This window comes from Coptis chinensis, chromosome 6 (assembly GCF_015680905.1).
Source record: "Coptis chinensis isolate HL-2020 chromosome 6, ASM1568090v1, whole genome shotgun sequence".
NCBI classification, from domain to species: domain Eukaryota; kingdom Viridiplantae; phylum Streptophyta; class Magnoliopsida; order Ranunculales; family Ranunculaceae; genus Coptis; species Coptis chinensis.
This window is the reverse complement of record NC_141461.1, coordinates 65,481,293-65,553,381: the sequence shown is the minus strand read 5'-3', so window position 1 is coordinate 65,553,381 and position 72,089 is coordinate 65,481,293. Positions and strand designations below refer to the sequence as shown.

Sequence of the window (72,089 nt, the reverse complement as noted above, 5' to 3'; positions counted from 1 at the left end):
GTAGTTGGTCGACCGGAATCTAGTAACTGATTACTCTAAATCCTCGTGGCTATATTTTTGTTCTTTTTTAGAGGAGCGTGACTACTTTGGGCCCTAGTTGATTGATTTTAATTTATTTTTTTGGTCTAGGGCTTCAAGAATCAAGCAACGCCCAATTTACCTACATTAGGTAATGACTTCCCAATGGTTGTTATATGGATCGGGTTCAGCCTATGCTCGAATATAAATTGCAGTGCGGAAAGTAAATTTCAAACAATCACGTAAGCATGCTTGAACACACAAGGTATCCTCTTACTTGGGCTTTGAGGAGGTTTAGAATTTACCTCTCAAGCCGTGCTTACACGTTGCTTGAGGAGAAGGCGACGTCGGTTGGCGCGTGATATGAGAATCAAGCCCAACCTTTTGAGCTTTACCCTATTTTAAATTACAATAAAGGCCTACTTAAAAAGCCCACAAGTTGGGGTTTTGATAATTTATACAACTTTGCCTTCAAGAGCCCAAACTTAAACTAAACTAATATTAAACTAATTTAATAGATTAACTAGTTTTAGATTGATAAACTAGATTAACTAGAGTCAAATGGACTTAGAGTGTTGATTACCAAGTTGATTCAAAGTGTGTGAGCTATGATCCACAACTTGCCTTAACTTACACACTTGAACTTCCCAAGGCAATTAAAACTCTAATCCCTTGGTAAGTATATAACTTAAACCAAGTTTAACTCATGTTCATTATAAATAATCAATCAAAAACCAATTTTCCTAAAAAAAATTTCGTTTTTCTTTTTATCTTTAATTATTACAAACAAGTTCCACTGATTTCTCCTACTCTATTACAAAATCTGGGCTCGGAGTAGAACTATTCATCAAAAACCAATTGAGCTGCCAAAAAGCTGGACCCACGTCTCTGGGGGTGACTAGGCGGTCGCCCCTTAGCCCACTAGTGGTCGCCCGCCGGCGCCGGTGAACTTTGGTCGTCTTTTGGCTGTGTCTTCAGCTCTTTTCCAGCTTTGTTGTCCCACAACCTGATTTGTAAGAAAGTAGATCAATACTGAGAAACAATAAAATAAAATAACAAAAAATTGAAAAAAAAATAGAAATGGAGAGATGAGAATGATGCTCCCTTCTTAGATTCTCAACCAATCACTCTCACTCTTTCAATCCCCGACAGCGGTGCCATAACTTCAAATGAGTTGTGTGAAAAATGAGGTTCATCATAAATTGTTTAGAGTTTGAGTATGGGAAATGTGAAGAAGAAATGTAGACTATTATATAGATTAGAATGGGTTTAAGTTAATGAAAACATTGAAAGCTTTAGTTGTTGGTATTGGAATTACTTGAAAACATTGCAAGAAAGATTTGTTGAAGATTGAAATAAGAAGTTAAAAACAAGCAAAACAAGATTGAAGATTGAAATAAGAACAAGCAAAACAAGATTGAAGATTTAAATAAGAACAAGTAAATAACAAGTTTTGATTGAAAGGAAATAAAACAAATAATAAAGTAAAAACTTGAATTGAAAAACTAGACAAAAAATTAAACAAATCAAATGGTTTGGATCCTAAGACAATGGATGGTTTCTCTCTCCCCTATCTTTGGATTATATACCCCTACTTTTATCTTTTACAAATTTGCCCTTCTCCATTACAAATGAGACACCTCACACTTTACTTTTGCTTTTGCTTTTTGGTTTCTTCACGACCAAGGTAGGTTTTGGGACAATGACATATTTAGAGATAAGGGCATCCATCTCTAGTTTTCACATTTGAGGGCTTTAACCTTTGACTTTGACCGTTGACTTTGACTTTTTCAGCACGTTTCCATAGCAGCTTCTGGTCTTCATAATAAGCGTTATTAAGGCTCATTTTGGTGTTAAGACACAGCTTTTATGATAAGTTGTCTGAAATACTCCATAACCTGAAAAAAAAACAATAAAAGCTTTGAGTTGTCTTTTCGTTAAGCATAAGAAAGGCTGTAATGCGGCAATATACGGGTAATAAAATGCACATTTGGGAGCTGATCAGATTACTTCACTGAAGATGCCACTCAACAATTCACTCAGCCCATAAATGAAATTCACTTCCTCCATGGAGGCCAGAGGATTCTGCATGCGTATCTCCACCAGCTCAGGGAAACTCAAGGGAACATTATAGCGGAACAGCAAACCATCAGAGAGGAGCAGCGGTCCTTCCAGCAGGAGCAGCGACATTTTTAGCACAGTGTCACTAGAACACTGTAAAGCATCAAAGACGCGCTCCTGCGTAGTGATAGACATGCTAGGTCCCAACGTGAGCAAGGAGAAAGATCTTCTAGATGTCGAGACGAGTCATGCACGGATTATGGCTAGGATTCTCCCTAATGTTCGTATAGTTGGATTTATTTATTTTTCTATTTCTTTCTTACGTGTATGATGTAGTATAAGTTTAATTATATGCTTAATATTATTTGCTCGTTTTATTTTGCTTTTCTTTTCTTGTGGAATTTGGTATATGAGTAGAAGGTAAAACAGATACATCATGCCAAAATTTCTCATTTTTCTTTCATGCATTAAAAAATTCAAAAACCCAAAAAGATTTTATAGTAGAATAAATATCCCTAGTATAATAAACCATGTATTTCTCGTTTTATATCAAACAACCCACGCCCCAAACTTATTTGGGGGTGGCATATTTTCATCATGAAGAATAAAATACAAGGGTATTGCCATTTTTACTCATGTTTCTATGATAATCTCTTTTCTTATCTCTTCATACTTTGAGGACAAAGCATAGTTATATTTAGGGGTGGTATAGTAACATTTTGCAAAAACTAGACATTTTCTATATAGTAGCAATAAAGTATATTTCTTCCTTTCTAAAAAAAAATTTCAAAAAAGACCAAAAATATTTTTTCCGTTTAGTATTAAAAAGTCTTGTATCCTTTTTCTATGATGAATAAAAAGTTTAGAAGTCTCATTATAGCATAAAGTAAGGACTTGTTCTTCGTACTTAGACTAATATACGTACAATAGTTTCTGTATCTTTTTATGAATGACATGCATAAGCATTTGTTTGTATATAGCAGTGAGTTTCCGAAGCCAAGGTTAGAACAATTAAGTTCCATATCCTATGAGAATCTAGCCAAAAGCCTCATCTGAATGATTATTGAGTGATGACACAAAAGATGTCCAGATAAAAAGACCACACGTCCACTTGCTTGATCACCACGTCATATCTTAAAAGAGAATTTAGGCCCTTTTTGCATTGATATAACCAAGTAAACGTTAAAAACCTAAAAAGATAGTTTTCCATTAGTTCACCCTTTTCTAAAAGCCTTTTTATTCTTCACCAAAAATTCCTAACCCGTTACAACACACAATAAAAAGCTTACTCAGCTGACAAGTTGAGAACTGGATGGATATCAGAAAGAAAAGAAGAGAAGACCTCGTACAAAAACAGAACAATTATTTGTTTCAAAAAGAAAAGAAAATAAAGATCCATCAAAAATTAAAACTCTAAAAAAATTCAAAGGAGTCAAAAATGGAATCTCCCAAAAGTTCAAAATCAAAAGGAGACGATATCAGAAAAGAAACAAAGGCAAAGTTAGAACTCCCAAAATTCAAAATCATATGGAGTCACAAAGCCAAATGGATAAAAGAATGTAACACAATTCGGAAGCAAAATAACAATATGAGGTTCTTCTCTGGTTACAAGTATCGTGAAGATCCAGTTTCTCTACTTATTAGATTTTGTTTTTTCCTTCCTTTTTCTTTCTAAACCATCACCCTAGCACCATAACTCCTAATAAAAGACCTCTAACTCGATTAGGAATAAGATGGTGTGATAGTAAGTGGCAAGCGTGCTCAATCGACCCCAATTTCTTTGGATGTAATTTGAGTATACGAGAAAAATAAGTACCCACTACACTTGAGAGAACAAAACTTGAGTGAATCTATCAGAGAGTTGTGATTGCAACACACCCCTGTGAGAACCCACCTTAAGGACGCTATCCAAAAGCCTTGGAAACAACTCTGCTTTTGTATTTTATTGCTTATGTTTTGCACATTTATCTTTAGATGATTAAATTACTGTATATATGTTATTCTAAGTTCAAAGGAGCTTGTCCTTATTCACCGCTAATGAGATGTATGAACTTCTGAGAATAAATCAGGAAACAAGACCCTTTGTACTAAATAGAAGAAGTTTGTGAGTACCTTCATTGGAAAACTCTCATAAGGCTTAAAGCTCATCCACTAGGGAATTCCTAGTGGTTTAAGGCCTTGTTGCATATTGATAAGCACCCAAAACTATAATATTAAACCCCGAGAGACATAGCATTTTGATTAATTATGTGTTTAATAATCATGTAATAATTATAATTTTGTACTTTTGCAGGTTTCCGCAGTTAACATGAATATAATGATAAAACATGCATCGAAGTACGGGAATACTGGAATATTTGAAGTTTCCCACTCAACCCCAGTGAAGCCCAACAAAGCCTGACTAGAGCCGAAGTTTCCAAAAGAACAAAACCAGTGCAGAACGGGTCCACATATAAAGAAGCAAGCAAACTTCTGAAGCTCACATCTGATAAATCTAGATGCCGATGTTGGCTAGTGAACTGCCAGAGCGACCAGGGCGACGAACCCTACGCAAAGACAGAAAATTGTAAAAACGCCAAAATTAGCGCCGCCACTGGACACACTAAGTGGACCCATCAGCGGGCCCAAAAGGCATGACGAGTCAGCATAGGTAGGTGGCAAGAGATGGTCACAAATTTGTGCCACCTTGCAATGTGAGAAGACACGTACCTGTTCAAAAATTGAAATGGAATTGAGCAAAAGGACAAAAGCAAAACATAAAAGGACGAAACATTAAATGAAGTTTTGTTTCGTAAACAAAACTTTGGATAAAAGGAATTCACATGCAGAAAAAACTTTGAATATCAAAGTTTTGAACGTCTCAATTTGAGAAACGGCCAAAACTCAATTAAATCCTTCTCCAGCCATCCAGCCTATATATATATATGGAAGTGTCTTCAGATATTCTCTTTCATCAATTATGATTTAGCTTATGCCTTAGTTAGTTTTCATTCCAGCACTTACATTCCGTCCTTTTTATTCCAGCAGCTTAAATAATGTAAGTCATTTTCTTCTTAATAAAAGTCATTTCTTTTCAAGTTTAATTTCTGTCATGCATTTATTTATTTAATGTATACAGCAAGTTTAATTATTCTTTCAATAACCATGAGCTAATCCCCCCCCCCCTCAGGGGGAGGGTTATGCTGCTCGTGTGAAAATCCGGATTTACTCTTTAATATTCTAGAATCACTACTTAGGAATTAGGTATATATTAGACATCCGGTCCCAAAATGACTGAGACTATACAAATTTGGAGTGCTGATGCTCCAGAACAGTCTCACGAGAGACCCAAAATGTCTCGCGCGCGACTCTCTAGTGTCAGGCAGCTCTCCAATTTGTCCAGCTGATGTAGAATCGAACCAGGAGCTGAAATGATATTCCAAAGATGAAATATTAGTTCAACTTCTTATGCTAGTGCGATGCGGCTCAGAGATGTGGGCATTTTGCTAGGGATCAATACTCGACGTCGTCTTGGGTTTGTCTATGAACTCGAGATGACTTAGAGCTGTAGTGATGTGGTAATATAAACTGTTAAATAATGATTCTTGCATGAGTATGATTAACCCTCTCCCTGTTTCTCTATCTTTGTTTATTCACATCGAAATCATCGTTAGTAATTTACATTATTTACATTACAGTTAATTTAATTAAACCAACTAAAAAATCTAAAATCCTACTCACTAAAAGTTGTAATTCCAGTTGTGAACCTTGCCGAGCCCTAAGGTTTGGACGATCCCTTACTCAACCTATCCTACCAAACCCACGTGAGTAAGGTAACTTGACTAAACGAACGACTATACGGACTTTGGACTTTGGTCTTCGGACTTCTGACTGTGGACTTCGGACTTAAGTTAAAGAATAAAAACCAAAGAAAAGTACAATTCCATGTTTATCAAATGGCGCTGCTGCACGCCAAAGAACTCTAGATATTTAACGTAATAACTTAAATACATCAAACATAAAACCCCTCCCCTACCCCCTCATCTTTTTTATTTCCATTTCTTTTGCAATACTAACGTATTACGTACCTATTTGCCCCAACTTTTTCTACTAACAGATACCTGTGAACCAGATCTTGTTTATTTTTATTAGCACAATCTAAGTATTCTGTAGGAACTTGAAGTACTCAACTAACAAAAGAGTCTCAAACGAGACTAAATTAGTAGCGCACGAGACTAACCTGGAGTATCAACACTCCGGTTTTCAGGTACAGGCCACTTTCCCTTTCAGTACTCTTTTGGACTCTCTAGTCCAGTTTATCCAGTAAGTTCACGAGCTCGGGAGTTAGTTCGATCGTTGTACGAGGAATCGCGGGACGCCAGGTTTTAAATTCTTAGACTCCTCAAACTTTGTGAAGGATATTATTTGGTTGTTGCTATAACCTGTTTTACCTTGCATGTTTGTGTGTTGGCATGAGAACTCTTTGCATATAAATATGGTTCGGCATTACATCTTCACGTTAACACGATTAATATGATTCGAATATATTTGGATGTATGTGTAGTTTCAAATCACCTGCTTAGAATATTTTTGTATGTGTATGTTACATCAATTCACGTACGTGGTATTCATTTGTATGAGTTCGTTCTCGACATTCCCCTAGCTCACATTTAAGTTGCACGTATCGATAGCTATAGATTATTGCATGCATAGGACACATTTCTATTCACATAGATTTGCATATGTAGACTTCCTGTGTAAAACTAGCATGTGTTAATTGTATGTTTAGTTTCTATTTTGACATCTATCGTTTTTAATTGCATGTTTCGTAATCACGTTTTCATAATACATTAATTACGTAAACTAAAAACTAAAAAATTAAAAAAAAAAAAAAAAAAAAAAAAAAAAAAATCCTAATAATTAAAATTTCATCATAATCATCTTAATAACACCCCGCATAATACACCATCATAAATCATCATCCTATTCTATCAGTGCCTAGGAAACTTGAAAAAAATTGAGGTTGCCTAATTAAGGAACGTGCTTTCGCCGCGAACAACCTCCCTCAATTCTATCGGTGTGACACGGCTCTTTGGAATATTCACACGTTGTCCTAGCTTACCTGCTCAAGTTAGCAACAGCTCAGGAAGAGGTGATTCACCTCCCTCCTCCCTTAATTCTAAAATCTCTAGTCACAATTCGTTCCTTATGAGCCTTGAATTAAAATTTGTATTTGTATGAGACTACGGTCTGGTAAACATAAGGAATTAGAACTTACATATCATCATCGGAAATACAATAAACAACTACTTATGCTATCTCCTAGACATAGTTCCTCCTCCATAAACCAACCTCGTCAAACATCTCTGTTGCCATTATCTCCCTTAATTATGGCCCAGGAAAATCCCACAGTCGAGAAACCCCTTTCGGTTCTATCTTTGCCTTACGGAAAGGACACTTCCTCGCATTAAACTCGATGCGATTGTAGGTGATTTTCACATTCTGCCAAACATCTTCGGTTTGTTACCTGTTTACCATGGTTTAGACCATGAAAAACCGTACAATCATCTGCGTCGGATGCAACAAGTGGTCACCACTTTCCGCCATCCGACCATTACCAATGAACAAGTCTTGCTTAGGTTGTTTCCCTTCACCTTAGCTGATAAAGCTTCAGTTTGGCTCACCGGACAAGCACCGCAATCCATTGACACATGGGCCAAACTCGTACAAGCATTCATGATAAAATTCTATACTCAGAAGAAAACTACATAATTGCTTCAAAAGATTCAATTCTTTCGCCAACATCCCCAGGAATCCTTTTCGGAAACTTAGAACAGATTTACTGATCTGCTTCTCAAATGTCCCCATCATCAACTCGACACCGCTGTATTAGTCCATTCATTCTTTAATGGTCTCTCTGACCATCAAAAGGAAACATTAGATATCATGAACGGCAGTTGTTTCATGGACAAAGGCGCTACTGAAGCATATATTTTCCTTGAGAAACAGGTTTCATGAAGCACCCATTGGGGAAACACTGATTCTTCCAGATCTTCTAAAGACACTCCTACCAAGGTTACATCTATGTTCGAGGTCAAACCCGATCCAGAATTAAAAACTCTGATCGAGTCCCTAAACAAAAAGGTCGATGTTCTTTCGATTTAAGTAAATGATCAAAAACCCAAATAGGTCATGGCTGTCAACGCTTCCCCATGTCCTCTTTGTTTAAGTCAGAGCACACCAATTCTTACTGTCCCTTGGTATACGAGTGCCCTCCCCAATCTTCTGAAGAGGAGTGCCCTCCCCAATCTTCTGAAGAGGCTTGTGTTTTTAACATCCCTAATGCACCTTGGCGACAACATCCGAATTTGGCTTGGGCACCCCCTACCCAACAACAAGCTCTTCCGGGTGTCAACAACGCTTCTGCATGACCACCCGAGAACTACAATTCCTACCATCAAGGAAATCTTCCACAATTTCAGCAAGGGCAAAATAATTTTCCCAACAACGCAAATATAGGGTATCAAAATAACCGCAACCTTGTTCCCGCTAATCAATGATATGGCTACCAAAATCAACCTGTAAACAATAACCGTGAACTTGTTCCTACTACTCCACTGGTATAATCCACTGCCGATAAAACAGCTGAAACTTTTCTGACTTACATGAATCAACAGAATCAAATCTTAGCATCTATCGAACAATCTCTTCAGCTGTTAGCACAGGATAAAAGTCAAAAGGGCGTATTCCCTGGCCAAGAAATTCCAAACCCTAAGCCTACGAACACTGCCTTTGTACTCAACAATGCATCAAGATCTAGAAATCCAAGCCAAGGTGAGGTAAATGCCATCACCACTCTTCGTTCTGTCCGAACCATCGATAATAACATACGTATGTGATAAGAGCCCAAAACTACAGTTTTAACCCCTTAACAATCGTACTTTTAGACCAATTATGTGAATAATAAGTAAGAGTTAATACTGATTACGTGTTTTATGCATTTCAGGCTTCAAAGTCCATTATGTGCAGAAATGTGCCACTTTAGCGAGATAAAGGAGCAAAGGTGGGTTGCTAAGGAGTTCTGTGATTAAAGGCCAATTTTCAAGAAGACAAAGCCTCTGTAAAGCCCGGTCAAAAGATGAAAAGTCAAAGTCCACGCGGGCAGAAACAGTGCACAAAGTCAACAGAACTTCCGAAGACCATATCTTTGGACTCAGACCTCGGAATTGGGCCTATCTTACGTCAAAACGACCGTCTCGGAAAGAGCTTTCCAATGGTCCAAGCCTTGGCCCAATCAGAGGAGCAAAAGTGGACGAAAAGTCTGTCAAAGGCAACGGCAGCTGAAAAGGCCTTTCTGGACTGAAAGTATTGGGTTTTGGGCCTGATTCTCTAACCCGAAACATGGATCCAAGCCCATGCACGATTTTTGGATCTGAATATATAAAAACCAAAGCTTAGCTATAATGGTAGATAGTTAGACCTAGATTAGAATTAGATTAGTTAGCCTCCATTAATGAGTTTTAGAACTTAGTTTTATAATTTCATTTTCTTGTTTTAGATTAATTTCTTGAATCATTGAATATCATTCATTAGATAAATAAAATAGTTATTATTCTTGTCATTTCGGTTTTTGTTATTTCAATCTATTAGATCTAGTTTTAATTCTTGTTGATTATCATTTCTTAGTTGTTAATTAGATTTTAATTATTGTTAGTTAAATTAGTTAAGTTAGAATTTTAATATGATGTGTAGTTATAATTCAATGGGAAATGATGGGTTGATGACTCAAGGCTAAAACCTCCATTAGAGGGGTTGATGAAAACTTAGTGGTATAGTGTAGAAGCATTGTAGAATCTATTCCACTCTAGAAGGTCGTGATTCGCCATGAGAATGGGTGGACGACCTCACATGCTAGTTAGTATTTGGTAGAAATGCCATGAACACTAGGGATTAGAACTCGAAATTCTTACCGTAAGAACGTAAGAATTGAGATACAAGAATCTATGCTAGGTTATTAAGTTGGATTCGAGGTGGATTCAATCCCTCTCTAATCCTTTATCTAGATTCAAAAACAATCATATTTTCATAGCATTCGTAGTTTAAATTGAACATAATCAATTTCATATTGTATCGTAGTATAACACCCTTCGTAAAGCTCTCATTAGACTTAAGACCGATTAATTAGACTAGAAAACAATCCATGCTAGAGAACTAGGGGTGGAACGAATTTGTTACTCCACTCTATCTCATAGGATTGAGAGTAGAAATCTTTGATAAAATATAGACACGTAATAAGTTTTAGTTTACTTACGTTTTGAGTTTCATCGTTTATTTCATAGGTAAACTATCATTTTATGTTTTATCAAATGGCACCGCTGCCGGAGAATTAGACTTAAAAATGATTAATTAGACTAGAAAACATTCCATGCTAGAGAACTAGGAGTGGAACGAATTTGTTACTCCACTCTATTTCGATAGAATTGAGAGTAGAAACTTTGATAAATATAGGCTCATAACATAGTTTAGTTTACTTACGTTTTGAGTTCATCATTTATTTAGTAGGTAAACTATTCATTTTATGTTTTATCAAATGGCGCCGCTGCAATCTTAGTTTCACTTTAGCATTGTTTTCATAGTATAATTAGTCATTTTTAAGTCCCATTTCACCCACCCACCCTTGTTTGATTCATACTGTGGTTGTTCGTTTCAAAGATTGAAAAGTTCCGCCAAAAAAACCGCACGGAGCGACCAAGGCTTCAAAGCGAACGACTGCGCTTCAAACGCTGGAACCTTGAGCGACCAGCCCCATACCGAAGCGACCAGCGCTAAGTTACTGGAACATAGAGCGCGACCCGCCCCCATACCGAGCGCAACCCCCGCCAATCATTCACCTTCCATCACCAATATTCCCCACCCTCCACCTTTTCAAAGGAACCTCGAGTTTGCACTCGATCCTTTAGTTTCTCCCATGCTTCATGATTTTTTAAATCCACCTAGTAAACAAATACTTCCCAAGGATAAACCACTTGACACCTTCATTTTCGGACTTGAGACAGTCCCTAACTACACCATGAATGAGTTTTGTGCTAAACCCACATCCTCATTTTTTCCATGCTTTCCCTCTAAAACTTATCCCAATCCACCATATCTTCCGCAACCATTCACTTTTCCACACTTATTCACTAGGGCACCCTCTCGTTCAAAAATGAAACATAAGGTGCATGCTCGGTTATGTTATAGGTCTATCCGACTTTGCTTTCATTCCACTAGGCTGCGTCGTAGGAAATCTTGGTGCTTGATTGTGTTTGGATATGTTTTCTGTGATATTTATTTATGGAACGATCCACAACTATTTCGGTTGTTGATATATGATAAACTGCATATTCATACATATGTTTAGATAAATCTAGGGAATCTGACTTTAAAAGACCCAAGTTTTCGTACAATACCAACTTTCTGGAGTATAAGCCAAACAAAATTTTAAAACTTAAAAAGAGTTTTCCAATTTTGTTTGGGGGTGGCGTATTTTGGTATTCATTTCAAATCATGTTATCACCCTAAGCCTGTCATGTTTACTCCAATAGAGTTTGTATTAGTTAGTACGTACCAGTTTAATTGTGCTTCATATTATCATATCATCTTTACAATATTTACATTCTGTAGTGCCAATTTTGCCACGCGTTTCTATGGTAAATTATTTCCTTATCTCTTTACACTTTGAGGACAAAGCGTTCGATTGTTTGGGGTGGGATAGAAACATTGCAAAAATTAGACACTTTTAGGATGTAAATTACGACTTTTATTTATAAAATATTAAAAATTATAAAAATTAGTTAGTTACATAATTTAATTGTGCTATTGAATTGTTTCATGAACCCCTTCTCCCAAATTGTTTGGGGGTGGTATAGAAACACGATGTAAATGTTAAGCACATATTAGGTTGTATATTACGATTATTTGTCTTAAAAATAATAAAAATAAAAATAAAAATAAAAATAAAAAGTTTATGCTATACACTTAGGAATATTGGTATTGTTTTTTCTATGCTCTTAATAATCTAGAAGTCTCAATGTAGCTTTTGCATTAGAATAGTTTTTAGAAACTTAGGTTAATATGTAGGTAATAATCTTTGCATCTATCTATAAATATATTACATGAGTATCTATGATTGTTTGGCAATAAGTTTAAAATCTAGGCTAGAGTACTTATTCTACAAATCCTGTGTGAGAATATAGCCTAAAGCCTTATATGAGTGAAACATTTGAGAAATGACACAAGGGAGAAGTATATTCCGAATAGAGAAATCACACGTCCACTTGCTTGACCACTATACCATGTCCTAAGAGAGAATTTAGACCCTTTTTGGATCGATATAGCTAGAAATTGACCTAAGTATATTTTCCGCTAGTTAAGCTAATCGAGCCTCTTTCATTAGCCCTTTCATAAACCACAAATCCTTTTACCCCCTGTTACAAAATAAAACAAAATAAAAAAATTCAACCTACCCAATTTAGATAAGTCTGATAATAGAATAAGGAAGAAAGAAGAAGAGAAAAACCTGTGTAAACAAAAGTTAGTTAATTGCTTCAAAAAAATAAAAATAAAAATAAAGAAAAGAAGTTTCCATCCAAAGAAAAGAAAAATAGAAATAGAAATAAAATAAAAACTCCAAAAAAATATAATAAAAGGAGTCAAAAGCCAAAGAAAAAGGATAAAAAAATATGGTTAAGGATGGAAACAAAGTGTAGAAGCAAAAGTAAATAACAAGGTTTTCTCTAGTTACATAATATGAAGACTCTTTTATCTCAGACTTGTCCGTTTTGAATATCTATTTCCTTCCTTCTTAAACCATCTCCTAATCCCCGAAACACCTAATAAAGACCTCTAGCTCAATTAGGAATAGGTTAGTGTGATAGTAAGTGGCAGATGTGTTTGATCGACTCGCTTCTTCCTTGTGTGCCATTGAGATTGTAAGGTAAAGTGTGCCCATCTTTTAGAGTAAATGAAAACTTGAGTAGAAAAATTAGAGTGTTGTATCTTGACTATTATTGTGAGAACCTACTTAAGGACGCTATTCCGAGTTTCAGAAATGGACCTGCTATTGCATTTCATAGTAGTACTCATTGTATATATGTTTATTGTAGATTATTGATTATTAAGCATATATTAGCTTAGGTTTTTGACTTGGTTATTCTTGTTGATAGCTAGTGAGATGTATATATAATTTGGAGCATGAATAAGGAAACAATAGTTTTCTTTCTTAGTCGTTGTAGTATAGATGAAGTTTGTGAGTACCTTCACTGGAAAACTCTCACGAGGCTATAACTCGTCCACTAGGGAATTCCTATTGGTTTAAGGCCTTGTTGCATATGGTCAATGCAATCGCACTCAGCGAAACGAGAGTAGATAAAACTTCATTCTTGGTCACTTATTCTAATTTCTCATCTTTGCTTAAGGACAAGCAAAATGCTGTTTGGGGGTGGTTTGATAAGAGCCCAAAACTATAGTTTTAACCCCTTAACAATCGTACTTTTAGACTAATTATGTGAATAATAAGTAAGAGTTAATACTGATTACGTGTTTTTATGCATTTCAGGCTTCAAAGTCCATTATGTGCAGAAATGTGCCACTTTAGTGAGATAAAGGAGCAAAGGTCGGCTGCTAAGGAGTTCTGTGATTAAAGGCCAAGTTTCAAGAAGACAAAGCCTCTGTAAAGCCCGGTCAAAAGATGAAAAGTCAAAGTCCACGCGGGCAGAAACAGTGCACAAAGTCAACAGAACTTCCGAAGACCATATCTTTGGGCTCAGACCTCGGAATTGGGCCTACTTTATGTCAAAATGACCGGATCGAAAAGAGCTTTCCAATGGTCTAAGTCTTGGCCCAATCAGAGGAGCAAAAGTGGACGAAAAGTCTGTCGAAGTCAACGGCAGCTGAAGAGGCCTTTTTGGACTGAAAGTATTGGGTTTTGGGCCTGATTCTCTGGCCCGAAACATGGATCCAAGCCCATGCACGATTTTTGGATCTGAACATATAAAAACCAAAGTTTAGCTCTTTGTTAATGGTAGATAGTTATACCTAGATTAGAATTAGATTAGTTAGCCTCCATTAATGAGTTTTAGAACTTAGTTTTAGAATTTCATTTTCTTGTTTTAGATTAATTTCTTGAATCATTGAATATCATTCATTAGATAAATAAAATAGTGATTATTCTTGTCATTTCGGTTTTTGTTATTTCAATCTATTAGATCTAGTTTTAATTCTTGTTGATTATCATTTCTTAGTTGTTAATTAGATTTTAATTATTGTTAGTTAAATTAGTTAAGTTAGAATTTTAATATGATGTGTAGTTATAATTCAATGGGAAATGATGGGTTGATGACTCAAGGCTAAAACCTCCATTAGAGGGGTTGATGAAGCTTGATGAAAACTTAGTGGTATAGTGTAAAAGCATTGCAGAATCTATTCCACTCTAGAAGGTCGTGATTCGCCATGAGAATGGGTGGACGACCTCACATGCTAGTTAGTATTTGGTAGAAATGCCATGAACACTAAGGATTAGAACTCAAAATTCTTGCCGTAAGAACGTAAGAATTGAGATACAAGAATCTATGCTAGGTTATTAAGTTGGATTCGAGGTGGATTCAATCCCCCTCTAATCCTTTATCTAGATTCAAAAACAATCATATTTCCATAGCATTCGTAGTTTAAATTCAACATAATCAATTTCATATTGTATCATAGTATAACACCCTTCGTAAAGCTCTCATTAGACTTAAGACCGATTAATTAGACTAGAAAACATTCCATGCTAGAGAACTAGGAGTGGAACGAATTTGTTACTCCACTCTATCTCATAGGATTGAGAGTAGAAATCTTTGATAAAATATAGGCACTTAAGATAGATTTAGTTTACTTACGTTTTGAGTTTCATCGTTCATTTCGTAGGTAAACTATACATTTTATGTTTTATCAGTATGCCAAACGAAAAATCGACGGAAGCCACGGCTGACGTCTTTCCAACTCCTACCTCGCAGCCTATAACGGACGAAGTTGTTCCTTCCAAATCTACACCCACGTCCCTAGGGAAAGACGCCACTGATCCTTATGCACGATTCCGCCCAAAAGCTCCGTTCCCTGCCCGTTTAGCGAAGAACAAACGTGGCGAACATTTCGATGAGATCCATGAAACGTTCAAAAATTTGACCATAAATTTACCTTTTCTAGATGTGCTTAAGCATTTGCCTAAGCATCCCAAGTTTTTGAAGGACATGTGCACCACCAAATGACGTACGAATGTTCCTCAACAAGCGTTCCTCACTGAGCAGTTTCCCTTGATTAATACTACCAATGAGGTGGTTAAATACAAAGACCCAGGTTGATCCATTGTACCATGCACGTTGGGCGACAAGTATACTACCGCACCTTTAGACCTAGAAGCCAATGTTAACCTACTTCCCTACTATTTATTTAAGCAGTTAGGTCTTCATGAATTAAAACCTACCAATATGACTCTACAACTCGCGGATCGCTCCATCAAGTACCCAAAGGGCATAGTAGAAAACGTCATAGTCAAGGTCCAAGATTTTTACTACCCCGTTGATTTTGTCATTCTTGATACCGAAGTAGCCTATGATTCCATTCCTATCATCTTGGGACGTCCATTTCTTGCAACTGCTAATGCTCTCATAAATTGTTGGGATGGTTCAATGACGTTGTCTTTCGGGAACCTTTCTGTCGAACTCAACGTGTTCAAATTAATGAAACAATTTCCCGATCCTATAATGAAGGGTGAGATTAGCTTGGTTGATAGCCTGGCACACAATTATGTCACAAACTCTTTTCCCGAAGATGAGGTACACCAATTTCTTTCTTTTGATAATCCGGAGTTTGACGATGACTCGTACATCAAAGATGTCCACGCATTATTAGAGTCAGTACCACTATTTGATCATACTACTGCGGTGCCAACTGATTCAGAAGAACCGGACTCGATCTTTTCCATTGAAGAGCGGTCGCTCACTAATCCTTAATCCCCAATCCTCCAACTCCAGATTTAAAACCTCTACCCTCTGATTTGAAGTATGTGCATCTCGATCCCGATGGTAGTCACCCTATAATAATTTCTACTCACTTAACTACCGACGAAGAAGCACGTTTGATTCGTGTCATTCGTGAACACCGCTCGGCTATCGATTGGTCCTTAGATGATATCAAGGGAATATACCCTAGCGTATGCACGCATCATATACATCTCGATGACGGCTCAAAGACATCACGAGAACCGCAACGTCGCCTTAACCCCGCCATGAAAGAGGTGGTGAGAGAGGAAGTTTTACGTTTACTTGATGCGGGTATCATATACCCTATCTCTGATAGTGACTGGGTTAGTCCTATCCACGTTGTTCCTAAAAAGTCCAGTATTCAAGTTGTACAAAATGAAAATGGTGAATGCATTTCCACTCGCATTCCATTAAAATGGAGAATTTGCATTGACTATCGCAAACTTAATGCCAGAACACGTAAAAATCACTTCCCTCTCCCATTCATTGACCAAATGCTAGAACGTTTAGCCGGTCATGCTTACTACTATTTTCTTGATGGCTATTCCGGCTACTTCCAAATTGTCATCGATCCCGCCGATCAAGAAAAGACAACTTTCACATGTTCCTTTGGAACCTTTGCATACAGACGAATGCCTTTTGGTCTTTGGAATGCCCCAGGCACCTTCCAACGCTGCATGCTTCACATTTTCAGTGATATGGTGGAACGTTATATGGAAGTCTTCATGGACGACTTTTCCATTTATGGAAATTCCTTTGACGACTGCCTATCCAACATTTTAAGGTGTTGACGCGTTGCGAAGAGAAAAATCTGATACTTAATTGGGAGAAGTGTCATTTCATGGTTACCAAAGGATTTGTTCTAGGTCATATTGTTTTGAAAGACGGGATAGAGGTTGATAAAGCTAAAATTGTTAAAATTGCTTCACTACCTTTCCCACGTACAGTTTATGATATCCGTGCCTTTTTAGGCCACGCTGGGTTTTACAGGCGATTCATTCAGAATTTTTCTAAAGTTGCTCGACCCTTAACCAACCTCCTGCTTAAAGATGCTGTATTCGACTTCAATTTCAATTGCAAACAAGCTTTTGAAACTCTAAAAACCGCCCTAACTACCGCTCCTATCATTCAACCCCCTGATTGGTCTCAACCATTCGAATTGATGTGTGACGCTAGCGACTTTGCTATTGGCGCCGTACTAGGCCAACGATGTGATGACAAACCCATTGTCATTTACTACGCTAGTAAAACTCTTAATGACGTTCAACGTAATTATACAACAACTGAGAAAGAGTTCCTAGCTGTTGTCTATGCTTTGGATAAGTTTTGCCCTTACCTAGTTGGATCATCCACCATCGTATATCTGAGACCATGCATGCGCCGGTTTTTTACTCGCGAAAAAGAACGCGAAACAGCGATTGTTCCGCTTGATCCTTCTCTTGCAAGAATTCACCCTGGAAATCAAAGACAAGAAAGGAACCGAAAATATCGTGGCCGACCATTTATCAAGGCTGGTTGGTGACATTGATAGTGATTACCGGAAGCCATCCGTGATTCCTTCCCGCATCGAATATTTGTACTTTATTTTCTCATCTCCATGGTAGTGCTGGATATCATTAATTACCTGAGTTACCGGAGGAAGTTCCTTCCTCTTGGTCACGTCCCGATCGTAAAAAGTTCTTATCCACTATAAAATATTATTTCTGGGATGACCCCTACCTCTTTAAGTATTGTTCCGACCAACTTATTCGTCGCTACATTCCCGACTGGGAGCACACCGACGTATTATCGTTTTGCCATGAACAATCTTGTGGAGGTCATTTCAGTGGAAAGAAAACTGAGGCCAAGGTGTTACAATGTGGTTTTTACTGGCCTACCATTTTTTCGCGATGCACACAAACATTGCATAGCCTGCATTCGTTGTCAGCACTTAGGTCGAATTACAAAATGCAATATGATGCCCCTAAATCCTATCTTGATTGTGAAAATTTTTTATGTTTGGGGCATTGATTTTATGGGACCCTTCCCTATTTCTCAAGGTTTTCTCTACATTCTAGTCGTTGTGGACTATATGTCCAAATGGATTGAGGCACTCGCATGTTGCTCAAATGACCATAAGACTGTCGTGAAATTTGTAAAAGAAAATATTTTCTCTTGTTTTGGTGTCCCCAAGGCTATCGTAAGTGATGGGGGTACACATTTTTGTAATAAAATTTTTGGGTTTTTAATGAAGAAATATGGAGTTACTCACAAAGTTGCTACTCCATATCACCCACAAACGAGTGGCCAAGTGGAAGTCTCCAACAGAGAGATAAAGTCCATTCTGGAGAAAACTATCAATCCATCAAGAAAAGACTAGTCTCTCCGCTTATCAGATGCCTTGTGGGCATACCGAACAGCATTTAAGACACCTATAGGGATGTCTCCTTACCGCATTATTTTTGGAAAACCTTGTCATCTGCCAGTTGAACTTGAGCATCGTGCCTTTTGGGCCATCAAAAGCCTCAATTACAATATCAACGAGGCAGGTGAGAAGCGAAAACTGTAATTAAATAAGCTTGAGGAGATTCAGAGTGATGTTTATGATCTCTCGAAATCCTACAAAGCTAATATGAAAAGAGTGCATGACAAGCACATTTTGCTTAAGGATTTTAAAATTGGCCAAAAGGTTTTACTGTACAACTCCAGATTACACATTTTTCCTGATAAATTGAAAACATGATGGTCTGGTCCTTTCATTGTGTCAGCTGTGACACATTATGGGGCAATCTCTTTGCTTAATCCACAAGATAACAACGAATTTCAAGTCAATGGACAACGCCTAAAACATTACCATGAATTACGCTCCCCAGATGTTGAACAGACTCTTTTTCAGGATTCGGTCTACACATACTAGATGTTTCGTTTGGTGTACTAAATCTTGTTTCTATATAGGGTACGCCATTGTGGTAGCCGGGCTATCTTCTATTTTATGATCTCAAAAGTTCTTTGAAGTATGTGGTTGCAAGCACCAGAACCTTAGTCCACAAAAACTCTATTTCAGAACTGAGTATAAATGTCTTCTGCAACACGAGCAAATGTGCCTGTCGGTAAACGATAGGTACCTAAAATTTCACTTCCTTCTCTTCCCTTTTCTATTCTTTGCCTCGCGAACTTCAGCTAATCATTTGGTGTAAGTCTCACTCATCACGAATAGGGAATGGTCGTAGTACTTTTGCTCGTAAACGACGTGCGCGAAAGATGGGATGGTGTATGCATTGTCAAACACCCTTTTGTCCAGGTCTTGACTTCCTATCCGATATTAGCCAGTTTAAGGTATACTTTTGTCTGACACCAGCTGCGCAGGATAATCTTCGCCGCCGCGCCGTTTCTCCCACAGGTTGGGAATCGTCTTGAGAATCTGACGTTAAATGACTCACAAACGTCTTGAGAATTTGACAATAAAAGACTCGATTCGTGTTGAGGATCTGACGTTAAAAGACTCACCTTGTAGATATGTGTATATTGTTGCCCTTTATAAACAAATTCCCTGTACTTTTAAGTTGTACCCATAGAGATTTGTGTTCAACCTCGGATGTTGCATACTTGGAACACAAATGGGCAATGGATTCCACCAGACCAACCCCTAGAATTGGTTACTTTGAGTTCCCTTTGGGGCGGTTTGAGGATAGCCTTATGTAATAAGGGCAATATTATTAGACCGTAGCACGCACGGTCCAGGATGGTACCGTCCTACCCCTAACCCCATAATACATAAAGGTAAAGCCACAATCTGACTGGATTGGGTTCACTCCAGAGCCGACATGACAGTTGCATATGAATTTAGATGTTAACTCTTCTGGACATCCAGTGTGTTTCACGTAATCTCCCTTGTATATAAATAAAACATTTGTTTATAAATAAAATACCCTCCTTTCTTTTCAAAACTCTTGTGACCTTTAAGAATGACTCATATAATTGGATAGCATTTTTTGTGCCGATCATTTCGATATCTTGTTCATCCAATTCGGAGTCCAAACGAATTGTGGGTGAGCGTTTAGATTTTTTAGGCTTAAATCGGGCTTTAGGCCTGATTTGGGCTTGGGAAATTTTTTTGTCCCAACCAAATCTTGAAATCTTGGGCCATTTAAACCTGACAAACCCAACCACATGCGTCACCATCACCCACTTCGTCTTCCCAAATTTTCGGATCTTGTCCCCTCTCGATTAAGTCTCGCACGAGACAAACCCACGTTATATCCAGGTCTCGCGCGCGACTCCTACAACTCCGACTCCAATTCCCTTCTGTCAGAAAGTCCCATTTCTCCCCCTCATCATAAATCAATAGCCAACCTCTCCCTAAGAGCAGTAATGGCCGGAAACAGGCGAATTTGTGTGGAGAAATTTTTTGGAAATTTATTCGAAAATGGGATGTTTGCTCCATTCTTTGATAATGAAATTGACTCTAGAGGATGGGAGTACTTGTTATATGCTAATGGCGGGCTTTATTCCAAGGATTTGGTAATGAAATTCTACGACAATGGGAGATTTAATGGCGACCATTTTTGGGTTACCGTCGAGGGTGTGCGCCAAGAAGTCACACCTGTTTTGATCTCCGGGATCACGGGCATTTCTCTGATCGACCACGTGCTGACTCAGCAGCAGTCCGTGTACCCACAAACTTACGACCTAATGCTCGACACGCTAATCGAGGGAGAGTACAATATAGATGGGAAATGCGGCGTATCGGTGTTGGTCGCGGCCGGAACCCGGTAGGTCGTGACTCAATGGTTGGGGGGTGAACGTCATTGGCACCTCGAAGCCCTCGGACATCAACAAGACCTTCCTCCACCTTCTCTGGATCCTCCAGGAGCGAAAGGGTAACTTCTGCATAGTTACCTTTCTTTTTGATATTATTACACATGCCACTCTTAGGTCAGCCCCTCTTGCCGTTCTTGTAACGCAAGTTATGATTAATTTGAGTTTTCTGTCCGCAAGTTATGAGAATATGCTTGTCTTCAAGAAATGCATATTGACCCCTTGGGAACCCACAGCACCAATGGCTGCTGAGCACGCTAACGTAGGCCCATCTCCCACCCTACTTTGATGAGACTGCCCTATGAGTAAGATGAGTCACCCTATGGATGCCTTGCGTGCTATGAACAGTGGCATGAGAGACATGTACACTTGCCAGGTATCGATGAAACATGCCTTGGGCGAGTTAAGGACGGATATAACCACTCGCCATGGGGCGCTGACATACAGCATGGGCGAATTTCAATAGGAAATGCAAGCTTCCATGAATGCATTTCAGGACCAGATGACTACTCGCTAGAACAAGTTCTAACGAATGTTCATGGCAAACCAGCATCAGTTTCAGGCTCAGGTGTTGGATACTATGGGTGATATCCAAAGAGCAGTTAACCTCCACAGGAGCTCGTCCTGCATGACATCGCAAGACTCCTGGTTCTTCTTCTGCAGCCCCCGAGGATTCTCAGTAGACAGTTTATTTTCACCATTCTTGTATATTAATTATGTCGGATATTTTATTTACGTGTTTGCATTTTTATTTTCGAACTTAGGATGTTAGTCAATTCCTACATTCTCCCAAATTTCTGCCTTGTTAAATAGTATGTTAATTATCTCCAATATTATATTATATAGGTAGAAACATATATAATAATATTAGTAATAAAAATATATATAGATATATAAAAATATATACATATATTTTTAACATTATAATTAACGGAAATTTTTTACCGTAAACCAACGTTTTGAAAAACGGTCAGAAAACGGTCATGAAATCGCATCCTAAAAACGGTCAGAAAACGGTCATGAAATCGCATCTAAAAACGGTCAGAAAACGGCTCAATTTTCTTCTATAAATAAGTTCAACACATTCTTCACATTTCACTCCTTTCACTTTCTCCCCTCTCCACTTTTTATTCTAAAAAACTTTTTTAGATCACTCCAAGTTTCAAGTTTCATGGATGTACTAGAAAAGTTTGAGCAGCAGCAGAGACTCAAGTCTTCATGCTCGGTTGTTTTATTATAGTAATATTGTTAATGTGCCATATAATTCTATCTAATATTTAGGTTTGTATTCTATTTCACGTATCATTATGATGTGTTTCCAATCCTCTGTACGTTCTTACATCTTATTGTAATAATATATTTACATCTTCCTTTGCCTTCTACTTATGCTATTTCTTTTCCAAAAAAAAAAAAAATGGGCACTCGTTGTAGTCACATGCCCCATTCTTCTCATCCACACTTTACTCCATATTTTAGAAAATACACGTGGTATAACTACCCTGTGACACCTCGATCCGTATTTTCTACATCTTCGGATTGGTGCCTATTTATAACAAGGATAGACACCCTAAATACCAACTTCCCTTTTTCCACTAAAAATTTTCTTTACCCCTCCATCTTTAATAGCCTTCACTTGAATTTTCGTGCCCGAGAAAAATTTTATGGAAAATTTCCAAAACGGTCTTTTTTATCCATTTTTTGACACAGAAATTTTACGTCGAGGATGGTACCCTCTTTTACATCATAAACAGGCATTTTTTTTCCAGAGAATTGATCCTGTTGTTCTATAAACACGGTTATTTCCAAAAATGGCAATTCTTTCTGTGCAAACGGATGCGAGCGTGAATTGACTATGGAAATTATCTCCGAGGTACTTCAAATTCCCATTACAAACCAAGGGATACATATTTAGGATTCACCATTCGACAATATCATACATCTGATGTTTGCAACTATCCTTCACGGTGAATACAACCGGAAAAACCGTGTTGTTTATCAACGATCCTTGCAAAAGAACCAATTATCTGTGATCCAATGGCTGGCTTATAATGTGCTTGGCACGTCTAAGACTTCCGAAATAACAAAGCCCCTCCTCCATCTACTATGGGTCTTGCAGACTAACTGCAATGATTTTTGCTTATTAAATTTATCTAGAACGCTATCGCACGTGCCAGGAAAAAGACAGCTCCTTTGCCAACCATTGTGACACTTATCATGATACGTTAGGGTTTTTCTAGTACTTCTCCTAATACACCTCTCAGAACAGCTAACATTCTTACCATTCACTCAGTTTGCAGGAACGGTTTCTGGAATCCCGACATTGCAAAGAACCATGTCAGTATAGAAACCGAAGAAGCTTGTTCCGCTGACAACATCTTCACTGAAAATGCATTAAGCAATGTATTTAATCCTATGGAAGGCCTTCGTTTAATTCAACAAGGACTGATGACATTATACAAACGTCAAAATATTATCATCACCAGTCTCCTTGAATTTCACGACCTGCGGACAATACAGGAAGAGGAACAAGCACAATTTTTGCACAGTCACAACCTGTTCTCGGCAAATCACACTCTCATAATGGAGAACCACGCCGAGATTTACCAGACACATAGTGAAATTATGCAACGAGCTGTTGCCAGAATTGACGGCATCAAAGATCTTATAAATGGATTCCTTTCACAAAAGGATCCTCACCGTTACTTGGGCCCATGACACTATTTAAATTTTGCAATTTTATGTTCTTTGTCATTTTCTTTTTAGTTTTTTAAATATAGTGCAATTTTCCTATGGTAATTTTTTTTTTCCTTAATTATTCTCATCATATTCTAATATTTGTTTATCTTTGTCTAACAGGTAGCATCTTTCGTCACACATCTTCTACAATAGAAGCTCCAAAGATAATTCCAGAACAATCTTTCCATTCGTTGCTGAATTCTCCTGCCTATGGACATCTTTTTAGAGACTACATCACTCGAGTCGGTTGGAACTCTCTTATTTTGCAACCGGAGCAGACATACTCCCCAGGCTTGGCAACTTATTTTTACGATCATATGGAAGATCTACCTGCTGTACAAGGTTTCCCTTTGAACGGATTTACAATCCGTATTGGTAACACCCGACACTCTTTTCATGAGCCAACAGTTGCTATGGCTCTAAACCTTCCTCCTTTTCAGCCAGACCTCCCCATCCAATACATGGTAGAAAACAACTTTAACGACTATTCTTGGGAAAATTTTGCCACCCGTTATGGCGATGGCCTTGCCCAGGTCAGGGAACGTGCCGTAGTTGGCTGATGGCCAGACTTTACTATTCCACTTGCCAGTATGACTATGAATGTTGGAACTGCCATGTTATTTATTCTTTTGAACATCATGGGGGATTGGCATTTTTCGACTGCATCAAAGTCAGCTTGTAAGATGTTCTAAGCACTAGCCTAGCAACATACGGCCTTTGACATCACAAACCTAGTAATTGAGAACCTAAAAAGAGGCTCGATCTTTTTCGGCAAAGACTATATCACCTTGCCGATCCACAAAGCATGCGGGATAGTGAGGGCGTACTTCCACATTTTATGCCACCTTTCGGATTTGGGGTAAAGGTCGACTCTATGTATCCAACCAACAAGATCATTCATTCCTTGCAATTTCGGACATGGCGACACCCTACAAGGTATCTAAAGAAAGTGTGTTCCTTCCCTAATGATGATACACTGCAAAGAAGAGGAAGTGGAACAAAGTCTGGAAAGCTATGATAGATTGGCGTGATGCAAAGGAATGACATTTCTACAGGGACGAGGCAAGGATGGACTATCCCCCAGTTCAAGGTTGGGGCAATGTGAGTTTATGCATGTACATATTTGTTTTATGTTTTGATGTGAGATAAATAAATAACATAACAGTGTGTCAATCTAACAGTGTGCTTTCACTTTTATGATGTATAATATATAGTGTGTTACAATAAATTTGTGTGGAAGATGTCAGCTATATTTTTGCTCAAAGCCTCTCAGGTATACTCTTTCTTCCTCTTAACACTTTGAGGATATAGCGTCTGACTGTTTGGGGGTGGTAAGAACCTTTCACAAAAATTAAGTATGCATAGTTGTATATAGTTTACTTTATGTCTAAATAAACGTATTTAGTGACAAATTCTCGTTTCCTTTTCTGTGATGAAAAATATTTAGAAATCTCACCCTAGTATCAGAATTAGGACTGGTTCTTAGAAACTTAATTTACTACGTATGTAATAGTTTTTACATCTTTTCATGAGCATTCATGCACTGACTATCATTAAATGTACACAGCAGTAAGTTTCTGAGACCCACAGTTAGACAACTTAGTTTCCATATCCTGTAAGAATCTAACCAAAAGGCCTCAAAATGTGTGATATGTGAGTAATGACACAAAGGAGTAGTTTTTCTGAATAGAGAAGTTCACACGTCTACTTACTTGATCACTAGCCAAATTCTAGGCGAGAATTTAGGCCTTCTTTGGATCGATATAGCCAAAAATTCACACCTGTAAAAAAATTTACCGTTAGTCGCCCCACTGAACCTTTCATTAACCCTTTCTATTTCACCAAAAATTCATTACCCATCTATTAACCACAAATAAATAAGCCTACCTAGATGATGAGTATGAGAAATAGGATGAAGTGCAGAAGAATGAAGAAAAAAACCTTGTCACAAATCAAATTCAGTTACCTATTTCAGAAAAAAAAGAAAAAGAAAAATAGAAATATGTTTCCAAAAATCAAAAGAAATATCAAAGTTAGAATTCCCCCCAAAAATCAAATCAAAAGGGAATACAAAAGTTTGAAAAATCCAAGTATGGAAACCCATTAGAAGTAGGAAAGAAAATAAGAATTTCTCTAGTATAAATATCTCGAAGACCTTATTCTCTCATACTTATCATTTTTTGAATTTTCTATTCCATTTTCTTCTGCACTACCTCCTAAGCCCTATAACACCTAATAAAGACCTCTAGCTCAATTAGGAGTAGGATAGTGTGATAATAAATAGTAGTTGTGACTTCTCGACCTCGGCTCCTCTGATTGTCATTAAGTATGTGAGGAAACGTGTGCCCACTGCACACTGGAGATAGCAAACTTGAGTGGAAAAATAAGAGAGAAATTGTGTTTCAACACATACCTGTGAGAACCTACTTAAGGACGTTATCCAAAGGATCCAGAAACGGCCATTCTCGTACATTTCATTATAAGATCACTGCATGCATGCTCATACGTAGATGTTTTGATTATTGTATATATATTAACTTGAATTTTGAAAGAATTAAATCCTTGTTTCCCCCGTTAGTGAGATGTCCAGATACCTGAGATTATTTCAGGAAGCAAGCCCTTGTTACTGAGTCGTTGTAGTATAAATAAAGTTTGTGAGTATCTTCTCTGGAAAACTCTCACGAGGCTATAACTCGTCCACTAGGGAATTCCTAGTGATTCAAGGCCTTGTTGCATATGGTCAATGCAACCGCACTCTGCGAAATGATATTTAGCTTAGGACAACACATTTTTTACCACTTATCATTTTAATGTCTCTTCTTTGCTTGAGGACAAGCAAAGTCTTTGTTGGGGGGTGTGTGATAAGCACCCAAAACTGTAATATTAAACCCCGAGAGACATAGCATTTTGATCAATTATGTGTTTAATAATCATATAATAATTATAATTTCGTACTTTTGCAGGTTTCCGCAGTTAACATGAATATAATGATAAAACATGCATCGAAGTACGAAAAATACTGGAATATTTGAAGTTTCCCACTCAACCTCAGTGAAGCCTGACTAGAGCCGAAGTTTCCAAAAGAAAAAAACCAATGCAGAACGTGTAACACCCGTATTTAAAATATATATTTATTTATTTATTTATTTATTTATTTAAAATTCGCTGAATTGGGTTTGGGATATGTGGGCCTAATTTCTAGGCCGGAGTCTGTGTTGGGCTTAAGTTTCAAACCCAAGTATATATTCATATTTTTCTAGAGAATAGGGTTTTGAGATAAAAATAAAATAAAAAAATGGAGGCGGAGATAAAAGCTTGTTGGCTAGAGTGTTTGAGCGCGATGATTCGGACTAGGAGGGATTCGTCGAGCTGTTAATTAAGTGAGTAGTTTAGTTTCACTTTTCTCATATATACAAATAGATAACTTTACTGTAGTACCATGTTTCATTCATTTTTTTCTGCTCTTTTCTCTTCAGACATTATTCATCTTGTTAGTGTTTAAAACTTGTTAGATTATAGGACTGTCAAAACTCTTAGGTGGTTATTAATGGAGGTGCGAGCCCCAAACCTCCTCCTCTGTCCTGTAAATGTTGGAATGATAATATTGTGATACTGTGGTGGTGTTGTTATTGTATTTTTGTATTTTCGAACTGCTATTTTGTATTGTAGGTTGGTGGATTGATGAACGGTGGTAGTGGGGAGTTTGAGCGTGGTTTGAAAGCTTCAAGGCGATGTTAATGGCGGTCGGACTGATGTTGGGGGATGAATTTTCGAAGTTAGGTAGTAAAGTTTTGGCTGTATTAAAGTGGTGGGGGTTTTCTCCAGGACCAAAACCGCTGGGGTGAAATGGCATGAAGAGGCGAGATGGTGGTGGCCGGATTTTGTGTTGGTGCGCTGGTGGAGGTGAGGGGAATCGAGTTGGAGGGTATCAAAATGTTGGGTTTTTATGGGGTTGCAAAACTGAGTTGGTTCGGTTTGGGTTGGAGTGCCGGTGAGTGGTGGATGGTGGCTGGAAGAGGTGGAGGAGAGAGCTGCTGGAGGGAGAAGATGACACTGTTGCTGTGTTTGGGCTTGGGGCTTAGGCCTAAACATTTGTTTGGTTGGGCCTTAACTTGTTTAGTGGTTGGGCCGAGTTCTATTTTGTTTCTTTGGGCCCAATTCTATTTGGGTTGGTTGGGCCAGTTCTATTTTGTTTCTTTGGGCCCAGTTTTAGTTGTTTGGTTGGGCCAATTCTATTTTTGTTCTTGGGTTAAACCACTTTAGTTTTCTTTGGGCCGAACCAATTAAAGTTTTGGGCCAGTTTCAAGTTTGTTTTGGGGGTCAGTCCATATAACTTAAAATATATCTAATTAGGTCTTTAAATGTTTAGACTTTGGGGGGCCGGGTTCTAAGGTTTGGGTTTGGGCGCGGCTAGTTGGGTCCGAACCATTTCCTTAGTCATGAGCCCATGAGCCATGCACCTTTGACCTTAGGCATGAACCATGGCTATGACCCTGAACCTGTTAAACATGGAAACGACAATTTGACTTTGACAATGACAAGTTGACTTTGACATTAACTGTTGACCGTTGACCGTTGACTATGGAATGTTGACTTTTTCCAGATTTTCACATAGTTAAGAATATGGACAAATGTAGTAATAAAATATTGTCGAAAATTGTATAACCTTGTTTATCATTATCTAATTAAGATTTGACATTGATATTGTGCAATTTTTAACACGTGACGAGATAGAAATTGTTAGGAGACATAATAATCCTAAAACGCTATAAAAATGTTATGCGGTACGTTTGGAGCTATTGCGACGTTATGTGGTATGTTGAAAGTGTTGTTCTGTTAAATGATATCATATGATAGGATATCTATTAAATGCAATATTTTTGAGAGAAATAAAGGTAAACGCTCTATTATTATTTCTGTGAGATGCTACTATGAGGTAGTATAATATTTGTAGGTATTTCCCACGGGATTATGGTGTAGTGCAATATATAATTGGCACGTGAACCAATAAGTTTCGAGATTTGATATAGAGATATTTAGATATCGTACGTGCAATGAATAGTATTGGCACGTGATAATATGGATTGTATTATAACGAGAAATGTTGAACTTCAGTACAATTAAGTATACTGGCATGAGATAGAATAAGAATTATTCTGAGATATAAAGGTATGTCACTTGAATAAATTACGTAACGAAAATTCTAGAACCTAGCTACCACAACTCATGTGATTCGGCCCTAGTGATGGGCGTATGTGATATGATTGGCCCTTCTGGCGTTTCAATGAATCTGAATGGCCCTTCTGGCGTAAGTAATGTGATTGGCCCTTCTGGTGTTTCAGTGAATCTGAATGGCCCTTCTGACGTAGCCAAAGAGTGGCTTGATTATTCCGTTCGCAAAATTAGAACGAGATGCGCGATATTTTATGCCGAATAGTGGCAGTACTTACATAATGGCTTTCGTGTGAGGATTACCTGGTGTGCGGCATCCCGCTTAGGGTAGCTACGCACGGAGTGGTTCATTATGTGAGGGGAGGCATGTGGATGTACATGTTCGGCGTTGGGTAGCGATTGTGGTAGCCAGGAAAACTAGGTAAGACATAGATACGACGTGATTTTAGGGACACGCAAAGAAAGTCTTAATTAATATTATTATGGTAATATATTGGTTAATGATATATCTTTAGATAGATGATTGTATATGGTTTTGCAGAAGGGTGGGTCAAACTAATTACTTGTGTTGAGACGACCCACTCTGTAATTGAGCATAAAATGCGGTAAGTATAGAATATGCTTGGCTGGTTATTAGTTTAGTTAGAACCTAAGGCGCCTCGTGGATAAACTAAATGCCTTTTTATTATGCGTATGGTTTGTTGTGTGGTTAGTGGGAAGTTAAGGCGCCTCAGTGGAGGAACTACCTGCTTTACTTATTGTAGTTAAGAATGTCGTATTAGTCGTTGGAAGTTAAGGCGCCTCGGTGGAGGAGCTAAATGTCTTCTGGATTGTGTATATATATATGTATAAGTATAATTTATATTTTACGGCTACTCACACCAGCATTGTTTATAATGCTGACCCGATTATGTTTGCTTATCGGGTGTGTTCATTAAATGAACATAGTTGATAATTCTTGACAAGTTTAATGTTGAAGAAGGTTGGTTGCTGCTTGTAGTTTGCGTTAGCATCGCATTTCAGGATATATTTTGTTTTCCCTTAAGGTGAAATAGATTTTCAGTTGAGACAATGTTATTTGTATTTTCATTTGTAATTTTAAATAAAGAGTTATTGAAAAGAGATTTGTAACCTAATCTTATTTGTGAATTTTTGTAATGAAGAGGACTTTTGTTTAAGTTAAAATTTTTATTGTTTTTTAATTATCCGCATATTTAAACTGTTTATGGGTTTTTGAAAGTTGAGAGTGTGTCACACCTCGAAAATCAAAGAGTCGGGAACAAATATTGTTTTTCTAAATTCTGTCGAAATTCGGGGTGTGACAAAACGAGTCCACATATAAAGAAGCAACAAACTTCTGAAGCTCATATCTAATAAATCTAGATGCCGACGTTGGTTAGTGAATTGCCAGAGCGACCAGGGCGACAAACCCTATGCAAAGACAGAAAATTGTAAAAACGCCAAAATCATCGCCGCCACTAGACACACTAAGTAGACCCACTCGGCGGTCCCAAAAGGCATGACGAGTCAGCATAGGGGCAAGTGGCAAGAGATGGTCACAAATTTGTACCACCTTGCAATGTGATAAGACACGTACCTGTTCAAAGATTGAAATGGAATTGGGCAAAGGGACAAAAGCAAAACATAAAAGGACAAAACATTAAATGAAGTTTTGTTTCATAAACAAAACTTTGGATAAAAGGAATTCACATGCAGACATATCAAAGTTTTGAACGTCTCAATTTGAGAAACGGCCAAAACTCAATTAAATCCTTCTCCAGCCATCCAGCCTATATATATGAAGGGGGGTGTCTTCAGATATTCTCCTTCAGCAATTATGATCTAGCTTATGCCTTAGTTAGTTTTCATTCTAGCACTTACATTTCGTCCTTTTTATTCCAGCAGCTTAAATACTGTAAGTTATTTTCTTCTTAATAAAAGTCATTTCTTTTCAAGTTTAATTTCTGTCCTGCATTTATTTATTTAATGTATACAGCAAGTTTAATTATTCTTTCAATGACCATGAGCTAATCCCCCCCCCCTTAGGGGAAGGGTTATGCTGCTCGTGTGAAAATTCGGATTGACTCTTTAATATTCTAGAATCACTACTTAGGAATTAGGTGTTGATTAGACATCCGGTCCCAAAATGACTGAGACTGTACAAATTTGGAGTGCTGATGCTCCAGAACAGTCTCGCGAGAGACCCAAAATGTCTCGCGTGCAACTCTCTAGTGTCAGACAGCTCTCCAATTTGTCCAGCTGATGTAGAATCGAACCAGGAGCTGAAATGATATTCCAAAGATGAAATATTAGTTCAACTTCTTATGCTAGTGCGATGCGGCTCAAAGATGTGGGCATTTCGCTAGGGATCAATACTCGACGTCGTCTCGGGTTTGTCTATGAACTCAAGACGACTTAGAGCTGTAGTGATGTGGTAATATAAACTGTTAAAAAATGATTCTTGTATGAGTATGATTAACCCTCTCCCTGTTTCTCTATCTTTGTTTATTCACATCGAAATCATCGTTAGTAATTGACATTATGTACATTACAGTTAATTTAATTAAACCAACTAAAAAACCTAAAATCCTACTCACTAAAAGTTGTAATTCCAGTTATGAACCTTGCCGAGCCCTAAGGTTTGGACGATCCCTTACTCGACCTATCATACCAAACCCACGTGAGTAAAGTTACTTGACTATACGGACTTTGGACTTTGGTCTTCGGACTGTGGACTTCGGACTTAAGTTAAAGAATAAAAACCAAAGAAACGTACAATTCCACGTTTATCACATATAGTCAATGCAATCGCACTCTACGAAACGTGATTAATATAACTTATAATAAATCACTCATTTGTGATCTTAGTTTTTTCTTTCATCCTTGCTTTAGGACAAGCAAGATGCTATTTGGGGGGTGATCAACTCCCAAATGTGTATTTTATTACCCTTATATTACTACATTACAACCCTTCTTACGCTTAATGAAAGGACAACTCATAGCTTTTATTGCCTTTTTTATGTTATGGAGTGTTTCAGACCACTTATCATAAAAGCTGCATCTTAACATTAACATGAGCCTTAATCACGCTTATTATGAACACCAAAAGCTGCTATGGAAAAGTGCTAAAAAAGTCAACAGTCAACAGTCAAGGTCACTCAACTTAGAAGACTAGATATGGAGGCCCTTATCTGAAAATATGACATTCTCCCAAAACCTACCTTGGTCAAGAAGAAACCAAAAAGCAAAAAAAAAAAGTGAAGTATGAGGTGTCTCATTTGTAATGGAGAAGGACATATTTGTAAAAGGCAAAAGTTGGGGTATATAATCCAAAAATGAGGAGAGAGAAAACATCTATTGTTTTATGGTCCAAACCATTTGGTTTGTTTAATTTCTTGTCTAGTTTTTCAATTCAAGTTCTTTACTTTATTGTTTTTCATTTTCTTTTAATTAAAACTTGTTATTTTCCTTTGTTCTTATTTCAATCTTCAATCTTATCTTGTTGTTCTCATTTCAATCTTCAATTAATCTTTCTTTCAATGTTTTTATGTCATTTCAATACCAACAACTAAAACTTTCATGTTTTCATTAGCTTAAAACCATTCTAATCTATACCAAGAGTCTACATTTCTTCTTTACAATTCCTACACTCAAACTTTAAATAATTTAGGATGAACCTCACTTCTAAACAAACTCTTTTACTGAACACAACTTCAGACAACCAGAATGTCATTATGTGGGAGACACACCTTGTTAAGGTCGGCCTCAGTGAAGGTGATGTCTCCTGAGTTGCGGCCAGTTGTGCGTGGGGCAGGAGCTGCTTGTGAGGGGAACTGGTAAACTTCTTGTAGAGCGCCTACCCGTCTCCTTTTCTCTCTTGTGGACGTGACAAAATCGTCTTGGAAGGTGATCATGTTGATCGTCTTGTTATTATCTCTGTCAGATGAGTGCTGATGGCTCTCATGGCAAGATTGCTCATTTGAGCATCCTCGACTCTAAGGGCGCTCTGTTGGTGTTGCGTTGTGGATTTCGACTTTGCTCTCTGCGAACCATGATCTTGTGGCGCATGTCGCCATCGACAATATCAGTGTAATGTTTGATATGCCCTGCCTCAATGAGGTCTTGGAGGTAGTGCTTGAGCCCCCGGCATTTGTTGGTCTCGTGGAACTTTGCTTTATGAAAAGCGCAGTACGGCTTTCCTGGTGTGTCTTCTGGTCGTTTTAGCTCAGGTCAGTAATAGGCTGATGTTTTTATTTTCTCTAGTATGTAGTTTAGAGATCTTGTCATCACAGCGAACTCATATTTCGTGTGCGTCCTGGTACCAGACTTCTGTCCTTGTGGTATGGGTTGTTTCTTTGAGGATGGGGCAGCGTCTGAGATTGTTGCGACTTCCCCTTGTTCGCCTTCATGGTCTAAAGCTTCCTGTAGCTTTATATACTTGTACACGCGAGTGTACAGGTCTTCTAATTTCTTAGAACACTCCTTCATTAGCGACCTATATAACCAGGTGTGTTTCTGGATAGCCTTGGTGAATGCCAAGGTGGCGAAGGACTCCTTGAGGTCGCTATCCATGGACAGTAACTCAGTCTTGAATAGTCCTAAGAAGAAGCAGATTGACTCGTCGCTCTTCTGGGACAGCAGGAAAAGTAAGTCGAGGTCGGCTTCTTTACGTCTGTTGTGGACGTAATGGCTAGCGAACTAATCGATTAACTTCTCAAAGCTATCAATGGAGTTCGGTTCTAGTGAGTAGAACCAGTCGAAGAGCTGCATCTTTCAGGCTTGTAAGAAACAAGCGGCATTGCAAGTGGTCGAACTCCTGTGCACTATAGAGTGTGAGGTTTTGAATGTAGCGAGCTACGTGCTGACCAGGGCATGTGCTGCTATCGTACATTGCAAATCGTGGTTGGATGAAATCTTGGGGGGAAGGTTTGTTAAGTACATCTGTTGTGAAGGGGGACGCTCGATAAGTCTTCAACATCTTCTGGACGGATCTGAGTGGCGTCCTTCCTCACAATGCTTTGATCAATCCTCTGGGAGAGGTTGTTAATCTATTGATTGACCTCGTTGATGCCGTCTTCTGCAATGGCACCATTTGGGTTGTGCGTAGTGATCTGATCTTTTAACGCAGCGTTATCCTATCGGAGTAGGGTGATGCTGTCGTTCATCGTCCCCATCTGGTTGGTTAGGTTCTTCACTTGATCTTGGAGGCTTTCCATGCTTCGTGGGCTTGAGATTTTATTTGAAGATTTTGTGAACTCAAGAAATCGAGGCACAGACGGCGTCAATGTAAAGGTTATGATTCGTTTAACCTTACAGACGTAGACAATTTGGGGGAGAAAAGGTTGATTGATTGGGTTTGATCAAGTTCGTTTGGACAAACTGCCTACGTATCAAGTTCTCACAGGAAGAACTTAAATAAGGTCAGACATAGTTTCTCATCCTCTTTATATAGGCAAGGTGTCCGCGCCTCTTGTTCTCTCGTATCAAGTAAGATCCAGGTCTTCAGGTCACTCGCAAGCCATGATGGCGAGTTAAAGACATTTATTGTAAAGCATGCCTGAAGTTTCGGTCTTGATAGTTGTAATAAAGGCATACGTTACGAGCCGTTATGGAACGAGGGGATTGAGCACTATGGAGGTCATTTATGGGTGAGATCGTTTACTCGACTCGAGTCACTTCGAAGCGAGCTCGCAGGACGAGTACGTGAGATCGGTTGGTGGTGACATCGCTCTAGGCGCGAGTTGAATAGGTTGATTACTTGAGTCGAGTCACTATGAAGCGAGCTCTAAGAACAAAGATATGAGGTCGATTGGTAGTTTTGTATATGCTGGACACGTGTGCGATATTCATTGGATGTGAATACTACTCCCTCACAGAACCTTAAATTCATTCAAATTTCAAAGCATTTACATACGCACAGCAAATTCCCATAATCAATTTCAAAGCAAAATGCAAAAATAACTCTTTCTTTTTCCAAACTTAGAGTTTAGGTTTCAACTAAAAATAAATAGTAATGAAAAATAAAGAGGATGTAAATTGTAAAACCCAAATAACGGCGTTCCATACTTTTTTCGTTAAAAAAAATGATTTAGTAGAGATGGGACTAATTAAGAAAACCGCCGACCCAAATAATTAAGACAACAGGATAAGAAGCCCAAATAATTATAAGAAAACAGACTGGTCCTAAAAATGCTAATAATAATCCATTTCTAAAACAAAAGAAAAAGCAAAAAAAAAAACACCTGGCTTTCAGTACAGAGAGAGTTCACTCTTCAAACAACTCCAATAATAATAATAATTCTGTATAATTAAAATCATCATCATAATCCTCAAAGAAGAAGAAGAAGAGTAATAATGGGTGGAGTGACATCATCAATGGCTGCAAAATTTGCATTTTTCCCACCAAACCCAGCATCATACAAGTTAATAAAAGATGAAACAACTGGTTTATTAACATTCAACACATACCCACACAGAGAAAACGTTGAAATTCTCAAATTACCTACTCGTCGTGGTACTGATATTGTTGCGTTATATGTTCGTCACCCTATGGCTACTTCTACTTTGCTTTATTCTCATGGTAATGCTGCAGATCTTGGTCAAATGTATGAGCTCTTTGTTGAATTGAGTATCCATTTACGTGTTAATCTCATGGGGTAATAATTCTTTATTTTTATTTTTTTACTGTTGTTATTGATTCAATTATGTTGGGTTGATCTAAACCAATATTTGGTAGTTGGAGCATTGAAATTGCATATTCCTTTTGAGTAATAACCATCCATCATGTTGTATTGATTAATTTCATATCTGCTTCTTAATCCAAGTAAAAATTAAGGCTTACTCTCTTATGGTCTTTACGCAACTGAAGTAAAAGTAGTGTGGTAATCTCAATTTCTTCGTTGGTATCATGAGTTATTGTGTTCCATCCCACTCCATATTTAATTGTAGAGATACAGAGAAAGTGTGCACCATTTTAAAGGTTAAGCCTTCCACGCCCATATGCACTACTACTGCAATTATGGAAAGAATACCTACCTGCATTTGTTGATCGTAGTCTTTAATTTTCCCTTCTAGGGTTTTTAACCTTAACAACTTCTTTGCCTCCATATATAAAGTCATTTCTGCAAATAATAATTGCTGTATGTAATGCTACTAGGCACTAGCTCTGTTGAGTTCCCTGGTTCACGTTTCAATTTTGAATGTATAATATAGAACAAGTAGATGATAATCTTCTTCAACATTGTTTCTCTATCCGCACGACCGTACTAGTAATACGTGCGTTATTTTACCTCTTATTTGGGTATAGTTCTAAAGTTCCTTTTTAGGATTAAAACTTATTTTATTCATTATCCTTCTAGTGGCGAGCTTAATTTAAGTCTCAGATTTAGTCTCTTATTAATTACTTGTTTCTACTTAAGTACACACTTTTTGATCCTCATTGAGTGAGACACACATCCATCGCTCATTATTATTGTCTCCTATATCCATGTGTTTGATTGCATGTTGTTTTTGCTATGTGATATAATACATCATCTTTGTTTCATGTTGATAGTTTACATGTTTTATTTTATTTTATATTTTTCATCACAAAAAAGGATTTAAGCTATTTATGGATACTAAACTATTACAGTCTTTGGTTAATTTGTTTAACATGTATTTCATGCAGGTACGATTATTCAGGTTATGGGCAGTCAACTGGAAAGGTTTGTTGCAGCTTGACGTTTCTTTATCATCATCACCGTTGTCGTTGATATATATCTGTTTACATTTTAATTACTGTAACCATATCGGTGTGTCACTAACTCATTTGCTTTTGTTTTTTAGCCAAGTGAGCAGAACACATACGCAGATATTGAGGCAGCATTTAAGTGTCTCGAAGAGAGCTTTGGAACAAAACAGGAAGATATAATTCTTTATGGTCAATCTGTTGGAAGTGGCCCTACCTTGGATCTAGCGGCTCGGTTACCCCATTTGAGAGCAGTTGTTCTCCATAGTCCTATTCTCTCAGGTTTAAGAGTCATGTACCCTGTAAAACGCACATATTGGTTTGACATATATAAGGTAACTCTCTTTTGTCTAGACTATTTGATTATTCAAGTTTTTCAACTGTTGCACATGCTCGCAATATCCTGTAATAACATTTGATATATTATATTGATTGTGTGCAGAATATTGACAAAATTCCGTTGGTTAGTTGTCCTGTGTTGATCATTCATGTAAGTGTTTCTCATTTATATTGTTTTTACCCAAGTATCAACTTTTAATTATTGATTCTTGTTTCAATGTGTGATTTGGTCCGCTTTAGCTCAGTAAAAGTGCATCATATACTTAACTGCACTTACTGGCTACACTCATTGTATATAGTTGTTTTTTTAGCAAGACGATTTTCTCACTAATATAGTAATATAGTATGGTGATGGAGAAAATCACATTACAGCCAACACCGAATATAGAATCCAGTCCAATGTTACCTGAAATGCTGGTCGTCTAGGTACGATTACAGATACGGTACTTTGGACGGTGCGTTGGGGTAGGCTTAACTCATGCTATTTTGGATCGTATTTCGCTTTTGAACTATCTGGGATGTTGAAGGTCTTAACATGAGGAGTGTTGGTTTTGGCCCAATCTTTTATTCAAATGCACAAAAAATGACTTTTGATAATTGATGCCAGTGCAAATATAAATGACATATGCCTTCAACCTTGAAACCCTAAACCATCTTCCTGTTATCTGTGGCACAAACCACTGAAAAAGGTTAGAGGGAGAGAGAAGATATTGGCAGAACAGAGGGAAAGAGAGGACCCTAGGTGCCCATTTTAATAAAAAAAAATTGCGGCTTTTTGTTGAAGCCATTGCCACGGCACAGCCAACGAATCAGTTGAGAAGCGTAGTGCCTAGCCCTGAGACTATAGGATGTTGCGAACCAAGATACCAAGATATAACCCGAAGACAGAGAATAGTGTTAGGTTAGACCAAGTGGTCTTGAGAATGGTGATTTCACCTCCCTTTTTGCTCTGCAAGGAAAGTTAGGAATACCGAGCTTCTTTTCTCCCAACCTTTTGTTGATTTTTCTTGATCATTAAGTTGTCAAATACTTACAAAAGGTTATAGTATGGTTCTTGTAGCAAGAAGCTACAAGACCTACCAATAACATTGTGTGTACACTAATAGGGGACCAAAGTTTGTATACATTATAGGGTAGATTTGTATTCAACAAAGAAAAAGAAGAAATAGCCATCACTTGATTCTAGTTTTATTTTGTTATTATTTTCATGCCTAGATTCATTTACATATATATATCTCTGTGTTCTTTCTCTAATGGTGTATTAATTGTTACCTTAGATGTAAAATGTTGGAGATATGTTGAAAGTTTAGAAATGTGCAGTAGGTAGTATGTTCGGAGATAAAGGTTGGTGGTTTAGACTTTAGAGAGAGCAAAATTTTTGTTGTATTAGGATTTGTTTTGTATAAACATGACGTTGTAGTTCAGTAAGAGAGATTGCATAATGAAATAGTGTTTCATTCAACATGGTGTGAAAGCTTACACATAATTTTTTAGAGGAAGTTGCCACCATTTTGTACCGCTGCGGGGTCATGAAGCTAGTTTGTGCATTGGTATCGCTCATCCGCAGTGGTAGTGGTTTGCACGAAAACCTCATTTAGCAGCGCCATGGTTGAAGTATAGCAAATGAATGTTGGAGATATGTTGCACTTTGAATTTTCGAAATTTTTAATAGGTAGTTTGTTGGGAGATAATGTTTGGTGGTTTTGCGTGAATGGAGCTTCAGTTGTACACTTGTAGTGGGATTTGTTATCTATAAACATGGCATTCTAAAACCGTTAGAGATATTGCATAATAACCTTAGTGTTTCATTTAATACAAATATTTCTTGGTCTGGGTGCACATTATTGAAAATCTTCCATCCAAAAATTTAATCATAAAACTGCAGAAGATGGCAATGCCATGTCTGTGACTTTTACACCAAACATTGTTGGGATGGACATAGGCTTGATTATTTATCTGTTACAAACTTGAGTATTTTTCTATATTTTGCTGACTGTACAAGTGTGTAACTGTAATTTTTTTCAAATTCAGTAGAAATGTATATATTTTTGTTGAAAGGGTATCCTCTGTCTTGTGTACGTTTGATTCATGATGACGAGATTTTGGTTGAAGACTACACAAATTTGAATATCTTAGACGTCACTCTACAGGGAACTTCTGATGAAGTTGTAGATTGTTCTCATGGTAAACAACTCTGGGATTTGTGTAAAGAGAAGTACGAACCTCTATGGGTTAAAGGAGGAAATCACTGTGACTTGGAGCTCTATCCAGAATACATTAAGCACCTTAAGAAGTTTATTATCACTGTCGAAAGATCACCTTCCCAAAGGCACAGTTCAAGGCGGAGCACAGACCAGTTTGAACAGTCCAGACGGAGCACAGACTGTTTTGAGGGTTCTAGGAAGAGCACTGACCGGAGAGAGAAACCAAGACAAAGTATTGACAGGCATGATAAAGTAAAAAATGGAGATTACAAATCCAACACTGTAACCAAGCTAGAGAAGTTCAGGATCTCTTTGGACTATATGGAAAGATCTAGAAGAAGTGTAGATTGCATTGAGAAGTCACGGAAGAGCGTTGACCATCAGCTAGAGAGAGCACGGAAGAGTGTTGATCGGTTAGATAGAATACGAGTTGGGTAACTAAATTCATTCCAATGTATACTTCATGCATGAATTTCTTATGTGGAAAAATGTTATCTGGGTACTTTATCATGTTTTTTTTGGGTTTTTGGCTGTGTTCTTTGTGAAAATTTCAAAATTACAATGATATAAGATGAAAAGGTGTTTGTTGCTGTTGTATGCAAGTCTCCCTTGCTTTCATGCTTTGTGAACAGTATAAAGATTCACTTGATATCTCCTTTCGAAGTAAAACTGAGTACTCAGTAATACGGGTTGGCAAAGTGATGAAATTGCACAGGTTTATTGGGAAAGAGAATTATGCTCAGTGTTTTACTTGTAAACAGTATGGATTAAATTCTCTGAAACACCCTCAAACAGTCTGGCCTGTTCTTACTGAAGAATCATACGAACAAGTTCTTTGCCAATGTCTCCAGTCCCTACCAAGCCTTTGAGAGAAAAAAATCTTTCTGCGGCTTACAAGCCAAGCAAGAAGTGTAGACAATGAAACATGACATGATGTGCCATAGCTGTCTTTGTCTACCTAAGCAGTCACGTCGTTGTCTACCTGACCTGAAGGCTAACATCACCAGCCCTACAGGCAATTAACAATGTATCCATACCAGGTTTTAGAGAAACAAAGGCTGAAGCCCATCATCTATTCAACGCAACCCCATAGGAGTTAAATAATTACACATCCCCACAAATGAATATTCCCGCGTATCAAACCTGAACCCTCTTTTGCGGGAAGGATGCACAACCATAGGTTATGTGCGGTCTCTACTACGCCTTGATTGCAACTGCCATGTTAGATGTTAGTTGCATTTGAAATTGTTTACCTGGCCACCTGGGTATGGTGATGGATTGGAGTCTTGGGATCAAGAAATGACTGTACAAAGGTATCGGACTTCAATCAGTTTGCTTCCAGGTAAACTAATATCATGGAGACCAAGCAAAAAAAATATATCATGGAGAACAGGGATGTTAGTGGTATAACTCGGTTGATGTGTCAACTGTATTTGATCGCAGTTGGCATAAGCTGGGATTAGATCACAATGGTGTGTGCTGCAGTGTTGATGAATCTTCTTTGTAGACGATTTATGATGTGATGTGGAATCTACTCTTTATTATAATTAGCAGATGCTGATCCCACACGTTACGTGAAAGACATCTATATCTGAAAGAAATGTTACTATATTGCTGGGTAAAGAGGATTAAGAAACAGTTCACAATTTAATTACACCATATTTGCAAAATTTGGCTGCTCAATGGCTGAGGTACATCTGAATTACTGATCCGTGTTCAAACTGAGAAACAATATCAAGGTGTAAAACAGGAGAGTGATAGTCTCTTCCAATATAATTAGGGTTTCTTCTGCTTGAACTCAGTAACCATAACTTAGCAGTGTGTCAACGATATGGGGACTTTCCACCTTGTAGTTTCATCAGTGAATAGTAGGAACCACCACGTCCCATTGCAAGTAAACTGGAATGCGAGCCTTGTTCGACTACCATCCCGTTCTTTATCACTGCTATTTTATCCGATTTCTGTATGGTGGATAATCGGTGCGCTACAACTACACAAGTTCGACCAACCATCATCTTTTCAAGTGCTTCTTGAACTAAATTCTCTGAGATGCTATCAAGGGCACTGGTGGCCTCATCCAATAGCAATATTGCTGGGTTCTTGAGTATTGCACGAGCAAGTGCTATCCTCTGCTTCTGACCTCCAGATAGCTGGACTCCTCTTTCGCCACAGTAGGTATCATATCCATTATTCATGGAGCTGCAAGATGGAGAAATTATAGAAACAATTAAAGATGCCTACTTAAAAAAATTACCTAAAAGGTTCTGTTTCAACATGTTTTACTCTGTCAATGGAATAAGCCTGACGATGGAACTACCAAACTCAATACTGATGGCTCAGTGAACTCTCAATCTAATGGCAATGGTGGTACTGCTAGGGACCACAATGGGGAGTTGTGTTTGCATTCAATGGATGCAATAGTAAATAATCAGTCTTCTACCACAAGTTACTAGCTATTGATGCAGGACTGGAGGATTATATCAGGTTGAACCTGATGAGAGTTCAAGTTTGTGGCTGATTCCATTTTGGCATTTAGTATTGGTAATGAAACATTTTCCACTACCATGGACCATGGTACTGTCAGAATATCTTGATGGCTATTAGCATGAAGAGGGAATTGATGGAAACATGCAGTATCAGCCACTACTACCTTTTCAGGCTTGCAATGAGTGTAAATGTAGTTCCACTTTTTTTTATTTCTTTCCTCCTTTGGATGCGTATTCTATTGTAAGTTTGTAACAGAGGATGCTCTGCAAACTGTACATGTAAGAGCTTAACATTTCTTATGCAGGTAGGGGTCTGCCTAACCCCATAACTATACAAAAGAAAAGGTTATGATTCATACCTTACGAATTCATGAGCATTAGCCTGAACTGCAGCCTTCCTTAACTCAGACTCTGTGGCGTTCTCTTTCCCGTAGGCAATATTATCGCGGATAGTTCCTGCGAAGAGAGTAGGCTCTTGACTGACCAATGCAATATGTGTCCTTAGTTTTCTCAGATTGTACCTCCTTATATCTTGTCCATCTATTTCTACCGAACCGTTTAGTGGATCATAGAATCTCTCAATAAGTCCAATGACTGTAGATTTGCCAGAGCCACTCTGTCCTACTAACGCTATTGTTGTCCCAGCTTCAATTTCGAGGGACATGCCCTTGAAAATCATCTGTTCAGGCCTTGCTGGATAGGAGAAGAATACATTCTTCAGCTTGATATGCCCTTTAATCGGCTTCTTAGGTTTGATTCCTTCAAGTACATCAGGTTCAATCTCACTTCTCCTGTCTAAGATAACAAAGACAGATCTGATAGCATCGCTACCTTTGGTTAGATCAGAAGTCATACTTCCTGCATCGGCTATGTTCCTTCCTGTGCTCAACAAGATAAAAAAGGTTTGGAACATATTTTTTGAGGATACCAGGTTTTGAGTCAAGAGCCTCCCCCCGTACCAGTAAGTCATAGCTATCGAGGCAGTAGTGAAAAACTGAGAGCAAAACAAGCCGAGACCTGCAACCCAGGATTGTTTGACACTTTGCTTGCGAGGGCCTTCCATGGAATCTTCAAAGAGGTCTAGTATTCTTTTCTGTGAAGAGAAAGCAGTGATAGTCCTATGGTTCACTACTGCTTCACTTGCAAGTTGGCTTCCTTCATTCTGTGCTTTTTGAGCTTTTTCTGACATGCTTGCCATTAGGACAGTCCTAGAGTAATAACTAGCTATGACTATTGGTTGAATTGCGATCATCACACTAGCTAGCCTCCATGTAAGTACCAAACCTAGTACAAAAGCAATGGTGACTCCAGTGGTGGCTTGAACAAGCAGGGATAAACGGTCCCCGACAAGGGAGCGGACAGTGTTGGCTTCAGTAGCCAACCTTGCACAAACGGCAGCACTTGTGTTCTCATCTTCATCGAACCATCCAATCTCAAATGTTAACACCTTTGCAAGCATTTTCTCTCGTATCCGTTTGGTCAAGCCTTCTCCCATGATAGCAAAGTTGTAATGTTGGAGGAGATTGGTGATGAGACACATAACTGCGACAATTAGGAACATGAAACAATAGAATCTGGTCTCTGATTTGAGACGTGCAGTATCTTGGATAAAAAACACTGTGATCATTGTTCCCAAGCAGAAGAAATGTGCCGGTTGAACAGCTCCAAAACCAACTGCACCCAGGCACCCAAGAGCTGCATTTTTCCATTCAGGTGCATTCATTTGCAACAAGCGCCACTGCGAAGGTGGAGGATAGGTTAAGGATTTCAAATTTCCTTCAGCTGGAATATCATAGTGATTAGTTTGGATGGAGAATGCTGGACTCATTGCATATGCTGGGCTGAAGGGGTATGCAGGACTCATGGGATAAGCAGGGCTCATTTGCCTACTTGACCTCGCACTGACTGGACTTGGCATGGGCATCATTCTATGCTGACTGCTACCCTCTGTCTGAAAATGAGAGGGTTGATTAAATTCATTCTTACCCGATTGTTGAAGGAACACCATTTTAGAGTAGGCACCACCTTCTCCATTGTTCATACGCATCAGTTCATCATGAGAACCCGATTCTAGTAGTTTTCCTGATTCAAGAACCACAATCAAGTCGGCATTTCTGATGGTTGTGAGGCGATGGGCCACAATTATTGTTGTTCTCCCTTGTGCTGCTTGATCCAGAGCGTCCTGTACTATCCTTTCTGACTGTGCGTCCAATGCACTTGTAGCTTCGTCAAGCAGCAGGATTGTCGGGTCTCTCATTAGAGCTCGTGCAATTGCCAGTCTTTGTTTTTGGCCTCCAGACAATTGAACTCCAAATTGCCCAACCTGATCGAGCAGACGAGATGGTTCAACAAATTAGTTATAGTAAACAATAAATAAACTTTTAATAGATGATAAAAACTATTGCGGACGCTTACTTGAGTATTGTATCCATCAGGTAATTTTGTAATAAAGTTGTGTGCATTAGCTGCCTTGGCTGCTTCAATTACAAGATCCATTGAAGCCTCTTCTTCGCCAAACAGTATATTGTCTTTTATGGATGTTGCGAATAGAATAGGCTCTTGATTAACAAGACCAATCTGGGTTCTCAGGCTTTTCAGCTGAAGTTTCTTAATTTTGTTTCCATCCAAAAGGATGTCTCCTTTGGTAGGGTCATAAAACCTTTCAAGTAGACAGATGATTGTCGACTTACCAGAACCACTTCCTCCAACAAGACCTACCGTTTTACCGGCAGGCACTTTAAGATTAAGTCCTTGCAGAATAGGAGTATCAGGCCTGGATGGATAACTGAAATGAACATCTTTAAATTCAATATCCCCTCTCACAGCTGTTAAAACTTTTCCTGTTTCATCTTCCACGTCGATTGCAGGAATGCGATCAATCATCTCATATATCCTAGAAGCAGAAGCGGTTGCCATCGAAAAGTATGTCATATTTGGGAGTGCGCTCATCAATGACCTGAAGTTGCAAAACCCAAAGTGATTAAGTACAAAACTGAATAGATGAATTAGGAGTAAACAAAGCGGACCTCACTTTCTGCAACCTGCATGTAATCCAAAAGTAGTTTGTTAAGGAAAACTCACATTCCTCCCATGATCAGACTGCATCCTGCACTGAAAATAGGGCCACCCTTTTCGGCCTTCTCACTAATTAGTATACTACCAACCCATGCAATGAAAGCCCAAGCAGCGAAAATTATGCCCATGCTCCCTATCAGCATTCCCTTGATAAATCCTTGTTTAACTCCAAGTTCCACACTCTGCTCAAGTCCTTTGCTGAACCTTACAAGTGTTTGGCGTTCTCCAACATACGAAAACACTGTGCGGATGGATGAGATTGCTTGTTCTGCAATCCCACCAGCAACACCATAAGTGTCTTTCATCTTCATCCCCTGATCCATAAGAACCTTTCCGAATACAACCACTGGAACGATAAACATTAGTGAGAAGGGAAATGACGCCAAGGCCAATCTCCATGAAAGTATAAAGGCGGCTACAAGACAGAAGAGGAATCCAGAGACATTTGCGAGATAGTTGGGTATCTGCAACATGAAAAATCACAAAGCAAAGCTACTTAAACTCTTCCTGACACAAAACAATCAAACCAGAAACTATTTATTTGGGTATCATGATCGACAGAGAACAGAACTGCTTAAAGACGCCAAGACGATACCTTATCAGCCAGAACATCTTGAATTGTTTGGGCATCGGAGGAGATGGTGGACACAACCTGGAAGGTTGTCGACGTTCCAGACTGGGTGTCAAAGAAAGCGGTGTCTTGCCTGAGGACAGACTTGAGGTATTTAATTCTTATACGAGAAGCCTGTCTTTCAGCTGTTTTTGTCCAACAAAACCCTTCTGTGGAAATGACAGTAAGCACGTACACAATAGTTCAGTGGAGGTGGTTAATGCAGCCATGAATTTGATATCTGCATGCATATTAATTAGTCTCTCATAGAAAAGATTACTGAAGGTAGTCAATGCTTACCGACAAATGCTGAAACTCCAACTCCTGTAGCCAAATAGAGTAGCCTGAGTGCATACTGCGAACAGATGTGATATTATTATTAGAACAAATACCTACTTAGTCTAGGATGGCGCATACAGAGAAAAGAGAAAAGACGTAAATTTATTCGTGCATGCAGCACTCAGTGGGGAGAAGAAACATGTTTAAAATTCCCACGCCGAAGTGAGCATAGTGCAATATAGAAGAGAAATAATCTAGACTCTAAACTGACCTTATCAACGAGACGATTGCTTAAAGTGGCCCCAGGAGTTCCATATTCATTGATCACACCACTGAGTATCACCAAAGTGAGAGGGTTCATCAAACCATCTCCAATACTACCTAGAGTTCCCAACAACATGAACAGTTTGTCGACCCCATCAGCGAATCGAAAGAGCTGAAAAATTGAAGGACTCTCCTGCTTCTCTTTGTTCTCCATTGTTTTTACGAAAAAACTGGTTGGTTATGGTCTTATGGATGGTTACAACAACAGCACATACCCAACAACAACACTTGTTCCAGGAGGCTTTAGTTCAATTTCTGTCTATCAAGTAGAGAGAAAACTAATTAATGATTGAAAAGCTATGAAATCTTTTCTCATACCAATATGCTTCTCTAAATAATATATATAGATAGTATCACACTATCACCTGAGTATTAAAATGTATGTAATCCTATGGATGTAACTGTGTAGAGAGAGACGTATTAACTGCAGGCCGGGCCGCCACCTTGATTGATTGTTACTGTAATATCTTGTGTTACTGCCAAATGGAATATGGAGCCGGCTTTGTATTATTCTCTTGATACTGTCGGAATGTTTGTGAATAGATCAAAGTAGGGACAGTCCCAAACAAGTACTTCCTCTTCGATCTCTGTTTGGTTTATTCTTTATAAGCACTATTTCTTTCGGCTTTAGCTTTCATGCAATGCAATAATGTTGAAAATGACGTTAAGAAGATAGAGATTTATAGATTTATCATACTTGGTTGTTTTATAATCAGTTTTTAACTAGCTACTAAGTTCGTACTCAAATTAATTGCTGATTTATTAGTTTGTTAAATTATCGTCATCTGTAGTTGAGTTTTGATTTCCATTAATAAAATGTTAACAGCATTAATAAGACCACCCGCGCAATAGGTCATGTTGCAATTTGCAACATTTGAGAGACGGGTTGGGCCGGGGTTGATGGCCCAAATTTAGAGCTCCACAACGGAAACCAACATTTTATGCAAGACTACTTTTGCTGATAAAACGATCAAACAAATATTCAATGAGCATGTAATCTATGTGGAATTCTTTATTCATTTTATTTTTGTACATATATTAAAACTTGTTGTAATTCAGGAGTCGTCGGAAGAAGCAGCTATAAACATGCTTTAAAAGCTTTGCGAAAGAGACACTTTCTAGAAGAAAGCGCCCAGTGGTAGAGCCAGGGGCCTAGGGTACACCCTAGCGTACCCTCAACTTCACCTAAAAGAAAAGTAAGGATATCTCTGTATTCTGTTAATCAGAGAGGTTGTTTGATTAATGTAGTCTATTTGGATTAGATTTCTATTGTTGCAGTCCTAGTACAGGACAATTGGTACAGAGCATTCTTTCATGGGGAAAATGACTTTGTTAGAAGTGGAGAAACTAGCTAATAAGGGAACCCAGAACCAGGTCACTGAGCTGCAAAGTTTAGTTAATCAAATAAATGACAGATTAATCAGGGAAGTCTAAGCAAGGGAAGTTTCAGAAAAGAAAATGGAAGCTAGATTTGAGCTCTCAGAGAAGAAGATGGACAACATATTCGACCAGCTTTTCAAGTTGTTAAATGAAAGAGTGCTGTATTGGGCGCCACTCAAATTACATCGGGCAGCCTCCAGCCCAAGTCCAAACAACAAAGCCCAATACACCCCCCCCCCCCCCCACCCAAATTGAAACCGGAAAAACCTATCTTTACCGGTCATCTCTTTCACCCAAACCCTTCGAAACCCTAACAAAAAAACTCCAAATTCGAACTTCAATTCGTGTGCAAACCTTCGAGTGCCCGATTGAATTACCACAAATCTCCAACAATTCGAGTTTCTCACCGTTAAAAAACCCCAAATTAAAAGTTGAAAGTTGCCATTGAAAACTAGATTCGATTCGTTAGTTGGGTAGACACATACAGGATCGGTTTTCAATCTAATCAAATTAGATCGGTTTTAAATCTAATCTAATCTAATCGAAAATTGGGTAGACGAATTGGCTGTCAATGGAGTATTGAATTTCCTGAGCATCTACAACACGCTGCTGATTGTCAGGCTTGTTTTGACTTGGTTCCCTAACTCTCCAGCTGCCATTGTTAGCCCTCTGAGGTAGCCCTTTTGAATTTTGATCACAATATTTTAGTGGTTTTGAATTTCCTGAGCATCTACAACAGACTTGAAATCATGTTTGTTTTTGTGTTTTGTGTGTTTCTTTTTTAGATTAGTATGTTTGGAACTATAAAAAAATCTTGAGTTCTTAGTCTGTTAAGTTCTTGGTATATATCTTGAGTTGTTCATGTTCATGTTCTTAGTTGAAAATGCACTTGTGAGTATGTATTGCGAGTTGTAGGTGAGTATGCAAGTTGCGAGTTGCGAGTATGTATTGCGAGTATGTATTAGTCGCAATACATATCGTTTGAGTGTATTATTCATGAGTTCGCAGTATGTATGCAAGTTGTGGGTGTGTTTGGGATTCGTGAGAGTTTTTAATGGTATTGCGATGCCGAAAGATTGAGTTCAGATACTCTGTTTCTTTCTTGATTTTGAAAGATTGAATTTGTTTTATGGTTTGGCTTAATTCAAGTGTCACTTGGTAAAGTGGCCAATATACCTCCTACTTGGTGTTTACATAAGGCGGCTTATAGTTTTGATCAGGATAGAAGATCAAGCTACTAGCTAGGTGTCTCAAGAAGAGAGTTAGAAATACACCTCCTACTTGAAGTTAACGGGGATCATCTCATTTTCGGTTCTATCCCCGAGATAGAGAATGATGAGATGGTAGGTCGAAGAATCACAAAGATAATTAACTATCTCACAATAATTAACTAACCAAACTATGAGCAGAATTCAGATTTTTTTTGGGTGAATATAGAAATCTGAACGTGAAAAAAAAAGAGAAGGATCATGATTCATGAACATACTAAGCTAGATTGGCCCGAGTAGACAAATATTGTATGGGCTCTTCTTGTGCCATTGGCTCGACGGGAGGCTCAGGCACACTAACTAAAACTTATTGATTAACCGAGCTTGTACTGTTGTACATATTGAAGTTCAGTTGGCTCGAATCGAAGTCTTGACAGTTGATACTTGATACTAGCCTTAGTCTAGGTTGGGGCCAAAGGTTATTGCATCCGTCTGTTTGGTGCATGAAAGAAAGAATAAAGTAGCTCCGTAGCTCCATTAGTTAAAAAAAATCTCAGGACACATAATTCTTTATTTAACGTATATATAAGATAAAGAAATCATATTGCACACAGTCATGATAAAGAAAGCACCCAATTGAATTTTTATGACGAGGAAGAGTAATGCTATTCTAAGCTGTTATTAAGTTAAATTAAAAGTTATACAAGCTAGTTTTCAATTACCCTAGGTTTTGAGTAGTGTTATTTGTATAGTGGTTATTTAACGTATAGTTTGTTTTTTTCGACCAATAGAAATGATATCAGTGTATATTATTATCTTTTTTTATACATTTTGATGGTAATAAGTAATAACGATGATGGTATAGTAGAGTTTTTGTTTAGTTTAGCACCATTCACTGTTTATGATGATAAATGGTATCATTAATTTCCCTTTAGTTGTATTTAATCGAAAATCATTTGTTTTACCAATTTAAAGAATTTCGTGTATTTGGGATTTGGTATAATGTATGAGGCGATTATGATAAGGATGACTATAGAGTAAATAAGGATTAGGAGGTATATCAACTTGTTTATCAATTGGTTTGAGTGTCTCCCTCGCATTTTCAACAGTGTGAGTTTAAAAGGATTGAAGGAATTGTGAATATGTCGTAGTCTTGATTGCATTATTGAGTGGCGTTAGAATCCTTTAGAGTTGTAGCTTGATTTGCGCAGGAGTTTCACCAGATAGCCAGCTTACATCTTCTCACAATCCAATCGTCTCACAATCCAGGTATGGCGCACTAGATATAACTGTTATTTTCCTCTCACATTGCACTCGAAGTATGTCTTCTACTCACATTTTCTGTAATGTTTCTATTCTTGTCTTTGGGTTCACCAATTTTTTTGGTGTAGAAACTGAGAATCTCTTATTAGCTTCTACAAGATTTTTTATTTGCTTTGAAAGATTAGTTTTTTATGTGTGAGTGGTAACGTGAAATTAAGAAATGGGTTGTTCACCATTTTTTTTTTTTTTTTGTAGTTTTATAAGTGTGTGTTAGTAATTGAGTTTGTTTGAGAAGTAGAATATTTGTTCTGAAGCTCAAATGAATTTGCAGTTTATACAAGTGACCCAACCATGTACTATAAAGCATTACATTATACATTGCATATGCCAATTAAACTAAAGAAAGCTATTGTTTTGTTTTTTCGGATGTTGATGGAATAATGACAATTGCAATTTGGCACATGCCATTGTGTTCTAAATAGTATTGTTGTGGCTGAACAGTTATATTTGAACTAGATGCTTAATTAGCCCATGCCCATTCCGTGTGGGTTATATTGAAACAAATTTACAAATGGTAGACCGGAGGACTGTAGGCGAAACAGGAGTCCAACAAACCCACACCCACTTTCTCATGAGTTAGGACACAATGAGGTTTTCAAAGCTTTAAGACCTATAGACCATCCAACATGCTCGACCTTTAACCCTCTCAAAAAGCAACCAAGTCGGCTGTCATCAATTTATCGCGAGAATTCTCTGGTTCTGTACATTTCGTACTACCATATGCTGTTTTTTGCTCGAGTTAATATGTGTCTCTTTGATTCTTTGTTATGTTTGCTGGGTAAATTGGTGAAGATGATTGACGGGGTGCATATTAGAAATGTAGTACTAGGGACACGGAGAAAATTGTTTCTCGCGTGCATAACTCGGAAACTGTCTATGTGATTTTTTTTTTTATCATGTGGATTTTGATTCAATTTTTCTTTTCTACTTAGTGTAAGCATCAGTTAGCTGCGAGGCTTGCTGCATCTGTTGGAGCATGTGTGGAAGTGAATGTGTCAGATGAGCAGCTAGCAATATTGTTTTCCAAGCTTTGAAGCCTTAGTCGTAAAAGCTATATTCTGCATTTTTCTGAAAGGTAACTACTAACTAAACTAATAATTGAAACCCAAATGTTTTAAATTATGAGACTCATTATTTTAATTCGACCAATGGACTTCACTCACTTTGTATATTTCTCTCTTTATTGTGTTTATGAATTCTTTAGCATGCGTTTTAAAATGTAATGGTTTGTGTTTCACATATAGGATTTAAAATGTACATATATTTAGCTAAGATTGATCTATACTTGGGTGTCGTGAGTAGTTGGCTTCTCTTTAAGGAGAAGTTAAGTAGCAAAAGCCGAGCTTAAGATATTATAAACACTTACCTGTTTTACTACCTCTGCCCGGTGTAGAATGTTAGACCCAAAATCACATATGACAAAGATTAGGCTTTGATTCTATCCAAATTGATGTTAGCAATGCCATATAACTAGACCCAAAAGCCGAAAGTGTGTTATCCTGGGGATTGTGGTGTTTTTTTTGTTTTTGCCTTCCTTCAAACTTCTTGAATGTATGTTATCAAGGTGGTTTCCCCTATGCTTGACGAGGGAGAGTCAAGTTCATTTTGTTCTTGAGAGAGTCCAGTTATTTTGTTGTAATACTTGAGTCCCGAGATCTTTGCAAAAGTCCGATTATCAAAAACTTAAAACCACTATCACATTGCAATGTTTTGATTCAACCATTAGATAAATAGACCTTCAAATTCGAGAGTTGACAAATACATATGGCATTAGCCTAGATGTGGTGTTTGGTCCAATAGTGATCTGGTCTCTAATTTAACAATATTCATCGTCAACAATCCTAAGTACACTAAAGGTGTTCCAATGGACAGTGAGGCTATAGCCAAAGAAGAAAGAGGCAGCCTCAATACCTGCCACGTTAAATAACAAAAATCACCACCTAAATTGCTGCTGTCTGAAAAGTTACAACTTCTTTTCTGATGTAGAATAAGGATTCTGGTTCTAACCCAATTTTTTCCAAATCTTTTATTTTTGGGTCAATAAAATAACATTTTTACTATAATATGAGTGTGAGAGGTTCACAGTAATAACCATAATAAGCTACATCAAAGTTGTACTACAGGTCCCAATCCATTACAACTTAATCAAAACTCTAAAAAGAGTCTCACCTCATTTCCAAGTACAGGCCATACTTATGATTAACATCCCTACAATGAAACACCACAACCTTAAAGCGTGTAGTCATGACTTATGAAGCACAGGCCATAAACTAGGATGGCTGAGTGTTTTTTCTAACTCTAAATGGCAGCAAAGTTAGGAACTTCCCCTGTGAGAGTATTGAATGAGAGATCAAGTGTAGCATTTGAAAGTATTGAATGAGAGATCAAGAAACTTTCTTGGTGCAATACCAGGGCCAGGGTACGTCATGGGTTCCCAACGACTTTAGGATAGGTCTTGGACATAGCTCAGTTAGAGCCTGACTACTTGGATCTCTTGGGGGTAGCGAGGTTTCCTAAGACAAAGTTCTAGCGTTTCACGCTATGCATATTGGCTTGGTCTTTGTGCCATCAATATATTGCTTGTCTGAACTCCTTATATAGGTGGAAAACTATATTTCCACTATAAACTTAAAGGGAACACTAGAAATTCTTCTCTAGAGACTGAGTATAGAAACTAGTCTTGGTCACATCCGTGACACCGTAGCTCAAATGACTGAAAAATTTATTGCTTCGCGTTCAATAGACTCTAGACTGCCTAAAGTATTCAAATTGCACCAGCTGACTCTTGAAGGCTTTTTTTTTTCAAGCATAATCCTTCTTCGGAGATGATTCTCATCAATCTTTTCTTTGTGATATTTGTAGTCGGTGGGGAGCTTTAACTCATGTTAAACTATGTTAGCCAGAGTCTATACTTAGTAAGAACAAGGCTCATAATATTTCGTGTAAACTTACGAGTTCTTGTCAACAAAAAGGAAATAAGTAGCAAAGAGAAGATATACTATGTCAAACTGTACTTTAGAAAATTCATTTTCTCGTAAACTTATCAGTTGGATAGTAAAGTGAAAGAGGTCATTTGTTAGTGTAGCAAATATCATTATAAAGTAACAGCAGTGTAAATTTTATTTTTCTCTTGTTTGGCACCGACTAGTTTAGTTATATAAAAACATGTTGAATATTGCTTTGTAAAGTAGCGTGAATAAGTTCTTTTTCTTTAAAAAACTTGTGAGTTTGAAGACCATCTAAACATGTAGTTTGATGAGTGATCGCAGTGCTTAGCCATGTATGGGTATCATCTGGACTTGGGGTTGTTGTTTTACTATCTAGGATGCTATTAAGTTGGTCTATAGTATGATCGAAAGTAAATGACATGAGGAGTCATATTGCAAAGATAAGCTGCAATATGACTTTGACTACATTTAATTTGCATAAGTGAAGACTTGAAGCTACTTTTGTTAGAGATTATTTTACATTCTATAAAGTTCTCCATTTTAGTAATAATACGCTTTAGAGAAATACTAGCGATGCTACCCTTAGAGGGGTAGCATGGTGATACCCCCAAACATGTGATTTAGAGCCCCGTTTGAAAATTAAAAATGAGTTGCTTTACATCTTGTTGCTAAACTTTCATAGTGCTCATCTTTCATACCTAGTATTTTCCTTTAAGGCTTGATGTTATAAGAGAAGATACTTTTACCATTTTATGATTAGTGTCTCTGTACATTCACATTACTCACCTTTTATATTGCTTATGTTCTTGAGTCTTGACTAATGAGTAATGACCTTGATTACATGCAGCTTTTCACAGTACTTGCTTAAGGTCCGGATCTGAGGGAACAAAACTGGGTAAAAAGCATTATAGGTGAGAAGCTTTTTCTTTGGTTATCAAATTTACTGAATGTACAATCAAGGTGGTTTTTTTGGGTGGTTTCCCCTATGCTTGACGAGGGATAGAAATTGAATATTTTATAGGGTGTTATGTACATATGGTTGTTGGAAGGATGTCATTATTGATTTCCAGGTTATGACAGGTTTAAGTATACGAAATGTTGACTAAACAAAGGAAACTCTCACCAAAAATTCGATAGAATTTGGATAGTGTAACGCCTCATTCTATTTCTTCATATATACTTGGAGTTATCATAGCAAGCTTATAAGTACATTTGTTTTACGACTGGGATGATCTCTTTTTTCTAGTGGTTTTCTTTGTACATTGTTTATTTAAATATGGTTTACTAATACTTATTTTATTTTTCTTTGTAGCGATGGGTCCTCGATCAAAGAATGTGAAGAATGTAGCAAAAACTACATTGAAGGGTGTTAAGAAATTGTTTGGTGGCGGTTCCTCTAGCGGTGATGCAGTTGGAAGAAAAAGACATAGGGCAGACGGCTTAATCATCGATCGCGTAGAGGGGACCATTTGGAAAAAGAGGTTCCTGAGGTTGATTCGTTTAGTGAAGATAGTGTAGATAGTGTAGATAGTGATACTAATGTAGGTTTAGATGTAGGTTTAGACAAAGGGAAGAGTATAGTAGAAGAGGAGAGTGAGAGTGAGGAGAGTGAGGAGGAGAGTGAGGAGGAGGATGAGCGGGATGATGATGTTGAAGAATATGTGGTAGAAGGCGTACCACCAGTGAAAGAAGCACCTCCGGTATTGGATTTAAATAAGAAAATCCAATGATGATTTGGAGTTTCAAAGAGGTGTGTATGGGGAAGCCCGTATGAGTCGAGTTGTTGTATGACTATGCGGTGCATGTCGCCGCTGCGATGTTTGGGAGAGAAGGGTAATATTTTGTTTTTCTTGTGTACTTTGATTTTCTTTTACAAAATCTTTTGTTTACGTTCATATATATCTAATGCGTGCTCGGTTGTTTCGTGAGGATCGCGGAGCGTTGAAGTGTGTTTCACACTTAGCGAAGTTATCCCAATGGAATTTCAAAATGAATGTGAAAGGTCTCCGGAGATTTTCCGTGCGGTTGAGAAGGATTTGGGTTGTTTGATCTCGTGGAAGGTTATCACGAGCATATGGATCCACCATTGATCTCTGCGTTTGTGGAGAGATGGCATCCGGAGACCAACACCTTCCATATGCCAGTTAGGGAGATGATCTGTGACTTTGGGCGATGTTGTCCAAATCTGTGGAGTCCACCATTTAGAGGAAGAAGCGGTGCAAAGGACAGTGAGTGAACTTACAACAATCGATAAATCTCTTACATCTTGGTGCAGGGCTCCCTATTGATTTGATTAGAGGAGGAGATGGAAGCTAGCAAGTTCACTTCAAAAGTAAGGCTAGAATTCATCCGGAAGCATTTTGCGAACAAGATTCATGATAGCCCTATATGTGACGCTTTCTTTGGGAATGTGATAGAAAGCCCTCGAAGTTTCCGGATGTTCAACGGACTGTTAGAGCTTTTATTCTCGTTTTTCTTTGGATGTGCCGTTTTTCTTGACAAGTCCGGGACCGGAGTGCCTATATGTTATCTCGAGGCCGTTGTTGAAATTCATGAGATAGAAGAGTATGCATGGGGTGTAGCAATTTTGGCGTTTTATATATAGAGGTCTCGGCTGCCACGTACATGCGAAGGTGAAAGGGGTTCTGAGCTATATGACTCTTCTACGTAAAACTTGAGTATTTTAGAGTTTATTTTTTTTTTTTTGTTAATTTTATTACTCTATCAATATGTTAACTATTTGTGTATATCTAGGCATGGATCTATGAGTATTTTCCGTATTCATGACAGTCCCAAACTTCAACTATATCTCGTCTCACCAGCGTGCTCACAGACACATCGATTAAGCTCCACACTATTACGACACAACGTATGCATTGCGGTTTTATCGGCGATAATTGATGATTTGAATGAGTTCAATGTAAGTATTAAATTCAATGACAATTTGGTATTTAAGTTTCTTTATATTTATTTTTAGTAATTGATCATTAGAGTTGTTAATGACACATTTGATTTTGTTTCAGTTGTTTGGCATCCCTACAAAAATATCGAGATACAAACCCGATCGATGACATTGCATTTTTGAGGGATTGCTATGTTTTTTCAACATTGTCGAGCTTTTACGTTGTTGCAAGGGTAGTCGTCGGTTGGGTCACGTGCAACTTGTACCTAGAGATCCTCCAATGCCAAATTGGAGAACAAAACTGGCGGGGGCGGGTATGGTATGAGGTGAGTTTGGACCAATATTGGGCCACTTTCTTTATTGGGAGTCGTGGCAGAATCACGTGATTCAACTCTGCAACCGAGGACCTATTTCGTTTTATCCATGGGAGTGTCATCAAAACTACATGACTTGGTATGCGAGGAATTCTCATGTAGTTTTGGTGAACCCTGAGCTTCTTCCTATTCATCCCTCCCTGGAGACACTGCCTAACTGTTCACCGATTGTAAGTATTGTGATTTTTAATTGAGTTTTCTCTAACTGTGATTTTTTGCATTCGATTGGTAACTTATCTTGTTTTTTCTTTTTTCGACAGAACGACGTCATCGATGAAACCAGTCGTTTGCTAGAGAGAGGTCTGCAATTGGCTGGGAATGATCTGCCAGAGGAAGCAAGGTCCTCCTTCGAACAGGCGTACAACTTGACTAGGTGCAAGTACATTGGTGGGCTTATAGTTGATTTGTTTTGAGTTTAGGGTTTGTAACTTTGTAATTTAGTTTGATAGATGTAATTTGTTTTTTGGTTTAGGGTTTGTAATTTTGTTAACTTCGAATGAATTGATGGATATGATGTTTGCATGAATGTTTGAATGGAATTTAATGTTTAGGATTTAGGGTTTAATGTTTGAATGGAATTTTATGTATGGATGAATTTGATGAATGAGAGTGTTTGATATCTGATGTTTGAGTGAAAAAGTGGAATTTGATGAATGAGAGTGTTTGATATTTGATGTTTGAATGGAAAAGTGGAATTTGATGAATATGAAAGTGTTGTAAAAACAAAACGAATTTTGAAAAAAATTTCTTCCAAACGACCCAGCCGCATCGTTTGGCATAAAGGCCAAACGACCTCAGCAGATCGTTTTTCCTTTAAACCAAACGACCACGGCAGATTGTTCGCTTTTAATCTCAAATGACCCAGCCAGATCGTTTGGTATAAAGGCCAAACGACATGGCCACATCGTTGGTATAAAGGCCAAACGACATGACCACATCGTTTGGCCTTTAGACCAAACGATCTGGCTGGGTCGTTTTGTATTAAAGCCAAACGACTTCACCGTGTAGTTTCGGTCATTATTGACAACATACAAACATTATTTCAAATCACTTTCGATTAGCGGTCGAATCAACTAGTCGATCACTTTCGATTGCCATCGAATCAACTTAGTCGATCATTCGATTTCAAAATCACTTTCGATTGGCGTCCGCATCAACTTAGTCGATCGCTCTATTTCCAAATCACTTTCGATTGCCGTCGAATCAACTTAATCGATCACTTTCGATTTCCAAATCAAATCAAATAAAAGCCCTAACATTATTTCCAAATAACAAAAAATAAAATAAAATTACATTTGTTCCAAATTACATCAAAATATCAAATTACATCAATATATCACTTAGTCGATCGCTCGATTTCAAAATCACTCGATTGCCATCCGAATCAACTTAGTCGATTACTCGATTTCCAAATCAAATCAAATAAAAGCCCTAACATTGATAACATAAAAATCAAATCAAATTACACTTGTTCCAAATTACATCAAAATACAAATTACATCAAAATATCATATCGACAACATACAAACAACTTAATCGATAACATGTACTGTTGGGTCTTCAACAAGCTCCTTTTCCCATATTAAATTGGAAATATTCAATGCCATAAATTGCAATTGCCTTACTGTCAAGGCCAAATTCCAACTTTCAGCAATATCATATCGAGCTCTAAGCCATTGGCGATTCTTCGAGGAACGGACAATCTTCAACAAGTTCAACATTGACAAAATGATTTCCACCAACATGTGCGCTACCCAACACTTGGGTCACTCTCGGGATTTGCTTGGGTTCTCAGTGCATGAGAAGGAAGCACCGAGCTCCTAAATGCATAAGGACAACATTAAATCTTGAAGCAAATAAGTATCCAGCAAAAGGCATGCTTATCCACTTATTTAAGGGTGCGTAACCTTCTTCATGTAGGATTTCCTTCATCGAATAAAAAACCTCACTTTGATTGTACAAAGTACAATAAAGGGGGAGGTTGTCAGTAAGCTCTTCGTACAACTCCCTTCTCATCTGTGGCCATTCTTCTTGACTTCTTCCTAATGCAATGCAGAAAGCTCTATAACCGCAGTTGCCATCGCCAACAGGGTCATGGACTCTAACAATGTATTTATGCATTTCTTCAGGAATATCCAACCCGTAATCCTTAGGACCCCTCGTCTTTCCAAAGTCTAAGCCATCTCTCACATTTCGTGGTGTGACTGTTTTTGGAGAAGGCTTATTTCGTGGTGTGGTTGTTTTTGGTGTTTTGGGAGAAGGTTTATTTCTTGGTGTGGTTGTTTTTGGTGTTTTTGGAGAAGGCTTATTTGTTGGTGTGGTGTGGATGTTTTGGGTTGGTAGTTTTGGAGAAGACTTCTTTCTTGGTGTAGTGTGGGTGTTTTGGGTGGGCGTAATGTTTGGTTGTGACGAGACCCACTCTTCATGGTCACGTTGAGAATGTTCAAAATGAGATGGATCTCGCTTTGAAGAGTTATCATCTCGGTTTGAAGCTTTTACGCTTCTGACTACCTTCGGCCCGACCTTTGGTTTTGCTTCCTCACAAAGGCGGTACTAGCCATGTACTTTCTCGGGTACGACAATCTCCATAAGCTTCCTAATCATAACCCTCTCTCTTCTTCGAAAACCATTGCAAACCTATTCATGAACAAGTCCATCGAAGGTGCAACATCGGGACCAACACCCACCGACACATTGGGAGAAGCGGACAATGTTTTCTAAAGGGGTCGATAGCTGAGTCAAAGGGATGGACCGCTCTTGCTCTTCAAACTCAATTAATTCATGAGCACATGGCGGTCCATGGCTCGTGCGCAAAATAGCACCAACACCTTATCTCTCCATCTTTAACATGCTTTACGCGGGTATCTATTTCTTCAAATAACAAGTCTAAACACTTGCGTGGAGACAAGGCCTCCGAGTTCACGCGAAACAAAGGAATCGGTGGTGGTCTTTGAGTTACAATCATACTTCTCTCGAAGGTAGCTCTAATCTCGGACATCTGGATCTCTAGAATCGGGTGGATTAAGCTAAACATACTCAAAAATCATGACGGTTTTGCATTTCCTAGTACCGCTTCACCGAGCATGAGACCCTTTCAACTCTATTGGTCGTTGTACTCCCAAAGTGAATGTGTTGGTCAGTCCAACAACATACGAATCGATCCCTGTGAGGAAACCAAGTCTCTCGCAAATAGCAAACAAAATTGGAGTACTCAACCCTGTAATATTTTTCCAAATCATCCCATCTACGCTGGAAAATAACCTCTGTCTTCGATTTGACTACAGTGTTCCACGAGAACTGGGCCTTCTCTACAAGTTCTGTAGTTGGAAAAATATCGTAACATTTTGAAAGGACGCACGTAGCGATATGCCATCTACATAGATGCTTGTGTGCGTTAGGAAAAACTCTGTCAGCGGCACTCATCAGGGCTATGTCCCTGTCAGACACGATCACAGATGGGCTTATGTCACCAAGCAAGCCACTAAAATGATGCAGGGCCCACTCATAGTCGATTTGTTGTTTCGTTGAAGCAAAGACGACACCACGATGAAAGATTTCCACGTTGAAGTCACCCCAACAAACTGTACGAAAGGCCACCGATACCTGTTAGTTTTGTAGGTAGCGTCTAACATGAAAACTGTTGGAAAAGTCCGAGCCAACTTAACACCTTCTGGATGGGCCCATAACAATCCCGTTATCTCCTCGGTATTCTCATCCTGTCTCAACTCCTCAAAATAATGTTCTTTTGCTAACAACTCACGCAATCTCTGTAATTGTGTGAGACCGTTCATATCCAATTTCCTCACCTTCGCTTGCGGTGTAGACTTAAGGATATACTAGAGATGTTATCATGATACCTATTCTTGATGGAATCCAATATTTGTTTAGGTTTTATTCCACACTTACTCATCTCGACAAATACTTTCGAACTCGAATGGTTAGTCGAAAGTAGCAAATGCATGTCCTTCAAGGGTCTTCGCCAATGGATGGTTGTGAACACCATTAAGAACGACAATTTTCCAACTATCGACAGTGCCGCGTTGGAAAACACCTTTTAACTTAAATGGACATCCCGATTTCTTGGTTCCCGACCTTCTCTTATTAGCCTTCTCTTCGCCTTCCTTCTTGTGTGACCGATACACACCCTAGCACTCATAAAGCCAAATTCAATCTTGCTACTACTCGGTTTCCTTTGGCACACTCCGACTTTTCAATGACCACAACAACATTAACTTGTCTTCCTCTAGCGGTTGCCCAATCGATTGCCTCGCTACGTGTATGAAAGACCTAAACACATAAAAAACAACAACTATTATTAATACACTAATAAAATTATATTTAGAAAATTTAAAAAAAAAATGAAATCAATGCCTACTCAATCATACCTCTTCCGTAGTAAAAATTTCTGTTGTATCACTTAAAATCGGTTGACAATCCACATCATTCGAGTTTGCAGAAGATCGGTTCCCGGATAGCGGCAAAGAATTTTACATATAGAAGAATAAAACAAGAGTCTCAAACAATTTGCATTTAGTTTCAAACGACCCACCCATGTAGTTTCATCAAGAGTCCAAACGACCCGGCCATGTAGTTCTATAGTGTAATGAAACGACCTGGCCATGTAGTTCTATAGTGTAATGAAACGAACCAGCCATGTCGTTTTCTAGTGTTCTCAAACTACACCGCTATGTCGTTCCGTAGTGTTCTCAAACTACATGCCCATGTCGTTTTATAGTGTTCCCAAACGACCCAGCCATGTCGTTTGGGCTCGGGTTTTGCATTAATTCATTTTGCATCCATTCATTCATTCATTCAATCAATCAAGTGTTTTGTATTCATTTTAATCAAGTGTTACCTCATTATTTAGGTTTGCATTTTGTCGTCGACGATTTCTCGGAATTTCATTTGCTTTCGACTTGTCGATCTTCAAATTCTTTCACCTTGACCTTCAACATTTTGTTCCACTTCTTCACTTTCAACATATCTTCTATTTTCTCCTTCTCTAATTTGTTGTTCTTCTCTAATTTGTTGTTGTACCTCAAACATTACCTCAAATACTTCTTCTTCATCTTCATGTTCCATTTAGAGAAACTTGAGTGTGTAGAAAACTTGAGGATGTAGAAAACTTGAGTATTCTATGTAAACCCTAAACTCTAAACCGAGTGAATGAGTATTCTATATATATTTGAAATTTTGATATATTTCAATAATTGAGTGAAATATATTTGTAAACCCCCAAACTAGTTTATTATTTACAATTGAATAAAAAAATGGAAAATAACAAGTTTAGATATAAAACAAATTATTATTTTAGATTTGGATAATTTAGTGAAATATGTTTGAAATTAAATTTTTTTGTGTCTGCATTTTAAATTTGTAAACCCTAAACCCTAAACTCAAACCCCAAACCCCAAACTAGTTTATGATTCAAAATTTGAAAAAGAAAATAAAAAATAATAAGTTTATAAATAAAACAAATTATTATTTTGAATAATTAAGTAAAATATGTTAGCACGAAATTTGTAAACAACTCTAAACCCTAAACCCTAAATCTCAACCTAGTTTATGATTCACAATTTTAAAAATAAAATAAAAAATAACAAGTTTAGATATAAAACAAATTATTATTTCAAATAATTAAGTGAAATATGTTGGTACGAAATTTTTAAACCTTGAACTCTGAACTCTAAACCCCAAACTAGTTTATGATTCACAATTGAAAAAATAATAATAATAACAAGTTTAGATATAAAACAAATTATTATTTTAGATTTTATAGCATGTTTGATTACATGTTTTAACTTGGTTATAAAGATACTATGTCATAACAGATAAAGAGTGTAGAGTGCATGTAGTTTTATTGATGTAATTGTGTTGTTTCTAACCCAATTTTTTAAATCGGATTTCAATTTTTCTAATTCAATTGAAATCGTTTGAGTGCATTTGGAATCGTTTGAGTGCGTGTCCACGTCGTTTGAGTGTACACTCAAACACGCGACCAAGTCGCTTGAGTGTATACTCAAATTACATGTCCAAGTCGTTTGAGTGTATACTCAAAAACTACATGGACAAGTCGCTTTGAGTGTTACTCACACTAACACACAAACTATCGCGCCATATCGTTTCATGGCCATGTCGCTTTGAGTGTACCCTCAAACTACGCGCCATGTAGTTTGAGTGTACAATCAAACTACGCGGCCATGTAGTTTGAGTGTATACTCAAACTACATGAACCCGTCGCTTGAGTGTTACTCACACTAACACTCAAACTATGCGGCCATGTCGTTTGAGTGTACACTCAAACTACGCTGTCATGTAGTTTGAGTGTACACTCAACGACATGGCCGCCAGAAGTTTGAGTGTTAGTGTGAGTAACACTGAAACTATTGGCCATGTCGTTTGAGTATACACTCAAACGACTTTGGTCATGTAGTTTGAGTGTACACTCAAATGACATGGCCGCGTAGTTTGAGTGTAAACTCAAACGACATGGACACGTAGTTTCAGTGTTAGTGTGAGTAACACTCAAACGACTTGGCCATGTAGTTTGAGTGTAACTCAAACTCAAAGTAACACTCAAACGACATGGTCATGTCATCTGTGTGTACACTCAAACGACTTGGCCAAGTCGTTTCTGTTTACACTCAAACGACATGGCCATGTCGTTTCGTTTACACTCGCACGACACAACCATGTCGCTTGAGTGTAAACAAACGACTTGGCCAAGTCGTTTGAGTGTACACTCGCATCTACGGTCGCGGTCGCTTGAGTAAAAACGAAAACGACCGGAGGGTTCGCTTTGGCGATACCGGTTGAATTGGTTGCTGGGCTTGGGCTTTGATGGCAAACTTGTAATATGGCAAATTTGTAAAATTTCTTTTTTTTTGAGGGGTTGCCCAATCCAATTTGATGAGTGCCCAATGGAATCACCTAAATGAAAAGGGAAAAAGTACAGTAGCAATGGGGTTACCTTTTGGGTCACAGACTCCAATAGCAACAACAACTGATGTTGAACACTCCACTAATAGCTTGCGACAAAGGACCCTAGTGGACATAGACGACTCTGGTAAGTTTCTAAAAACCCCAAGGTTAAACTTTCCGCGTTTTGATGGAGTTAATCCAAGAGCTTGGGCTCGCAAGGGTAATCAGTTTTTCTACATTCACCCCATGGAAGAGAGTACAAAGGTTAAGGTAGCTTCTCTGTATTTAGAGGGAAAGGCTGATTCATGGTTCCTTTAGCATCAAGAGGGTTAAGAAATTATTGAATGGACTGAGTTAACGGAACAGATCTACAAACGATTTGAAGAAGTGGGGCAAGATAACTATGTTGGAAATTTTAATAAACTGGTTCAAACTGACACAATAGAGGAGTATTATGAACGTTTTGAGACATTGAAAGCTATCATGGTGAGCAAGAATAAAGAGCTAACCGAAGAGTATTTTGTACTCAGTTTTTTGAGTGGGTTAAAGGATGAAATTAGAACTTCAGTTCAGTTGTTTAAACCTACCAATCTACACCACGCTTGGTATCTCGCAAGAATGCAGGAGTCCGCATTAGAGGCCCAATTCAAGAAAACCAAACCAGTCGTCAAAACTTTTCCCAATACCACTTCATACTTTTCAAGTAATAACAACCCAAATAAACAATCTCCTCTCCAACCATCACACCCAAGTCACCATCCACGTCAAAGCTTACACTTCACACCAATACACCAACAACACAAACTCCTTGCTTACCTCCTATTAAGAGACTCACACCAACTCAAATGAAAATTAAAAGAGAGAAAGGACTTTGCTACAACTGTGAAGAACAATACAGGCCTGGACACATATGCAAGACACAGTCCTTATACATGTTGATGGGTACAGAAGAAGCAGACGGGGAAGAGGATCAACATACGGAAACCAAGGACGAGCAATCATTGCAACAGATAGAAACTGATATGGAGATATCCCTCCATGCATTGACAGGGAATGTGGGGAAAAACACGATTAGAATTCAAGGCATGACCAAGAATCGACCGATTACTATTTTGATCGACACTGGTAGTACACATAACTTTCTAGACCCCGAAGTTGCTAAACAAGTGGGTTGCCCCATAGAACCAACTGCTCATATATTGGTGACAATAGCCAATGGAGATAGAGCTATGTGCAAAGCCATATGTAATAAGTTAAAATGGGAAATGCAAGGTCACATGTTCGAAGACAATATAAGACTTTAACCATTAGGAGGTTGTGATATGGTGTTTGGCGGAGATTGGCTTCAGCAATGTGGTGATGTTTTGATTAACCTTCAGAAATTGCAACTGTCATTCAAAAATTGGGGGAAAAATATAACTCTGAAAGGGGGAGAAGAGGTCATTTCTGTGAAAATGATTTCAGTTAAGGCCTTAACCAAGTTTTTGAGGAAGAATACACATGCCTTAGTAGGACAACTCTTTTCAATCACGGCTACATAACTTCAGCAAGACAACCCAGAATCAGTCACTTCACTATTACACGAATTCGCCAATGTTTTTAAGGAACCCAAAAGCTTACCACCCTCCGAAACTTAGACCATCATATCCCTCTTAAGCCAAATGCGTAACCCACCAACCAAAGACCCTATAAACACCCATATATTCAAAAGGCTGTGGTTGAAACACTCATGAAGGAAATGTTATGCTCAGGCCTCATCCAACCCAAATATAGTCCATTTGCTTCCCAGGTTCTACTTTCGTTAAAAAGAAAGATGGCTCATGGCGATTTTGTGTCGACTACTGAAAAACTCAACGAGATGACCATCAAGGACAAATTTCCTATGCCAATTATTGATGAACTTCTCGATAAGTTACATGGGGCTCGAATATTTTCCAAAATTGATCTCAGTCCGGATACCATCGATAAGGGTACATGATGCCGACATATACAAGACCCTCCGAACTCACCAAGGCCACTATGAGTTTAAGGTAATGCCGTTTGGACTTACTAATGCCCCCGCGACATTTTAAGCTTTAATGAATGACATCTTCAACCCTTACCTCGAAATTTGTGTTAGTCTTCTTCGATGACATCCTCGTGGTACAACATTTCACTTGAAGAACACCTTATACACTTAAGACAGTTGTTGGACATTCTTAGAACACACACCCTATCGCGCCAAGCTCTCCAAATGCTCCTTTGCTCAGCCTCAATTAGAATATCTAGGCCACCTCATTACACCAACGGAGTTCTTTGCGATCCTTCTAAGATTGAGGCCATGTTCAATTGGCCTAAAAGCAAAACAATTAAAGGCCTACGAGGGTTTTGGGACTTATCGGGCTATTACAGAGATATGTTCAAGGTTATGGAAATATTAGCAAACCTCTCACTGAAATGTTGAAAAAGAACAACTTCAAATGGTCCAAAGTGGCGTAAGATGCATTTATGCAACTTAAAACGGCTATGACCACCACTCCAGTTCTTGCCTTACCCGATTTCACAAGGCTATTTGTTATAGAAACCGATGCTTGCGCAGGAGTTGGGGACAAGACTTATGCAAGAAGGCAAACCTATTGCTTTTTTCAGCAAAGCATTAGGTCCTAAAGCCCTGGGCTTCTCCACTTATGAGAAAGAGTTGTTGGCCATTGTCATGGTTGTAACCCGATGGAGAGCTTACCTAACAGGACATCACTTCATCATTCCCACAGATTAACATAGCATCAAATTTTTCATGGAGTGGAGGATAACTACTCTACTACAACAAAGATGGCTCACAAAGCTCCTAGGATTCGATTATGAAATAAAATACAAAAGAGGAAAGGAAAATTCTCACTGCGATGCTCTCTCGAAAGTAATGGAGGAACAAGGGTCATGCCATATAATATCTACAAAGGCCACAAAGGGATGAAAGAAGTAATTCTCAGTTATGAACAAGACCAAGTCATACAACAACTCATTTCACAGTTGTTAGTGACACCAGATAGCATTAAAAACTATTCATATGTGGCTGGGATGGTGCGATATAAAGGCAGGTTATATATTGGCAACAACAAGGACTTAAGGAAGCGACTATTGGCTACGATGCACTCTTCTTCTATTGGAGGTCACTCAGGCATTCAAGGTAGTTACCTTAGGGAAAAATCACATTTCTATTGGCTTGGCATGAATAAGGAGGTCTTAGACACTGTTAATACATGTGATGTTTGTCAAAGATGCAAGGGATAACACATTTTTCCAGCTGGTTTACTGCAACCACTATTTGTACCACATCATGCCTAGCAACACATCAGCATGGACTTCATAGAAGGACTACCCAAAGCTGAAGGTAAAGAAATTATATTAGTGGTTGTGGACAGATTGACTAAATATAGTCACTTCATTAGCCTCAATCACCCATACACAGCTACTACAGTTGCCAAGGTCTTCATGGACAACATATACAAGTTGCATGGCCTTCCCCAATCCATTACATCAGACCGAGACAAAATCTTTATCAGCTCTTTCTGGTAGAATCTCTTCAAAGCACTTGGAACTGAATTCCACCTAAGCACCTCTTATCATCCCCAAACAGATGGGCAAACGGAGAGAACTAATGATTGCCTCAAGACCTACTTGAGATGCATGACAAGACACAAACCTCAGAGTTGGGTCAAGCGTGGTTGCCACTTGCTGAGTGGTGGCTTAAAATGGTTCCATTTACTACCTTGTATGGCTACTCTCCACCCTATTTGGCTATCCCAGCTAATGTCACTCATTCCATAGTAGCAGTGGATGATTATTTGAAAGAAAGACAGGCCATGGTTGCAGTGATTAAAGATGATTTGTACAAGGCCCAAGAGCGGATGAAATTCTATGCCGACAAGAAAAGAATAGATTGAGAGGTCATTTGTCATTGGTGATTGGGTATACTTGAAGCTCCAGCCATACCGACAAACATCAGTAGCTCTCTGCAAAAACTTGAAGTTATCCGCCAAGTTCTATGGTCCTTTTCAAGTCCTAGCTCGAATTGGGGTGGTCGCATACAAGTTACAACTACCAATCGGCTCCAAAATCCATCCAAAGTGTTCCATGTTTCACAAAATGAAATCGGTTAGGGATTACAATAACACCCGATTACCTCAACTACCATTGGTGGACCAAGCGGGCCGGTTTTAGTGGAACCAAAGAGCTATTCTCATCAAAAAGAATTGTCCCTCGGAACAACAAAGTAGTGACACAGGTGCTTGTCCAATGGTCTAACACAAGATTGCACGAAGACTCCACATAGGAAGACTAGTCGAGCATTATTGCTCATTACCCCTCATTTTAATCCTTGAGGACAAGGATTTTAAAGGGAAGGCATTGTCATGTCCTATTAGGACAGACTTGGAGATCTCTTTAGTTTATGGGTACTTTAGTATTTTACTTATATTAGGTATGGAGTGGCCAAGAGTTGTTAGTAAGAGCCACGTGTAGGTAGTATAGAGCACCGTAAATCTCTTGGATCCGATGTAGAGAAACTGGTATAAAAGCAAAGAGAGGGATAGAAAATGTAAGAAGAAAAATATCAAAAAAGAAAAGAGGCTCTGTATTCTGTTAGTCAGAGAGGTTGTTTGATTAAGGTAGTCTATTTGGATTAGGTTTCTATTGTTGTAGTCTTAGTACAGGACAAAACGGCACCAAACCTTGGTGGTTTCAGACTTTCAGTAACATATCCCTTATTTTCTTGTCCATCGATAAGCATCACCTCATGCCTTTTTTATATAATCATCAAGGTATCTGTAAAGGTGCGTTTTGGTATTTCCTTTACATACAAAGGGAGAGAGGGAGAACGGATTAGAATATGGTTAAGACCAAGTTCGTCGAAGAGGGAACTGCCTACATATCTTCTTTTGATTCTGGGGGGAGAGAAGAATCAGGTTTGGCGTAGTTCATATGGAGAGTATTTATAGGTGATCCAAGTGAATCCTCACCCCACACGTGTAAAGAACAACACAAATGTAGGGTCAAGATTGTGGAGGCGTGTGAGAACTGTGTTTATAGGTCTGCTATAATGATAGGGATTAGTAGCCTGGCTTAGTAGCTTGCGGCAGTAGTCAGTAGCTGGCGACAATGATTTGCGTACATATAGATTCTTTCATGATTGCTTCTAGAAGATAAGATGAGTCACGTTATAGATCGATATGTATGCTGATACGACCTGTTCTGGAGCGATCTCATAGCGTGTTGATGCGAGCTTGGTGACACAGGTGGGCAAGGTGTATCAAAGATCGGTGCGGTATTTCCACCATGTTGAGCACGTGCCTGATATTCCTGAAGGAGAATATCACTCCCTCACACAGCCCCTTCTCAGTAGGTCACGCCGCTCATTGAAGCGAGTTGCTGAGAGAACACATTAGCGTGTGTGGAGCATGGCAAAAGATAGAAGTTGGTGGAAGTGGAAATACCCAGTGAACTGTGGGGGTCGCTCCGTGCTCTCTGGTGATCTGATGGGCGAAACATCTGACACATGGACAACACGTGAGCGGATCTGAGCAGTTGCAGAGAAAATGTGCCGCCCCATTTTTTAGGATTTGAAAAGACAAGACAGCTTGTTGGAAGCCGTGTGCGGCTAGGGCTAGGGTGCCATCATAACGCCTTGGGGACTGGAGGGGCGGTTATACAAAAACTACGCTGGCTCTCTGAAACACCATTTTGTTGCTTCGCTTTGTAGAAAACCTCACTACACTCAGTGTTTTTTCAGGTTAGTTTTCTGCCATTGTTGATCTTCTGCTCTTTGCTACGCTCTTGCTCTTAGATAATAAGTTGTTAGGTCGTTCGTTTAGCTGCTTGTGGCTAAAATTGTGAGAGACAAGAGAGAAATGTCTGACTCAGACGATACGCAGTCTAATGAAGTTCGCAAAATTTCTCTTGGTTGGGATGACACGGAGGAAGAGAAGGAAGAGTCGGTATGTGGGGTGAGCGAGGGTAGTGATGAAGATGATAAAGTTGAGGAGGCTAAAAGTGGGGAAGATGAGGCCCGATCTGCGTCTATGGTTGTTGAAGCTAGCACTTCAGGTCGCGGTGAGAGGTCGTCTTCTAGCGGGTTGCCTCCTAAGGCTGTAGACAGACACGCTTTGAGGGCATTCTCCTATTTGAGGGAAACATATGGGATAACCGTAAGCAGTCTGGAGATCCATGAGCCTGACCAGGACGCTCGGGTCTATAGTGATAGGTACACCCCACCGAACTATGGGGTTATAATCTGTGAGGGGCAGCTGAGGGCGTACATGACGATACCGTTCTCTAAGCTGGTTTGTGAGTTCTTGAACCGTTGTGGCAAAGCGCCTGTTCAGTTTGTGGGTAACACGTGGTGGTTATTCAAGGTGTTTGACCTATTGAACGCCAGCGGTGAATACTGGATAGAGGTCGCTAATATTATTGAGCATTTCTCAGTAAAGCGATCTCGGGCGCTTAACTTTAGCTTGCAAACTCGAGCTTGTAGGAACCGTTATTTCAGAATGACTATTTCTACAAATTGTGAACACCACGCGCAGCGGAATTAATGGGTGTCCATGATTTGTGATTGGAAAACATACCTTTGAATCCGATTTAGATAACTTTGAGAATCCAAACTTTATCAAATCCAAAATCAACAATCAACCGCTTAATCTTCTGTTGTATTCCTTTAGAATAGATTGGACGTTGTGTGGACAACGATCTACCAATCCCCTTCTTTCTCTCAAGATCATAAACGAATTCAAATCTACTTTTCTTGCCACTTTTTCAGAACCAGTGAATAGTGAATTTCGGCAAGAGAGAAAAAGTATTCTATTTATAGGCTACAATAGGGACCATGAGGAGAAATTAGAGTTGGGCCTCCTGACGGGCTTGGGCTTCCCATGTTCGCCCCGAACACACGGCCCAAGTCCGTTAACAAATGGCTTATTCCACTAAAGGCCATTATTGCACTACCACCCAAATCCCAAATTACGTGTCAGCGTTTATGGGCTCCATATTATATGCTCGATGATCTCCCCACGTTTAAGATATCGAATGTCCATTGATTAAGTCAAGTTACTGACAACTACATTAATCAACTTCTTATGTCCTTGAGTAGTACCACTCAACATTATTGTCATGTCGGAATAAATCCACCTGCAAGGTTTACATGACAATCTTTTTTGAGCTCCTTAAGGGGACATCATCAACCCGACTTCTTGCAGGACATAGATTCCTTCTATAATCAACAACACACTTTACATACAATGTCATTACCCAATCCATCGAGTTTGTTGATTCACCAATGAATCTTTCTCATTGATGATTTAAAGTAATGTACAATGCACGTAAGTGCCCGTTATTATATCTGGATTAGGAGGACAAACATCCATAATAACAGAGGCGTTTGTTCTCTTATATAGTCAGTATAAGGAGAAACAACCTCACTTTGTCCTGTTCAATACACACAAAGTGTACTAGTGTAATCCTATAGTCAAGATAGACTAATACAAGATTATACTACAACCGTACCAATGGTTTGTCCAAATCCATCTAGGTTGTGAACGATTACTTATACTTTATAAGGTACTGATGATATGATCTTCTGTGTGTCCACACCATATCATCTACAACATAAAGTATTAGACACATGCATATAACTAATAACATATATAATATGCATAACATTTGCCCATATGATTCTCATTCAAAATATAAAGAATTAGAGTTAATACAAAAGTAATGTTTTTAGTATATAACCCTATCAGAGCTAAGTTGTCGAGTGTTCTAGATGGTGTGAGTAACAAGTCTTGGGATAAAAGATCGTTGCTGCTTGTTGGAAACTACTGTGCGTGGGGGTTCAGTGTGGAAAATAAAATATGCGACTTTACTGGTGGGTACCAGTACACTATCTAAGAATTCTGATCTTGCGTTGGTTGATTTTTTACTGATATTACTATTTTGTTGTCTATGTAGATATCGCTCTAGAAAAGGAGACGAGCCGAGAGGTGATTGAAAAGTCGCTAGGTTGACGCGAGCTGAGAAACAGGCGAAACTTCCTGAAGTTGCGCATTTCTTTAAGGAACGGGGAGGACCCGCGATTAGAGAGAAGAGGGAAGTGCAAAAGAAAAGGGCGCGGGGTAAGGTGAGTAGGAAAACATCGAGGAAGCCTGTGATGAAAAAGCGTAAGAGTGATTTGGTGACGAGGGAAGATAAGAATCGAGGTCGTGCTGGGGTGAAGCGACCCACTGGAGGTGTTGGTGCGTCTGGGTCTGGAGTTGGGAAGGGTCAAGAGGACGCTCCATTCGACTTGGATGACGTCCTCTTTGAAATCCCTGAGTGAAGTCACTTGCCAACGAGGAAGGGTAGCGATCTGGAGTCTCGACCTGCCAAGGTCGCAAGGGTAGTTGAGACCGTGCTGGGGGGTGGTGCTGGAGCTGGTGGTGAAGAGCGAACCAGGGGGAGGGCGGCTTGTAGTTCGAGGGCGAGGCCGATGCCCGACTTCAGGGTGCTGGGTGAGGACACCACGGAGGTCGCTCCGACCAAGGTCGCTAGAAATACTTTCGGAAAGATGAAGGGGAAGGCTGTTATGAAAGAGACTGGCAAAGGTCACTCCAGTGGTGGAAAAGACGAGCTGGAGTGCAATCTGCTGTATGTGGATAACGTGTCTAGCAAAAAATTCTATGTGAAGAGGTCGGACTGTAGCTACAAATCCGCACCTATCGCTGCTTGTTTGTTGGAGGGAATGACGCTGGACGGTGATAGGAAGGACTTGGATTCGAAGGAGCTGGAGTCAAATCTGAGGAGGATGGATAAGGCATTGTGCCTGGTGAGTAGCTCTTGTGCTATGAATTGTCTGCCTTATTGTGCTTTATGTTATTACTTGATGTTAATGTGGTATACTGTAGGAGTTGTCGCAATTGATTGTTGGGTACCTGAAATTGAAGACGGCTGCCCAGTTCGCCGAGCTAGAAAAGACTGAGGTCGAGTCGTTGAGGGACGAGCTCATAACCCTTCGAGAAGGGGAGCAGTCTGAGAAGAAAGAGCTGGATGCTTTGAGGACGAACTGACGACGCTGACGCTGGAGAAGACATCAGCTGTCAATGAGTCGGTCAGGTAGAGGCATGAAGTGGACGACCTGAAGAACAAGGTAGCTACAGCGAATG

General features: G+C 38.6%; 2 protein-coding genes, 1 long non-coding RNA gene and 1 pseudogene across 3 annotated transcripts; 3 read left to right on the top strand and 1 right to left on the bottom strand.

Annotated features, from left to right (window-relative positions):
• The first annotated feature begins 34,997 nt into the window (after positions 1-34,997).
• Positions 34,998-39,687, top strand: LOC147493986 (uncharacterized). The gene is made up of 5 exons (XM_086566013.1): positions 34,998-35,479; positions 36,490-36,526; positions 36,648-36,884; positions 36,992-37,039; positions 39,039-39,687. Exons 1-5 carry the CDS (start codon positions 35,178-35,180, stop codon positions 39,528-39,530), a joined length of 1,116 nt encoding a protein of 371 aa, XP_086422139.1. The 5' UTR covers positions 34,998-35,177; the 3' UTR covers positions 39,531-39,687.
• A 997-nt stretch (positions 39,688-40,684) lies between these two features.
• Positions 40,685-46,182, bottom strand: LOC147493985 (putative multidrug resistance protein). The gene is made up of 7 exons (XM_086566012.1): positions 45,814-46,182; positions 45,564-45,618; positions 45,249-45,433; positions 44,660-45,117; positions 43,994-44,534; positions 41,938-43,901; positions 40,685-41,291 (listed from the first exon to the last, which is right to left on the bottom strand). Exons 1-7 carry the CDS (start codon positions 46,018-46,020, stop codon positions 40,916-40,918), a joined length of 3,786 nt encoding a protein of 1,261 aa, XP_086422138.1. The 5' UTR covers positions 46,021-46,182; the 3' UTR covers positions 40,685-40,915.
• A 1,318-nt stretch (positions 46,183-47,500) lies between these two features.
• On the top strand, positions 47,501-56,394 carry LOC147493984 (uncharacterized). Its single transcript, XR_015199765.1, has 4 exons — positions 47,501-47,920; positions 49,666-49,723; positions 50,710-50,852; positions 56,262-56,394. It is a non-coding gene; the product is annotated as an uncharacterized LOC147493984 (long non-coding RNA).
• Positions 56,395-62,961: 6,567 nt separating this feature from the next.
• On the top strand, positions 62,962-64,900 carry LOC147493983 (uncharacterized; annotated as a pseudogene).
• Positions 64,901-72,089: the final 7,189 nt, after the last annotated feature.

What these genes read in the sequence shown, in the direction of transcription:
- LOC147493986 (XM_086566013.1), top strand. Translation starts at nt 35,178, where the DNA reads ATGGGTGGAGTGACATCATCAATGGCTGCAAAATTTGCATTTTTCCCA. An exon ending in TTACGTGTTAATCTCATGGG is followed by an intron (nt 35,480 to 36,489) that starts GTAATAATTCTT and finishes TATTTCATGCAG; the next exon opens with GTACGATTATTCAGGTTATG. An exon ending in GTCCTGTGTTGATCATTCAT is followed by an intron (nt 37,040 to 39,038) that starts GTAAGTGTTTCT and finishes GTCACTCTACAG; the next exon opens with GGAACTTCTGATGAAGTTGT.
- LOC147493985 (XM_086566012.1), bottom strand. Translation starts at nt 46,020, where the DNA reads ATGGAGAACAAAGAGAAGCAGGAGAGTCCTTCAATTTTTCAGCTCTTT. An exon ending in GCAATCGTCTCGTTGATAAG is followed by an intron (nt 45,619 to 45,813) that starts GTCAGTTTAGAG and finishes ATCTGTTCGCAG; the next exon opens with TATGCACTCAGGCTACTCTA. An exon ending in AATGCTCATGAATTCGTAAG is followed by an intron (nt 41,292 to 41,937) that starts GTATGAATCATA and finishes TCCATCTTGCAG; the next exon opens with CTCCATGAATAATGGATATG.